At 44.2% G+C, this 72,089-nt stretch overlaps 1 protein-coding gene across 4 annotated transcripts; it reads left to right on the top strand.

The window, feature by feature from the left end:
• The first annotated feature begins 348 nt into the window (after positions 1–348).
• On the top strand, positions 349–58,229 carry LOC137375160 (alpha-1,4-N-acetylglucosaminyltransferase-like). Of its 4 annotated transcripts, none has more exons than XM_068041878.1 (3): positions 349–808; positions 40,339–40,799; positions 52,045–58,229. In XM_068041878.1, exons 2-3 carry the CDS (start codon positions 40,371–40,373, stop codon positions 52,657–52,659), a joined length of 1,044 nt encoding a protein of 347 aa, XP_067897979.1. In that variant the 5' UTR covers positions 349–808; positions 40,339–40,370; the 3' UTR covers positions 52,660–58,229. The 4 variants fall into 4 exon arrangements, with proteins under 4 accessions (XP_067897979.1, XP_067897981.1, XP_067897980.1 ...); XM_068041880.1 differs by lacking the exon at positions 349–808 and adding an exon at positions 817–948; XM_068041879.1 differs by lacking the exon at positions 349–808 and adding an exon at positions 1,949–1,996.
• Positions 58,230–72,089: the final 13,860 nt, after the last annotated feature.

Genomic DNA, 72,089 nt, shown 5'->3' on the forward strand with positions numbered 1-72,089 from the left:
CCTCAGGACAATGAAAGCCGGGGGACCCGTAAGATGCGGGACGGATCCCCGCGCTAGGCAGAAGTGAGCTTGCCACCAACTTTTACATTAGTGACGAACTCCCGTCTGCCTATGGTAAAATTCCGGCCTATGTCTTTGCTCGGACATCGTCTTCTGCCCCGACCCGAACCCAACCAGACCTGACGACATGCGTCAGATTCGAGTCGGGTCGGGTCTCTCTTCCGGGTTCAGCATTGGGACTCGGATCAGCCCGGGTTGGACATGGAGAGTGCTGCCTTGCTCCGGAAAGTAACCTTCAGATGAACATTCAGGGGGTCGAGATGGGAAATGTGCAGTGCTCTGAAATCTTCCCTATTCTTCCTGTTTGAAAACATATCTCGGTAGCCTGCAGATGGCAGCTGTGGTCTTATTACTGAGGCCCTCACACGAATATCGAGGTGTGAAATGCTCCACCGCACTTACCCCAGCAGCTCAGAGCACACCGGCCTCACAAGTCTTTCACTAGATGTTTCATTTAGCCAGTTTTAGTTCGTGTGTGTGTGTGTGTGTGTGTGTGTGTGTGTTCGTGTGTGTTCGTGTGTGTTCGTGTGTGTGTTCGTGTGTGTGTGTGTGTGTGTGTGTGTGTGTGTGTTTTTTTAAATAGAGTGGTTCTCTGTCCTTTTAAAGCCAGTGAGAGAGTGCAAAATCGTGGAGAAACAACTGAGTGCCTGAGAGACAGCGAGAAGGCAAAGTCTGGAGCCTACTTTCAGTTTGACAGCAGGAAAGAGAGAGAGAGAAAGACTGAGATCAGGAAAAACAGAAATCAGAGGTGAGAAGAGTGGGAGGAAAAGAAGCAGCTACAAGTTCTGACATAAAGCACCCGAGTGAAATTAACCCAACCCTTTACATTCTGAAATCTATCCAGTTCGGGAGAAACTGGCAAGCCCAGGGAAGATACCAGGAACTGCAGTAAGTACAGAATGATTAACGGAGCTCTTGCTTTAATCTATACTTGGCCCAAGGATTTAAAATTATCTGGAAATAGGGACATTAAACTTCCCAACCTGAGATCTCCGGGGAGATTCTTTTTTGTTAATGACATCGGAACTTGATACAGTTCAGAAGCTTGTTTGTTACATTGCATGATTTCCTGAAGTGGATTTTTTTCCCTGTGAGTGCTCAGGGTCGCGGCGCCTTCACCTGTTTGAAATCAGTGTTTGTTATTTTTTTTAAACTTTATGATATTAATTGAACACAGGTACATCAACAACTGGCACCTGGTCTAAAGCCTGGCTACCTGACCAAACCCAAATACCTGTCAGGTTCGGGTCGGGTCGGGCATTTAAAAAAATTAAAGGACTCGGACTCGGGTCAGGTTCAGGTTGGCTGTTGTCGGGTTGTGCCTGGGTCGTGTTTTAATTTTATACCTGAGCCAGGCTTTAGCGTGGGGGGGTCCAGGACCCAGTCAGACAACATTGTGGGCTGCACTACTGTCATAATTGTGGCGATGGTGGCTGAGGTCAATTCCCCATATCAGTTATTGAAATTATACCTATGCTGTATTCAGCAGCTTTTTTTTGCCATTTTTTCACCAGTAGGAGATAGTTACAGCAGTGTGTGAATGGCTGGGTGTTAGAAAGATGGGCAACACATTTTATTGTGTACAAATTCTTGATTAAGGTGCTGGAAAGTAAATGTATCAGATGGGATTGTCTGTCAAATGTCTGCCTCATTTTGCTTTTACATTTTGCCTTATTCTGCTAATAATTTGCGGACGTTTTAGCTTCTGGAATTGCCTGTCTGAAATGTCACTATGGTCTCAAAAGTGGAAAATAACTTCCTTTTAGTTATACCTGTTTGGCCCTTGAGCTGACATCATTTTTAAGGCAGAGCTTCCTGGTGTTGTCATATCTGATATTGATCTTTCGTTTAGTGCTATATGTAAAACAAACAACTCTTACACCAGCTGTCCTTACACACAGCACAGACTCTCTGGATCACCGGCATATCTCAGCAGGTGGGTAATTGTGATGTTTAAAATCTTTCCTTTGTAGCATTAAGATTTCCTTGTCATATTGGAAATGGTCTTTGCTCTGTCACATCCCATTGTTTCCTTTTACACGCTTACCTGAAGAGCAGTATTTAGATTAATATAAAATAGACATTTTCAGCACAGGGGAAAACGGATCTGCAGCCTCACTCCTGTTCCTCAAACTCGTTCGTTCAGTGTTTCTCAGCTATAAATAGTGAAACTATCAGATATGTCAACACTAGTCATAAAATAATATTTTATGCTGAAGCCAGTAAATGTTTGATTTGCTGTGATGCAATGAAGAGTAACAGGGAGGGTTCAATATGATTCTGTTTAAAACTAAATAACTAGTTCATCATTGAGGCTGCTCTGAAGTTCAAACAGTGAACAGTTGAGTCAGACAGAACAGGAAGGAATGGCCCTTACTAGGAGCACCTGTTGGGGAAACTACAGTCTGCCAGCTAGTGATTTTTACTTTCTCCTTGCTTGTGGGGTAAAGAAAGAAAGAAGGAATAAAAACAAGAAATGCTGGAAATACTCAGCAGGTCTGGCAAATATGCTAGTTCTGAAGGGTCACTGACCTGAAACATTAACTCTGCTTCTGTCTCCACAGATGCTGCCAGACCTGCTGAGTATTTCCAGCATTTCTTGTTTTTATTTCAGATTTCCAGCATCCACAGTATTTTGCTTTTAAAGAAAGAAGGAAATTGCATTTAAATAGCAAATTTCACAATTTCAAGATGTCCCCAATTACAGCCAATGAAGTACTTTTGAAGTATAGTCACTGTTATAATGTAAGAAAATGCATCAGTTTGCAAACAAGGTTCCACAAAGAACAATGAGATAATGATCAGTTCATGTGTTCTCATGATGTTTGTTGAGGGATAATATTGGCTGCTACACTGGCAGTGTTCTTCATGGGATCGGCTTGGCATTTCTTCGCGGATGAAGATTTTGGGAAGGCTGTAACCATTGGTGTCATGAGATCATTTACATTACAACCACCTGGCAGTTCAGAAGGGTTCCTCAATTTCACATCACATCTGAAAGATGACATCTCCAACAGTGCAGCAGTCCCTCAGTTCTGCAGTGAAGTGACAGCCTGCATTATGTGCTTATAGTATCTTGAAGTGGGGCCTGAAGGCACAACCTTCTAACTCAGATGTGAGAGATCTAAAGCACTGAGCAAAGGCTGACATATCAGCAACTTGAGACAAACCAACAATTGTTATACAAGTAGCAATGTGATCCCTTTGTTGACTCGAAACTGAATTTGAAATCCTTGCTGTGAATTTTTTTATGGTTTCAAACAGTTCTGGCCTATTAAAGTGTGGTTGTTGAATGACTGGTTCCAAAGTCACTCCCTCTGCTGCATTCCACTGAAGGTCATCAATCAACATAGTTGTACGAAATTATGAGGGGCCGAGATAGACTAGACGGGTAGAACCTGTTTCCCCTAGTGGAGAGGTCAATTACCGGGGGCACAGATTTAAGGTGATTGGTAGAAGTATTAGAGGGGACATGGGGAGAAACCTTCACCCAGAGAGTGGTGGGTGTCTGGATTCACTGCCAGGAATGGTGATGGAGCCAGAAACGCTCAATTCTTTTAAAAGGTACCTGGACATGTACCTGAAGTGCTGTATCCGGCAAGGCTATGGACCAGGTGCTGGAAAGTGGGATTAGATTGGGCGGCTAGTTTTTTCAGCCAGTGTGGACACAACAGGCTGAATGGCCTCCTTCTGTGCTGTAATATTTCTATGGTTCTTTTCGAATGCTGTTCCCTTATTTTGAATTGGGTTGGAAAAGATTGGCATATAGCTCATGATAAACAGTTTATACATGCACTAGTATTGGCAGTGCTTGTATTAAATGTACAGGTGCAGAAAGCAGAGAGCTGTAAGGGAGTGTTGCCTGTCTACATCCTGTTAGAGAAACTTCCAAGCTTGTTTATCATGAAGACAGAGACGAAGATGCTTTGGCGGAGACTGTTTCTTGCTTGTCACAGAGTTTACTTCTCCACTCCGAACACCCAGCCACTGCTGGCTGGCTCTTTATATATACATCTGAGTACAGTTAACTAATCAACATTCAACACCTGTTCACCCTAATACCTTCAACTACCAGGTATTTAACATCCATTAACAGAACTGATTAGACACTAAGATCCCCTTCTTTTCTTTACATTAAATACATTTTTATATATGTTTATATATAAAAACAAAAGAGATAAAATAATGATACATTTTTCTTTAGCTTACATTCTACCATCAATGTTCAACAGCAGCCATTAACATACAGTATATTCCCTTTTAAAAAAAAAACTTGTTTAAAGAATTACAAAGCGATCTAAAATTTAAAAAATCCCACATTTTCCTAACTCATCATTAAAAGACAGCCCACTTCGAGGAAATCCAACAATTTCTTTGAACAAGCACCTCTTCGTAAAACAATCGGACATCTGATGACTTGCGTTGACCCATTTTATTTTGGATATTTCTTTTCTTTCCAACATTTTTTATACTTGTGAGATTAATCCTCAACCTCTTTTCTGTGACACTTTGTTGAACAGACATTGTCCCAGAGAGAATGGTTATCTATGTAGCATTCTATAGGAAAGTTTTTCTCTGATTGCCCCTTATAGGAGTTCCTTTAAATTACTTGCTAAATATATACCCATATCTATTGCTTCTATCAATGCAAGCAGCTAAAGTACTTTTAACTATCATGTATTTTCTTCGATTCCCAAGCTAATGGACAACATTTATCATTTCTTCCCACCAAAAATAACCATCGGGAAGATTAACGTGTGAGGCGTCACTAAAAGTGATTAATTTCATTTCTTCTGGGTCACCCAGTGCTGTACATTTGTCTAAACTCAATTTCTTCAATGTCTTATTTGCTTTCAGCACTTCCCTAACAGTAGTGTTTCAGCATGGTGCTCAATTGTAATATATCACAACAAACATCTAGCCTAGTTTGTGTGCACAACCAGTGCCCGATTAAGCTCCTTAATTGGTCTGCTTCCTCCTTCGTTGCAGAGTCTTCCTTTTGTGAGGATCTGGCCAGATTTATTGGGACCCTATAAACATTCTCTAAGTAAGACTGTTGATTTAGTGTTACCCCCAACTTTGTCTAATATTCAACCCTATATATTTAAAAGCAGCAGAAACCAGACTTCCAATTTTAAATTCCTGTAGAACTTGATCTACCACATTTCTCATGCTGCAGATCTTCCCCACAGAAAATTGCTTATGTTTATCAAGAAAATGCCTGCTAGTTTTCCTTCATAGTACCAATGAAACATTGCTGGATCTGCTTTTAGCTGAATACGACCAGCTTTTCGTAGGACAGACCAAACTGAAAAATACCACACCCTGGATGCATCATTTAGCTCATAAACTCACTTGTTTAGCTTCCATAATTTCCCTTCTATATCTCCAGCTTCCTTTGGTGGCTTGAAAAATACTTCCCTTTGAAATTTCTCCCATTGCAAAAATGCTGCTTTGATGTCAATGGACTTACATTCAGTGACACATGAGTGTGTCACTAAAAGGGGTAGGAAAGTCCTCAAACTTGCTTTTCCTGCTGTTGGGGAGTCTATTCTAACTTCCTGGTCACCTAATCATTCCTCAAATCCCTGAGCTACAAGTCTGGCCTGAGTTTTATATGTACCATCGGAATGTAGTTTCTCTGTCCAGATCCATCTATGAGACAATGCTTGTTATCCTCTATCTGGCACCTCCCTGTGTACACCAAACTCTCTCCAACTGGCAAGCTCTTTTTGTTTTGCATCCTTTACCAACTTACCATCTAACTTGTTGGTAGCCAATAGAGCTTCTCTATTGTAAGGGCTCCTACTTCCTGTGGTGCTCCTCGTCTGGTCTCTGGTCGTTGCTGTTGTGAACCCACATTCCCTACTTCATTTCCTATCCTTTTCTGGACTGCTACCACTCAACCTGTCCCTCCTAGGACCAGGTCAGACTACCTGAAGGTGCTGGGGATATGGTTCGGAAGTGCCGGGGCGTGCACCGAAACCTGGGAGGAGCAAGTAGCCAAGGTACAACAAAAGTTGAGTATGTGGGGGCAGCGATCTCTCTCCATTGTGGATATGAACCTGGTCATCCGGTGCGAGGCGCTCACGTTGTTGCTCTACGTGGTGCAGGTCTGGCCCATACCCCACTCCTGCACTGTGGCGGTCACCCAAGCCATTTTCCGCTTCATCTGGGGATCTAAAATGGACCGGGTCCGGAGGGACACGATGTTCAAATCTCTGGACAAGGGCGAGAAAAATGTACCCAACGTGGCCCTCATCCTGATGACCACCTTCATGTGCGGCTGCATCAAGCTGTGTGTGGACCTCCAGCATGCAAACTCCAAGTGTCACTCCCTGCTGAGGTTCTATCTGTCCCCGGTGTTGCGAAGGATGGGCCTGGTCACGTTGCCGCGGAACGCTCCATGCAGTTGGACCGTGCCATACCACCTATCCTTCGTTGAGCAGTTTCTGCGGGAAAACACCTTTGACCACCGGTCCATCAGGCAGTGGTCTGCACGGAAAGTCCTCAAGGTCCTACGGGAAAAGGAGACGGTGGATCCTGTCGGATGGTTCCCCGAGCAGACCGTAAAAGTCATTTGGCGGAATGCCTCATCACCAGAACTTTGAAACAAGCACCAAGACGTAGCTTGGCTGGTGGTGAGAAGGGCCCTCCCCGTCAGATCCTTCATGCACACCCGAAGTCTCGCCCCCTCCGCGCAATGCCCCCGCGGTGGCTGTGGTGGGGAAGAGACTGTTGCCCACCTCCTCCTGGAATGTGTCTTCGCAAAGCAGGTGTGGAAAGAGATGCAGTGGTTTTTGTCGAGGTTCATCCCAAGCAGCTCTGTAACACAGGAGTCTCTGCTCTACGGGCTGTTCCCAGGGACGCACCCCGAGACAAACATCAACTGCTGCTGGAGGACTATCAATTCGGTGAAAGACGCCCATTGGTCTGCCCGAAACTTGCTGGTCTTCCAGCGCAAAGAGCTGTCCACCACCGAATGTTGCAGACTGGCACATTCCAAGGTCCAGGACTACGTGCTGAGGGACGCACTAAAGCTTGGGGCAGCCGCAGCAAAGGCTCAATGGGGAAAGACCACTGTGTAAAGTCCCCCCACCAAGCTGAACTGAGGGGCTGGATCCATGGGAAACCCCTCGAACTGTATCGGGAAAATTTCTGTCTCCTGTATAATGTAAAAATGTATCTGGCAAGACAAATGTGAAATGGAAGGGTTGTGAGGCAACTCATAATTGTATAGAAGGAAACTGATCACCTTTGCACTGGTTGTATTTTTTGACTTGATGATGTTTCAAACTGTTTGGGAATGTAATTGACAGATTTTTATGAATAAAGTATATTTTGGAAATAAAAAAAAACTGATTGTCCGACATACTAAGGATCAGCAATTCCTTTTATGCTGGGCTGTATGACGCGAAGCCCACAGACAGCAGAGCATCCCAGTCCTTCCTGTCATCTATCACAGAGGTCTTAGATGACAGCAGGAGGGAGAGACTGGACAAGCCGCTAACTCTGGACGAGCTGACAAAGGCCGTCGAGTCCTTCGAGACAAGTAAAACTCCCGGAAGCGACGGCTTACCGGTCGAGTTGTACTCGGCCCTGTGGGACTGGGTCGGCCCGGACCTGCTGGAAGTATACCAGAGTATGCTCCTGACAGGCAGCATGTCAGAATCCATGAGGAAAGGCATCATCACCCTCATCTCCAAGCGGAAGGGGGAAGAGGGCAGAAATCAGAAATTTGCGGCCCATCTCACTGCTTAACGTTGTCTACAAGATTCTGTCCAAAGTCATAGCCAGTCGAATCAAGTCTGCTCTGGAGTTGGTGATCCACCCCGATCAGACCTGTACTGTACCCGGCAGGAAGATCTCTGATAGTCTCGCACTACTCAGGGATACGATCTCCTATGTGCGGGACAGGAGGGTGGACACCTGCCTCATCAGCCTGGACCAGGAGAAGGCTTTTGACAGGATATCGCACACCTACATGATGGACGTGCTTTCCAAAATGGGGTTTGGGGAGGGAATCTGCAATTGGATCAAACTGCTCTACACAAACATAAGTAGCGCAGTCTCAATCAATGGGTGGGAATCGGAAAGTTTCCCGATCCAATCTGCTGTCAGACAGGGCTGTCCTCTCTCCCCGGTCTTCTTTGTTTGCTGTATTGAACCCTTTGCTGAGTCTATTAGGAAGGATGCGAGCATAAGAGGGTTGACAATCCCAGGCAGCGGAGGCACTCAGGTTAAAACCTTCCTGTACGTGGATGACGTCGCGGTCTTCTGCTCGGATCCACTGTCCGTGCGCAGACTGATGAGCATCTGCGACCAGTTCGAACTGGCCTCGGGAGCCAAAGTTAACCACGGCAAGAGCGAGGCCATGTTCTTTGGGAACTGGGCTGACCGATCCTTTGTCCCCTTCACCGTCAGGTCAGACTACCTGAAGGTGCTGGGGATATGGTTCGGAAGGGCCGGGGCGTGCACCGAAACCTGGGAGGAGTGAGTAGCCAAGGTACAACAAATGTTGAGCATGTGGGGGCAGCGATCTCTCTCCATTGTGGGTAAGAACCTGGTCATCCGGTGCGAGGCGCTCACGTTGTTGCTGTACGTGGTGCAGGTCTGACCCATACCCCACTCCTGCGCTGTGGCGGTCAGAGTCATTTTCCGCTTCATCTGGGGATCTAAAATGGACTGGGTCCGGAGGGACACGATGTTCAAACCTCTTGATAAGGGCAGGAAAAATGTACCCAATGTCGCCCTCATCCTGATGACCACCTTCGTGTGCAGCTGCATCAAGCTGTGTGTAGACCTCCAGTACGCAAACTCCAAGTGTCACTACGTGCTGAGGTTCTATCTTTCCCCGGTGTTGCGAAGGATGGGTCTGGTCACATTGCTGCGGAACGCTCCATGCAGTTGGGCCGTGCTGTACCACCTATCCTTCGTGGAGCAGTTTCTGCAGGAAAACACCTTTGACCACCGATCCATCAGGCAGTGGTCTGCACGGAATGTCCTCAAGGCCCTATGGGAAAAGGAGACGGTGGATCCTGGCGGATGGTTCCCCGAGCAGACCACCAAAGTCATTTGGCGGAATGCCTCATCACCAGAACTTTGAAACAAGCACCAAGATGTAGCTTGGCTGGTGGTGGGAAGAGCCCTCCCCGTCAGATCCTTCATGCACGCCCGAAGTCTCGCCCCCTCTGCGCAATGCCCCCACGGTGGCTGTGGTGGGGAAGAGACGGTTGCCCACCTCCTCCTGGAATGTGTCTTTGCAAAGCAGGTGTGGAAAGAGATGCAATGGTTTTTGTCGAGGTTCATCCCAAGCAGCTCTGTAACACAGGAGTCTGTGCTCCACAGGCTGTTACCAGGGACGCACACCGAGACAAACATCAACTGCTGCTGGAGGACTATCAATTCGGTGAAAGACGTCCTTTGGTCTGCCCGAAACTTGCTGGTCTTCCAGCGCAAAGAGTTGTCCACCATCGAATGTTGCAGACTGGCACATTCCATGGTCCAGGACTACGTGCTGAGGGACGCACTAAAGCTTGGGGCAGCCGCAACAAAGGCTCAATGGGGAAAGACCACTGTGTAAGGTCCCCCCACCAAGCTGAACGGAGGGGCTGGATCCATGGGAAACCCCTCGAACTGTACTGGGAAAATTTTCATTTGCTGTCGAATGAAAAAACGTTAATGGCATGACAAATGAAATGGAAGAGTTGTGAGGCAACTCATGATTCTTTAGAAGGAAACAGACCACCTTTGCACGGTTTGTATTTTTGACTTGGTGCTGTTTGAAACGGTTTGGCAATGTATTTTTCACAGATTTTTATGAATAAAGTATATTTTGGAAATAAAAAAAACTGATGACATATCATGATGTCATCCTGTATTTTTACAGATATCACATTTTTTACTGATATCCTTGATAACTTTAGTGTAGTCATCATCTATTACCCCTGCATCTTTTAACAGAATCTTCAACCTATGACAAGATGGATGTGCAAACTGTCGATGTACTTTTGGAATAATTTGCCTTTTCATCTTTAAATCCCTGCCCCTGAATGCCATTTATCCCTCTTTAACATCCTGCTTAGAGATGTTAAGGCTCATTAAAGGAATAAGATAATGTCCTGACAAAGTGACAGATCTCCCAAAGACAATCACCTTATCATGTTCCATATCAAATTTCATCTGAGCCTTTTTCACAGTTGGTTGACTAAACAGCAAAGGTATTTCACTGGTATTTCAACACTCAACACCTGTTCACCCTATTACCTTCAACCAGTAGGTTTTTAACATCAATTAACAGAACTTATTAGACACTAACACACCCCTCACAGCCCATGGAATCAGACAATCTCAGGAACGCATCTCTTAGCTCAGGAGCAACTACTTTGACATAACTGCAGAACAGTGACCTTGGGAGTTAGCCTACTCAATTGTGTCATTTCCAGGCATCCCAACTGGAGGGATGAAAATCCAGTTGGTTTTACAACAGACGTGCAAGCGGCTCTGTCTGGTTACAGCCCAGGTGGTAAGTTGAAAATGACCCTGCTGTGACCTCTCCTCCCAATGGAAGTCAGTGGATCTCAGTTGTTTGTAACCCACTGAGCTGAATATTTGCTGCTGGTGAGCCAGCAGTAACACACTCAATAAATCACACTTTCTTGCTACAGGGAGAGGTTATAATCTCTCCTGTTCATCGACTCTCCACAGCAGTTTCATTGCCCATGGTCACTTTCTCACAATTGTTAGGGTTGTTATCAGCTCTCGTGTTGCATGATTTGTTTTAATTAATGTGCAAAGCACTTGGAGTTAAAATATTACTGAGTGGAGTGCTCATGCTCCAGTTTTCAGGAAGGGTGAGGTCAGGATCTGAGAACTTTTATCTCAATTACCTCCCGACTGACCGCCATCTCTGGTGAAGCAGACCGCAGTTCACTAACCAGGGAGAGGGGATTTGTGCCTTAGGCTTGAGTACAGATAATTACACCAATGAATAGATTAATTTTAGTAGCTAATTGTTTATTTACCATCAGATTTCTCCTCATACATAAATATCACTTCAGGTGTCTTATGTCAACAAAAGGCAGGATTGTAACAGAACAGTTTATGTACAACAATACAGCCAAACAATATATAAGCTCATCTACAGCCAGTCCTCGCGGGGAGGCGAGTCTCCTGAAGTGCTGCAATGTCCACATTGAATCTACTGAGCTCGTTGTTAATGATGGCGGTCTTCCGAGAATCGTTGATTTGTGTAAGGTCTTCCGACAGGCCAGGACACATAGTTCTGACGTTCCAGCTTGCAAAGCGAAGGGCTGGTACCTTCTTTCCTTTTTTCATGTTGTTTGGTGCGGTGTATCAGTCCACCTTTCGGGCAATGACCCTGAGCTCCAAGCACCCATTGAAGCAGGCAGACTGTGGCGGGACAGAACCTTATTGACCGGGGGCTGCCCGGTTTGAGGCGGGCGGTAGCTGTCCAGTGAGGTGCAATGACCTCTCCCACTGACAAAGGCAACCCGTGGCGCCCAGTTTCTACGCCAATTTATCTGGACTTATAACCCGTAACTGCTGCCTTCCGTGTTGTTTTAGTCGCTGTGAGGCAACTATGGAGTGACCTCTCCATGGCGCATGCCTGGGCAAATTTATGGAGGTTGAGAGTTGCCCAGTCGTCAAAACCCCCCTCTCGGCCTTTCTGGTGGGGTCCAAAGGAGTGCAGGACACGACGTTTGGCACCAGTATGGCTGCAGGAACTGCCGGAAACATGCCAAAGGTGACACATGACCGCCTACGGGGTTCCGCTCCGGATTTTCTGTTAGGGTTTACTCCCTTAGCCTTGGTCTCTCCCGAGACGCCCACAAGGCAGTGGGGTTGTTGGGGCCCCTACACAGGTGTAGGATGGTGCCACTCCCCGCGAGTGGCTCTCTAGCAGAGCAAGACTACACCTTCTTCTGGCAGGGCAGGGATCCTGAAGAACCAAGACAGCATGGAGTGGGCTTCGCCATCAGAAACTCCTTGCTCAGCATGATAGAGCCTCCCTCAAATGGCTCGGAACGCATACTGTCCATCCGACTGCTCACCACCTCTGGTCCAGTACACCTACTCAGCATCTATGCTCCAACACTCTGCTCCGCACCTGAAGCTAAAGACCAGTTCTATGAACAACTCCATAACATCATTAGCAGCATCCCCAACACCGAACACCTATTCCTGCTGGGGGACTTTAATGCCAGGGTTGGGGCCGACCATGACTCATGGCCCTCCTGCCTTGGGCGCTATGGCGTTGGAAGGATGAATGAGAACGGGCAGAGACTGCTTGAGTTGTGTACCTATCATAACCTCTGCATCACCAACTCGTTCTTTCACACTAAACCCTGTCACCAGGTTTCATGGAGGCACCCAAGATCACGTCGTTGGCACCAGCTAGACCTCATTGTCACAAGGCGAGCCGCCTTAAACAGTGTTCAAATCACACGCAGCTTCCACAGTGCGGACTGCGACACCGACCACTCCCTGGTGTGCAGCAAGGTTAGACTCAGACCAAAGAAGTTGCATCATTCCAAGCAGAAGGGCCACCCGCGCATCAACACGAGCAGAATTTCTCACCCACAGCTGTTACAAAAATTTCTAAATTCACTTGTAACAGCCCTTCAAAACACTCCCACAGGGGATGCTGAGACCAAGTGGGCCCACATCAGAGACGCCATCTATGAGTCAGCTTTGACCACCTACGGCAAAAGTGCGAAGAGAAATGCAGACTGGTTTCAATCTCATAATGAAGAGCTGGAACCTGTCATAGCCGCTAAGCGCATTGCACTTTTGAACTACAAGAAAGCCCCCAGCGATTTAACATCCGCAGCACTTAAAGCAGCCAGAAGTACTGCACAAAGAACAGCTAGGCGTTGCGCAAACGACTACTGGCAACACCTATGCAGTCATATTCAGCTGGCCTCAGACACCGGAAACATCAGAGGAATGTATGATGGCATGAAGAGAGCTCTTGGGCCAACCATCAAGAAGATCACCCCCCTCAAATCTAAATCGGGGGACATAATCACTGACCAACGCAAACAGATGGACCGCTGGGTTGAGCACTACCTAGAACTGTACTCCAGGGAGAATGCTGTCACTGAGACTGCCCTCAATGCAGCCCAGCCTCTACCAGTCATGGATGAGCTGGACATACAGCCAACCAAATCGGAACTCAGTGATGCCATTGATTCCCTAGCCAACGGAAAAGCCCCTGGGAAGGACAGCATTACCCCTGAAATAATCAAGAGTGCCAAGCCTGCTATACTCTCAGCACTACATGAACTGCTATGCCTGTGCTGGGACGAGGGAGCAGTACCCCAGGACATGCGCGATGCCAACATCATCACCCTCTATAAAAACAAAGGTGACCGCGGTGACTGCAACAACTACCGTGGAATCTCCCTGCTCAGCATAGTGGGGAAAGTCTTTGCTCGAGTCGCTCTGAACAGGCTCCAGAAGCTGGCCGAGCGCGTCTACCCTGAGGCACAGTGTGGCTTTCGTGCAGAGAGATCGACTATTGACATGCTGTTCTCCCTTCGTCAGATACAGGAGAAATGCCGTGAACAACAGATGCCCCTCTACATTGCTTTCATTGATCTCACCAAAGCCTTTGACCTCGTCAGCAGACGTGGTCTCTTCAGACTACTAGAAAAGATCGGATGTCCACCAAAGCTACTAAGTATCATCACCTCATTCCATGACAATATGAAAGGCACAATTCAACATGGTGGCTCCTCATCAGAGCCCTTTCCTATCCTGAGTGGTGTGAAACAGGGCTGTGTTCTCGCACCCACACTTTTTGGGATTTTCTTCTCCCTGCTGCTTTCACATGCGTTCAAATCCTCTGAAGAAGGAATTTTCCTCCACACAAGATCAGGGGGCAGGTTGTTCAACCTTGCCCGTCTAAGAGCGAAGTCCAAAGTACGGAAAGTCCTCATCAGAGAACTCCTCTTTGCTGACGATGCTGCTTTAACATCTCACACTGAAGAATGCCTGCAGAGTCTCATCGACAGGTTTGCGTCTGCCTGCAATGAATTTGGCCTAATCATCAGCCTCAAGAAAACGAACATCATGGGGCAGGATGTCAGAAATGCTCCATCCATCAATATTGGCGACCACGCTCTGGAAGTGGTTCAAGAGTTCACCTACCTAGGCTCAACTATCACCAGTAACCTGTCTCTAGATGCAGAAATCAACAAGCGCATGGGTAAGGCTTCCACTGCTATGTCCAGACTGGCCAAGAGAGTGTGGGAAAATGGCGCACTGACACGGAACACAAAAGTCCGAGTGTATCAGGCCTGTGTCCTCAGTACCTTGCTCTACGGCAGCGAGGCCTGGACAACGTATGCCAGCCAAAAGCGACGTCTCAATTCATTCCATCTTCGCTGCCTTCGGAGAATACTTGGCATCAGGTGGCAGGACTATATCTCCAACACAGAAGTCCTTGAAGCGGCCAACACCCCCAGCTTATACACACTACTGAGTCAGCGGCGCTTGAGATGGCTTGGCCATGTGAGCCGCATGGAAGATGGCAGGATCCCCAAAGACACATTGTACAGCGAGCTCGCCACTGGTATCAGACCCACCGGCCGTCCATGTCTCCGTTATAAAGACGTCTGCAAACGCGACATGAAATCGTGTGACATTGATCACAAGTCGTGGGAGTCAGTTGCCAGCATTCGCCAGAGCTGGCGGGCAGCCATAAAGACAGGGCTAAATTGTGGCGAGTCGAAGAGACTTAGTAGTTGGCAGGAAAAAAGACAGAGGCGCAAGGGGAGAGCCAACTGTGCAACAGCCCCAACAAACAAATTTCTCTGCAGCACCTGTGGAAGAGCCTGTCACTCCAGAATTGGCCTTTATAGCCACTCCAGGCGCTGCTTCACAAACCACTGACCACCTCCAGGCGCGTATCCATTGTCTCTCGAGATAAGGAGGCCCAAAAGAAAAGAAAGAAAACAGCCAGTCCATTGTCTGCTAAGCAAGCAGTTACTGATCATCTCCTTCTAAGGTTTCATCTGCTTCAAAGGGTTCGTCTCCCCAGAGGTTTGGTTTATATCCCCTTCTAATTCACAGCTAAATCCTCTCCTCTTGCAATGCCACCTCATTATTGTATTCACCTCCTCTATTTTAAATGAGCCATTGTCTTCTTTTGACCCCTCCATCGGTCCTGTTTCTTTCTAAGTGGAGGCTCCTTGTGCCGAGAGCAGTCTATTCCCTTCCAGAGGAAATGGCCCATTCATCAGGAAGGGGCCCATTCTTCTACAACAACATTGCAACAATAGAGACAATATTCCTGAAGAAGGGAGATCAAGTGACCCGAAGTACCCTGCTTGAGATACAAACTGTTCTTGCATTCTTGAGTGATGTGTCCATGTTTATACACTTATACCTTGTGTAAGCAGCCATACAAAGTATAACTGACTGTTTCGATGGACAGTCAACAAAAAAAACATTTGGAAAGATGAAACCAGGACTACATTCATCTGTAGCACCAACAGGCATTGAAAATTGCCTCATTTATTATCAGCATTATTGACACCAGGTCCTGAGGAATTAGTCATGACGAGGAGATAAATAGTGGGAAAGGACAGGATTTCAAAAGCATGCCAAAAGCTTGAAGATTCGGAGAGAAGCAATGGGAGACTCGGAGCCAAATAAAAAAACATTGAAAAGTGTCGTCAGAGTGACATCATAATCAACAGAGACCGCGGGGAAACAGAGAGCCAGCCAGGGTGAGTATACCGGTAAACTTTTAATTTAATCTCAGTTAATCAAATATAAAATAAGACTTGATCAGTTCATTCGTATAAAAACTAAAAACTAAGGCAGATTTCATAACTTATCATATATATATAATATATATAGAGACCAGCAGAAAGGGTATTGGTTCAAATTAGGAGCTGGGAAGTTAAAGATTTTCAATTGGTGGAGTGTAACAGTTCGTGTTGTAATAACAGTATAAGCATAGAACAGGATTAGAGATAGTAATTAAAATTGATAGTTTAAATGGGATGCTAAATACATTGCATAAAAAAGGAATAGAGGGTTTTTGCTTAAATTATGGATGGGCAGCTGCGACCTTGCAATTGCTGCATCATAAGGGAACTTCAGGACACTTTATGTGCCCTGGGTGACCACGTGTGTAGGAAGTGTCTCCAGCTGCTACAGCTCAAGCCTTAGGATTTCCGAGCTTGAACAGCAGCTGGAATCACTGTGGAACATCAGGGAGCAAGAGGGTTTCCTGGATCACACATTCCAGGAGCTGGTCACCCCACCAGCATTGAGAGTTCAAGATAGTTCAAGTAGGTAGTGACTCTCTGGAAGAGTAGGAAGAGGCAGGAAGTGCAGGAGCCTTGGGTGTGCACCACTCTCGAACCGGTACTTAGCTTTGGAGACTGTGAGAGTGACAACCCCTTGAAGGAGTGCAGTCTAAACCATGGGACCAATGGGCATGGGACTATACAGGAGGGAGCAGCAAAGTGCAGAAATGCAGTTGCTATACAAAATTCCATAGTCAGGGGGCAGACAGGCATTTTTGTAATGGTTGTTGTGAGTCCTGCATGGTGTATTGCCCCCCCTGGTGCCAGGGTAAAGGACATCAATGTGCAGGATATTCTGCAGGGGAAAGGGAGTGAGTCAGAAGCTGTGGTGCACCAACGACATAGCAAGGGCAGGTATTGAGGTCCTAAGGTCAGATTTTCAGGAGCTAGGGAAGAAATTAAAGAGCAAGACCTTGAGGATAGTAATCTTTAGAATACTCCCAGTGCCATGTGCTAGCGAGAGTAGACATAGGGGATAGGGAGGATTGAAGTATGATGCAGGAGGGAGGGCTTCAGATTGTTGTGGCATTGGGACCAGTTCTGGGGAAAGAGGCACCTCTACAGGACTGGGACCAATATCCTCATGGGGAGATTTACTAGTGTGGTTGGGGAGGATTTAAACTAAATTGGCAAGGGCCTGGGCAACAGTGCAGCAGTCCCTCAGTTCTGCAGTGAAGTGACAGCCTGCATTATGTGCTAATTTCAATGCGATAAGAAGGGATCTAGCTAGGGTAGAAAGAAATCAACGACTGACAGGAAAAGCTGTATCAGAAAAAAGGTTTTTAAGGAAGGGATGCTTCAGGTACAGGCTAGGTACATTCTAGTGACAGTGAAAGGTAAGAGAATAAATAACAGGGCTCCTTGGATGAACAAGGGAAATGAGATTATGATGAAACAAGAAAAAGGGTGTATAATGCATGTCAGGTGAATTCTTCAAGTGGGAACCAGGCAATATACAATAAGTTGAGAGGGGAGGTGGAGGAAAATAAGACTGGCAAAGAGAGAACATGAGAATAGAATGGCAGTCAACATAAAAGGGAACCCAAAAATCTTCTACCAGCATGTAAATAGTAAGCAGGTAGTCAGAGGTGGAGTGGGGCCCATTAGGGGCAAAGAGGGTGATATATGCATAAACGTGCAGGGCAAAACTAATATACTTAATGAGTACTTTGTGTCAGTGTTCACTGAGGAAAAAGAATCTGATAAAACATCAGTAGTAGCAGAGAGGTTAGAAGCAATAGATAGGGTGAAAATTGAGAAGGAAAATTACGAAAAATGCTGGCTATGCTTAGGGTAGATAAGTCACCTGGTCTGGATGGCTTAGATCCCAGGTTGCTAAAGGAAGTGGAGATGGAGATAGTGGCAGGGCTTGCTATAATCTTCCAATCTTCCCTGGAAATAGGGGAGGTGCCAGAAGTTTGGAGAGTGGCAAATGTAACACCCTTATTCAAGAAAGGGTGTAAGGACAGTCCGAGCAACTACATGACAGTTTGTTTAACATCAGTAGTGGGTATGGTTTGAGAAACAATAATCAGGGAAAATATCAACACACACTTGGAGAGGTTTGAGTTACTTGAGATTAACTGTCATGATTTTATTTTATGCTGTCTGATGCAACATAAATGAAATGTGTGCAGTCCAGATATGTTGAAGATCTCAAGCAGGTTTATTAAAACTAAACTATTATACAGTACAGAGCTAACTATTTACAGAACATGCCTCGAGTTGCAACAATTATGTAGTGACTCTGGATCTGAGTCACATGACTGCATCCTGGTACTTAGATCGTTAACATACTAAAATCTTCAGGGACATCACTCTTAAAGGCAATCATACAACATCTCCCTTCTTTCCAAAGATAAGTCTCATATGCTAAAAGTAAAAACACATAAAATTAGATAACATCAAAATTATCTACATAGCTACAGAGATTGTGAACTTTACATATGCAGAAGCTTAATAGTCTGCATATCATTTCAGTGGTTTGACAATTCTTCCAGATCTGGTTTTGGTATAACCTTCTGAGGATGTCATCCTTGGCTGTTTTGGGTTTGCAGGCATGTTGTTACTGTGTTGGTTGTTGTCCTATTGTTCCAGCACACCCTCATAGACAGGGTGCATTCTTTTGAGGCCGCTGTGAGCAATTGGAGTATTGCACACTTCTTTTAGTTGGCTACAGTTCCTTCGCAAAACTGCTCTGCTAGGTGTTGTGATCTCGTAGGAACGAGGCTCACTGCAAATTTTGGATACCTCTGCAGGTAACCATGTTCTCATTGTGGGGTGTATGATCCTGCCCTTTTGTCCTACATGTAGCTGAGGTAATTCCGCCCCTGTGTGTTGGTCATGCACCATCTTCATTCTCCCTTGTTTTTCAAGCAGTTTCTCCTTCATTTCGGAGAATTTGGACAGATGATGTCTTGGCAGAGTCGTCCACACTTGTCTGCCAAATATGATATCTGCTGGTGACGGTGAACCCATATCCATAGGTGTAGCTCTGAGGTGGAGCATAGCAACACAAAAAAAATTGTTTCGTTGTCCTACATTTCAGGATAAGTGACTTGACTGTGTGAACCATTCGCTCAGCCAGACCATTAGATCTAGGGTAATGTAGTGAGGACGTCACATGGTATACGCCCCATTTGGCCCACATATCCCTGCAAAGCTTGCCCGTTTACTGTGGCCCATTGTCCGAAATTATTTCCTCAGGTGCTCTGAATAGACTGAATACGGCACTCAATGTGTCTGTGACAACCTCTCTTGAAGTGTCTTTTACCTGTCTGATACTTGGAAATTTGGAGAAATAATCAGTGACTAAGATAAAGTTGTCTCCATTAACAGAAAATAGGTCAGTGGTGATTTTGGGCCAAGGGACTGATGGAATTTCATGAGGGTGAAGAGATTCTTTGCATTGTTGTGGCTGGTGGCTCTGACATGCCTCGCACATCCTCACTAACCTTTCAATGTCACTGTTTATAACTGGCCAGAAACAGTGTCTCGTGCCAGTTGACTTGTTCTTTTTATGCCCATATGGCCTTGGTGAAGTTGTGACAAGATGTCCTGTCAGAGAGCTTTGGACACAATCACCTGTTTTCGCTTGAAGATGACGCCACTCGAGATAACAAGTTCATCTCTGTAAGGCCAGAAGCATCAGAGGGTTTCTGGCATCTCTTTTACTGTGTCAGGCCAGCCTTCTATAATGACAGTGTCTTCAGTTGTGGGTCATTTGCTGTTTCTGATTGTAGTTGGTCATATTTGTGCTGATCAGAATGCAATAAATTGATTTTGAGCACATCTTCTACCTTGATGTCCATGTTGTCCACTTGTAGATCCAGTTGAACTTCCTCATTCTTGCTCGGCTTTAACAATCTGTTCAGTGCATCCGAAGTGATGATTTTGGTACCTGGCTTGTAACAGCTGTCGAATTTGTACTCCTGTACTTTCACGAAGAACTGCTGTAATCGAGGTTTTGCACTTGTCAATGGTTTGCAACAGATCATCTCCAGTGGTTTTTGGTCAGTTTCCACCATGAACTGCTTACCAAATGGGTAGGTGTGGAACCTTGTGATCCCAAACACCAGAGCAAGTGTTTCATGCTCTGTGTTTGAGTAATTGGGCTGTGCTGAGGATAAACATTTGGACCTGAATGCAATTGGTTTGCAATCCTGCAGGATACATGCTCCTCGCCCTTTCTGTGAGGCAACGACTTTCAGGATTGCCTTCTTCCTTGGATCATAGTACTGCACGGTACGGGTTTCTGCTGACAATGCTTATTTGAGAGACTCAAACATATGCTGTTGGTCCTCCTGCCATACAAATGGTACAGCTTTCTTTAGGAGCTCTCTCAGTGATGATGCTTTGTCAGAAACATTTGGAATGTAGGGTGCCAAAAAGTTGAAAAATCCAAGACATCTCTGTAAATCCTCCTTGTCTTGAGGGGTACGCATATGACTTACATTGTTGACTTTGCCTGGGTCAGGACAGATTCCACGCCCTGAATAAATGGACCCAAAGAAATTGATCTGACTTACATTCACCTGGCACTTCTTTCTGTTAAAAACGAGCCCTTCGCAATGAGCTACTGCCATCAGTGAATGGAGATTTTGATCACGTTCTTCTTTGGTTTCGCCCATTACTACAATGTCATCGGCAATGCATACGCAGCCAGGGCACATTTTCTATAAAATTCTGTCCTTATGCTGCTGAAACAGGCCTTGACTGACAGATAAGCCAAAGGGTAATCTCTGGAAACATTCTTCCAAATGGTGTCTCGAAGGTGGTGGCTTCTTGAAAATCTTTAGCAAGGTGTACTGACTAATCTCCATGTTTAGCATCCAACTTGGAGAAGAATTTGGCTCCGGTGAATTTGGGACTCAATTCCTCTAATGTCAGAATCTTGTGGGGGGCAGCTCTTTAGGGAGAGGTTTAGATGTCTCGAATCTAGACACACCCTGAATGCTCCATCCTTCTTCAGTATGCAGGTAATTGAGCTGCAGAAGTCTGTGTGACAATGCACACGATGGATGATGCCATTGCGTTTCATGTCATCTAACTCACGCTTAAGCTTTTCTTGTATGTGTACGCTTCACTTTCTGGGAGGGTCGATTGATGGAATTGCATCCTCTCTGAGGGGCAGTACGGCATCGCCTTTGAAATCTCCTGTGGTGTCGAACTTGTCCAGGTACATCTGTTGCAGGTCATGGACTGGCTCAATGCAGGTACCCTTGGTCTCTTCTGCTATAATGGGTACCTTGGCGACCTCGTGGATGGTCACGATGTTGAGGTCCTTAGAGGCTGGTAGCCCTGCCACTGCAGGTCCGCTCGTCTGCTAGGGAGAATGTTTGTGGTTTCCAAGCCAACTTGCCAAATCTGCATTGCAATGTTAATGTGCCACTACAAGGGATGGGTGACCCGTTGTATGCAGATAACTTGGCAGTTGTCGGTTGTATCATGGGTTTCCAGTGACTCCAGTACATATCTTTGAGGATTTGGACTGGTAGGATATTTGCACTTGCGTCGGTGTCAATCTTGACCTTGAGTCTATGTTTGCTAGCTTTCTTCGGACACATGATGTTAATAGTGGCGAAAGCTTCCAGTTGTTTGACTTCATCAGCCTGATGTGTTCAGGTTCACAACGTGGAATGCCTGTTCATCTTCTGGCTGAGATTTGCTTCTCTCTGAGTCTTGTCTCAGGTCTATTTCACTGTGGACTTCATGTATCGGCTTACGTTTATGCAGGTCTCTGGCGCTCTCCTTGTTGCTGTTCTGCTGCTGCTCCTGTGGTCTGTTTGATTGTGTCCTACTGTGACTTCTGGCTGCATCTTTGGAGACAGATTTCTTGCATAGTGGGGCTGAGTGTCCTTTTGCACTGCACGCCTTGCGCAGGTCTTGAAATGCAGGACAACATCTTGGTGAGCAGGACCAACCACACTTACCACACAGCTTGCTTGCTCTTTGCAACCTGGTTATGGTGCCGATACTCTTGGCTCTACCTAGTGGTTACAGGTGCTCTTGTCCAGCTACAATGGCTTCGTATTTCCTGCCATCTTCCAGCAGTGTATTAATGCTGTGACCTTTCTTTTTCCCCAAGTGGTCTTTCTGAAATGCTTCAATGGGTGTTGATACAATCACCAGCTCCATTATTCGGTCTGACAGCTCAGCTTCTGAGAAATCGTATTCATTGCCCTTACTACAGCATCAACTGATGAACTGATCTATTGATTCCTGAGGCTGTTGCTTGTAGAACATCAATTTGAGGTGGTGAATTCTAAAATTCATTCATAACCTGAGCTGATCACCTAGCACTTTCCATATCTGGTCCTTGTCAGATAAGCCTGAGGTATTGATTCTGTGTAATCCCTCATTTCCAACTGCTATCAGTACTTTTAGAGCTTGCTTCTCTGGTTCTACCATTATTTGGTCTATGAAGCATTCTTTGTTGGAACAGTTGGAAGTCAGATAGGATATCCCAGGCTTTCCAGTTCTTGCTGGGAAAATTTGTTATCCATCTTCCTGCTGTTCCTTTGCTTAAAACTTGCTTTAAGACTTGTTCTGGACTCTACACTGTGTCCTCTTTGAGAAACTGTCTTGGCTGCTTTGATTGACAGGAACAGGTGTTTAACAGTGCTTGTCTGTTTATCTCGTGTTTATCTAGCTGGTCTCTTTACACAGCTGTGCAATAGGCATTTCAAGCGATTTGTTCTGCTAGACTTTGTTTATACAGCCGTTCAATAGGCAATTCTTCACGCTTGAGTGGGCTTACGAGTTTTTTAAAAACTCTGGCTGAATGAATGAAAGGTCTTCTTGCTCGAGTGGTTTGATGATTTTTTAAAAGCTTTAACTGCGAGATGCATGAATGGAGGATTCCCGTGCTTTTTGCTGTCGGACGCCTCCTGTAATGGTGCCAACTTTTATCAGCCTGGGGGAGGCTTTTAACATAATCAATAAGCCTGAGCTATTGATTGGGTTTTCCCTGGTTTTTTTTTCTTTTACTGAGCCTTTAAGAAAAATCAACTTTGCAAGCACCTCAAAGCTTTTTTTGCAACGCGGATTTCTGGACCGTCGGGACAATGACTCACCCGATTTCCTTGCATCCTGTCATTCTGTGCTCTGTCTCCTACAGCTTGAGTTAGGTTCTTTTTTTTTACTGTTTGAGCCAATATATTGTTTTGAACTTTCTCTGCAGTGGCTGTAGGAATGGTCATTTTCAGAGCTGTTTTACCCATGGTCTTCAACTTCAAACTTTGTCTTCTCACCACAGTTTCCACCATATAATTAACCATAGAACCTTAGGCCATTCAGCCCATTGTGTTTGCGCCAGCTGAAAAAACTAGCTGCCCAATCTAATCAGGTAACTTATAAATGAATTTAAGGTCTCTGCCTTCACCGGGCAGTGAATTCCAGACACCCCCCACCCTCTGGGTGAAAAGGTTTTCCTCATTTACCCTCTAATCCTGCTACCAATCACCTGAAATCCGTACCCCCCTGGTAATTAACCTCTCCACGAGGGGAAACAAATCCTTCTGGTCTACTCTGTCTAGGCCCCTCATAGTTTTGCACACCTCAATTAATTCATCCCTCAGCCCTTTTTACAGGTCCTTTTTACGTTGTCTGATGCAACAAAAACGAGATGTGTGGAGTCCAGTTATGTTGAAGATCTCCATCAGGTCTATTAAAGCTAAACTATTAGACAGTACAGAGCTAACTATATACAGAACTTGCCTCGAGGTGCTACAGTTGCATAGTGACTCTGAATCTGAGTCACATGACTGTGTCCTGTTACTTAGCTCATTAGCATACTCTGATCTTAAAGGGACATCACTCTTAAAGGCAATCATACAACAATTGCCAGCATGGATTTGTAAAAGGCAGATCATGCTTGACTAATCTAATTGAATTTTTTGATGAAGTAACAGAAAAGGTTGATGAAGGGAATGTGGTGGATGTTGTTTATATGGATTTTAGGAAAGCATTTGATAAGGTACCACATGAAAGCCTGGTTAACAAAACTGAGGCTCATGGAATAGGAAGGTCAGTGTCCAAATTGATTTTTAAAAATTGATTTGATGACAGAAAACAGTGAGTCATAGTAAATGGTTGGTTTTCAGAGTGGAGGATGGTAGACAGTGGTGTTCCCTAAGTGTCAGTGCTGGGACCACTGCTTCGTTTGCTACATATAAATGACTTGGATGTTGGAATGCAGACGAGAATCTCAAACTTTGCTGATGACAGCAAACTTGAAGGAATGGCAAACAGTGAGGATGATATGAATCGCCTACAACAGGACATAAATAGGCTAGCAGAATGGGCAGACAGGTGGCAGATGGAATGTAATACTGACAAGTGTGAGGTGATGTATTTTGGCAGAAGGAATAAGGAGAGGCAATATATACTTAATGGCACTGTTCTTAAGAATGTGCAGGAACAGAGGGACCTGGGGGTGCATGCACATCGTTCTTTGAAGGTGGCAAGACATATCGAGAGATTGCTTAATAAAGCTTTTGGGATCTTGGGCTTCATAAACAGAGGCATTGAGTACAAAACAGGGAAGTTATCAAGCTCTGGTTAGGCTCCAACTGGAGTATTGCATCTAGTTCTGGTTACCACGTTTCAGGAAGGATGTAAGGGTCCTTGAGAGGGTGCAAAGGAGTGATTCCAGGGATGGGGAATTTTAGTTGCAGGGTTAGTATGGAAAAACAAGGAGATTGAGGGGAGATTTCATGGAAATGTACAAGATTATTACAGGCTTAGATAAGTTAGACAAGGAAAAGCTGTTCTCATTAACTAATGGTACAAGGACTAGGGGACAGAGATTGAAGGTTTCAGGCAAGAGATGTAGAGTGAATGTGAGGAAGAACTTTTTCCCCCAGCGGGTGGTAATGATCTGGAAGTCACTGCCCACAAGGGTGATGGAAGCAGAGACAACCATTGAGTTCGAAAGGAAATAGATTTGCAGGGCTATGGGAATCGAGTATGGCAGTGGGACGGACTGAATAGCTCCGTGAACAGCCAGTATAGACTCAACGGGTTGAATGGCCTCCTTCTATGCTGTAAATGACTCTCCATGACTCTTTCTATGAGTTCAATTTATCACTGTTTCCTTTCACACATGCTGCCATTTTTAGTTCCAAACTGCCATATTAATTATTCTCACCCAACCTCTGTTTCAGAGGAACACAGGAAAATATGAGGTTATTCAGCCCCTCAAACCTGCTCCGCTATTTAACTAGATCGTAACTGATATATATCTCAACCCAGCTGAGCTGCTTTAGCTCCATATGCCTTGACACCCTTACCGAACAGAAGTCTGTCAATCTGAGTCTTGAAAGCTATCATGATGCAACATACACAGTCTTTTGGTGGACAGAGTTCCGGATTTCCACCATCAAAAAGTTAGAGTCATAGACTGATACAGCACTGAAACAGGCCCTTTGGCCCACTGAGTCTATGCCGACCATAAACCACCCATTTATACTAATCCTACATTAATCCCAAGTTTGGTCTAAGCAAGGTACCATATAAATTATCTGGCTGCTTCTACATTCAATTTCTCAAAATTAGCCACAATACTTTGTAATATTTATTGCCTTATACACTTAAACGCATCAAGTAGCAAGGTACTGAGATTAGAAATTTCCAGGTTCAGTTCCTGGATTCTGCTGTGTGACCTGATCTCACTGACTAACAATTCTTGATTGTTATTTGAACATTATTTAAATGCAGCTAGGCGCTTACCCATTGTCTCTCGAGACAAGGAGGCCAAAGAAAGACATTAATCCCATATTCCCTATCACATTCCCTCCTACATTAATCCCATATTCCCTACCACCTACCTACACTAGGGACAATTTACAATGGCCAATTTACCTATCAATCTGCAAGTCTTTGGCAGTGGGAGGAAACCAGAGCACCCGGCAGAAACCCACACGGTCACAGGAGAACTTGCTAACTCTGCACAGGCAGTACCCAGAAGTGAACCTGGGTGGCTGGAGCTGTGAGGCTGTGGTGCGAACCACTGTGCCGCCCTGACTGATTTCCTTCCTAAATGGCCTCGCCCTAATTTTATGATTACATCTCCTTGTTCTTGATTTCCCCATCAAATTCTCCACGCCTACTATATGAAATTCTTTTCACATTTACACACATCGATCAGATCACCCCTTAATCTTCTATATTCAAAGGAATACAAGGCAACTTTATGCAACTTGTAGCCATAATTTAACTCTCTAAGCCCAGTTATCATTCTGATGAACCCCTCCAAGGGCAATATATATCTCCTGAAGTGCGTTGCCCAAAGCAGAACACAGTATTCGAGATGGGATGTGACAAGGTTTTTGTTTTTAATATTAAAAACTTACAATGCTGTGTGTTTTTAAAAACAGAAAAAGGATTTTTCTGTGGACATAGACACATGCAAATAACTGAAATGTTTGCATGTTTTGAAAGGAAGTTGACTTTGTTTACAAGGACAGTAAAGCAGACAATTTCGAGGAAACTAGCAAAAGGTATGACCACCTCAGACCAACTCTTTGAATGACAAGGGTGACTCTATTTCTGGACATGTGACCTGTTTAGGAAAGTTTTGCTTTCACTTTGGACCCTTTAAAAAGCCAGTGAGTTGGACAATGAGCAGGCATTTGAAATTTGGCTTTGGCCTGCATGGAAATCGAAGAGGAAGACCCAGAAAAAGTGTTACCTCTCTCTGTAAAGGAATCCTGCATCTGTTGAGTTAAAATCCTGTATTTCAATGGTGGCAGATTCCTATTGCCTCCTGTCTCTGAAGAATCCCTGCATCAAGTGTGGTTCCTGTTGCTTACTGTGTATTAAGAAATCCTGAAATCTGAAAAAATCTTTTACTGCTGTCCTGCTGCTGTAAAACCTAAGAAAATCTGTTGCTACACCCCTGATGAAAGATCTATGTGAAGCCTGCTGCAGTTGAATTGCCTCGAATGCCTAGTCATCGCAGACTGTTCATCAACCTCACCTGGAGAAACTTTGAGTGACATCTGACTATTCGACTCTGGGACACCTCACCAAACCAAAGAAATTCCTCACAGACTGTGACAAACTGAGTTATTTTATTATTCCTTCTATTAGATTAGATTAGATTAGATTAGAGATACAGCACTGAAACAGGCCCTTCGGCCCACCGAGTCTGTGCCGAACATCAACCACCCATTTATACTAATCCTACACTAATCCCATATTCCTACCAAACATCCCCCCCTGTCCCTATATTTCCCTACCACCTACCTATACTAGTGACAATTTATAATATTCTTATGAAACAACTGTAAACTGAAAATCCTTTTTCTCTGGTGAACCAGTTTTTTTTTTAAGGCATATATGTGTGCATGAGAGCCAGGAAAATAAGGAGCTTTTTGTATAGAGATTTATCTCACTATTGGTTAAGACTTGTTTCTATCATAAATAGTTAATTTTGTTGTTGATTAAAGAAACCTGGTTGGTGCATTAGTCTGGGGGACAGATACCATTGGCTGTGTTTTAGTAGGTGGGAAAATATATTGATATGCTGTGACCTGTGGAGAAGTGGGTCTGAATTAACAGTGCACTCCTCCTGCCTCAGTTGTAACATATTAATTGGGGGTTCTTGTTGGGATCAAATCCATGCAGATAATGTTAATTGTAAGGGGAGTATCATAAATTGAAAGAGAAAAAAATAGAAAAATAAAAGAAACAGGTTTCTTGTGTAATAGGGTAAAGTCTAGACCGCTGGAAAGGCATTAGCAGTTGCTGCAGATTTTCAGCGAAAGGAGAATATATCCCACAGTGACTTGAAAACTTTAACCAAGGTTAAACTAAAAGATTTTGCAGCACAATTGGAGTTAGAATTGAAATCAGGTGCTAAAAAAGCAGAGATAATTGAAGTAATAGCCCAACATTTGAAACTGAAAGAAGAGAAGGAGACAGCAGGTCAGAGGGTGATGCAGTTGAGTTCGCTAAAATACAGCTACAGCTGAAAAAACTTGAGCAGGATCAAGAAATGGGAAAACTTAGGCTTCAACAGGAAAAAGAAATAGCAATAGAATTGAAAAAAATTTAGGCTGAAAAAGAATTGACAATGAAAAAACTTGAATTTGAAGAAGAGGAAAGGGAGAAAGAGAGAGCATTTCAGAGAGAAAGTGAAAAAGAAGATAGGGAAGTCAAGAGAGATGGAACTATGACAAAGTCTTGACCCCAGGGAAAATTATGGTCAGGAAGAATCTGAATTCAGCCCACGACTCAGCAAAAATCTGTTTAAATTTATATAAGCTTTCCCTAGGTTTGAGGAAAGGGACGTAGAGGCATTTTTCATTTCCTTTTAAAAAAAAAAAGCCAAAAGATGAAATGGCCAAAGGAAAGCTGGACACTGCTTATGCAAAGAAGGTTGATGGGCAGAGTTCATGAGGTTTATGCCATGCTTTCTGAAGAGGCTTCTGCAGATTATGAGATGGCAAAATGGCTATTTTCGCTGCATATGGTTAGTCCCTGAAGCTTACTGACCAAAGTTTCAGAAACTCCAGAGAGCGGCTGAGCAGACTTATGCAGAATTTGAGAGGGTAAAGCAAATTAATTTTGATCATTAGATACAGGCAGTAAAGTTGGAAGCCACATATGAGAACCTTAGAGAACTGATTCTCTTGGAAGAGTTTCAAAATTCAATCCTTCCAGTCGTGTGAACTCATGTAGAGAACCAAAAAGTTTCAAGAGCCAGACAAGCAGTGTAATTCACTGATCACTTTGAGCATATAATGAACAGCGAGGCTTCATTTAGGGGGAAGATGGCATAAACCCTCAGCCAGCTTTCTGTCAAGGTCATTATGTTGATACAATCATCCACAATAAATTTATGGAAGGCAAATGTCTTGTTCACCAGTGAAATGACATTCTGGAAGGAGTTCCAGACAGAGGCGTTGAGATCTAATCCACTGGTAGAGTCCACAAAGAGTGCAGTGGAAGGGGTGAATTGGGTGGGAAGGAGATTGGCAAAATTAGCTCCTAGCAGATGCACTGGGTGGGAAGATTGGTGAGAGAGTAGGATGGGGCACTTGGGGTTGTTGCTTTTAATAAAGCAGAGCAGATTGCCTCAATGGCCCTTCGGAGGATGCCAAGAGAGGCAAAGAGGGAATCTGTAAGCTTGTCCAAGAAGGAATCAAACCTGGGACGGTAGTAAGAGATCAGGAAGGTTGCTGAGTATTGAAGAGGTTTGGGGTAGGGATTTGGGACGCTGAGAGTCCAGAGTGACAGCTAAAATGCGCACAAGAATGGACACAAGGAAAATTGGAGTTACATCGGTTTGGTTACATAGCAATTATTAGTATATATAAAATTCTGATAGTAAATGGGACATAGATAGGACACAATAGGATGGTGTCCGGAGTGAAAGGCAGAAATCCTATGGCGGGATCCCCAGTATTGGGGAAAATGGTGGCTGTACCGTTGGGATGGCCTACACCTGAACCATGCTGGTGCCGGTGTTCTAGCGAGCTGCATAACTAAGGAAGTAAGGAGGGTTTAAACTGAATAATGGGGCCAAGGGATCAAGTTTGGTAAGATAAGGTAAATCAAGGAGTAGAGACAAGCAAGAGAGAAAGGTATTAATATGGGAAATGATAAACAGACTGTGACAGGAAGGGACAGAGCATACAAATCTAAGAGTAAATGAACAGATAAGGCTGGAGGTTACAAAAATAATAAAAGGACAAAACTGAAGGCTCTGTTTCTGAATGCACATAGCATTCAAAACAAAACAGATGAACTGAGAGCACAAATAGAAATAAATAAGTACGATCTGATAGCCATTACAGAGACATGGCTGCAGGATGACATTGATTGGGACCTGAATATTGAAGGGTACATGGCATTTAGGAAGGACAGGGAGCTGGGAAAATGTGCAGGGGTAGCTCTGTTAATTAATGATGGTATTAGTGCAATAGAGAGGGATGACCTAAGTTCAGGAAACCAGGATGTCGAAGCAGTTTGGATAGAGATGAGAAATCATAACGGCAAGAAGTCACTTGTGGGAGTGGTGTACAGGCCACCTGACATTAACCACACTGTAGGACGGGGTATAAAGGAAGAAATAATGGCAGTTTGTCAGATAGGTACAGTGATAATTATGGGGGATTTTAACTTACATATAGACTGGAAAAATCAGATGGGCAGAAGTAGCCTAGATGAGGAGTGCTTAGAATGTTTGCGGGATAATTTCTTGGAACAATACATTCTGAAGCCAATCAGAGAGCAGGCTATACTTGATCTGGTATTGTGCAACGAGATAGGATTAATTAATGACATAGTTAAGGCGCCCCTAGGTAGCAGCGATCATATGATTGAATTTTACATTCAGTTTGAGGGAGAGAACAATGGGTCCCAGACTAGTATTTTAAACTCAAATAAGGGCAATTATGAGGGCAAGAAAGCAGAGATAGCTAAAGTGAACTGGCAAATTAGATTAAGGGATAGGTCAATAGAGATGCTGTGGCAGACATTTAAAGGGCAATTTCAGAATACACAGAATAGATACATTTCAACGAGAAAGAAAAATTCCAAGGGTGGGACCCGCCATCCGTGGTTAACTAAAAGAGTTAAAGATAGTATCAAACTTTAAGAAAAAGCCTATAATTGCACATAGATGGGAGGCAGGTCAGTAGATTGGACAGGATATTTAAAACAGCAAAGAATGACTAAAAGATTGATAAGGAAGTTTAAATTAGAGTACAAGAGAAAGCTAGCTAGAAATATAAAGACAGATGGGAAGAGTTTCGATGGATATTTAAAAAAAGAAAAGAGTTAAGAAAGTGAGTGTTGGTCCTATAGAAAGTGAGTCTGGGGAATTAATAATGGATAATAAGGAGATGGCAGATAAATTGAACAGGTATTGTGCATTGGTCTTCACTAATGAGGATACAAGTAACATCCCAGTTTTAGCTGTAAGTCAGGAAATGGAAGGGAGGGAGGAACTCAAGAAAATTACGATCATCAGGGAAGTGGTCCTGACAAACTGTTGGAGCTCTGGGCAAACTCGTCCCCAGGTCCTGATGGACTTCATCCTAGGGTGTTAAAAGAAGTGGCTAGTGAGATAATTGATGTGTTAGTTTTAGTCTTCCAAAATTCCCTGGATTCGGGAAAGGTTCTATGAGATTGGAAAACAGTGAATGTAACTCCTTTATTCAAAAAGGGAGGGAGACATAAAGCAGGAAACTATAGGCCAGTTAGCTTAACATCTGTCTTAGGGAAAATGTTAGAAGGTATTATGAAAGACGTTATAGCAGGGCATTTAGAAAAATTCAAGGTAATCAGGCAGAGTCAACATGGTTTTGTGAAAGGGAAATCACGTTTAATCAATTTATTGAAGTTCTTTGAGGGAGTTACATGTGTTGTGCAAAAAGGGGAACCAGTGGATGTGTTTGTACTTAGATTTCCAGAAGGCATTTGATAAGGTGCCACATCAAAGGTTATTGCAGAAGATAAAAGCTCATCGTGTAGGGGGTAACATTGGTATGGATAGAAGATTGGATAGCTAACAGGATACAGACAGTGGGCATAAATGGGTCATTTTCTGGTTGGCAAGATGTAACAAGTGGTGTGCGACAGGGATCTGTGCTTAACTTTTTATAATTTATCTAAATTACTTAGATGAAGGGACCGAAGGTATGGTCGCTAAATTTGCTGATGACACAAAGATAGGTCGGAAAGTAAGTCGTGAAGATGACATAAAGGGGCTACAAAGGGATATAGATAGGTTAAGTGAGTGGGAAAAGACCTGGCAAATGGAGTATAATGTGGGAAAGTGTGAAATTGACCACTTTGGGCAGGAAGAATAAAAAGAGCATATTATTTAAATGGTGAGAGATTGCAGAGCTCTGAGATGCAGAGGAATCTGGGTGTCCAAGTGCATGAATTGCAAAAGGTTAGTATGCAGGTAGAGCACGTAATTAGGAAAGCTAATAGAATGTTATTGTTTATCATGAGGGGAATTTTATACAAAAGTAGGGAGGTTATGCTTTAGTTATACAGGGCATTGGTGAATGTTGTGTACAGTATTGGCCTCCTTATTTAAGGAAGGATGTAAATGTGTTGGAGGCAGTACAGAGAAGGTTTACTAGACTAATACCTGGAATGGGTGGGCTGTCTTTCGAGGAAAGATTGGACAGGCCAGGCTTGTATCTGCTGGAATTTAGAAGAGTAAGGTAACTTGATTGAAACATATAAGATCCTGAGGGGTCTTGACAGGGTGTAGGTGGAAAGGATGTTTCCCCTTGTGAGACAATCTAAAACTAGGGGTCACTGTTTAAAAATAAGGGGTTGCCCATTTAAGACAGAGATTTGGAGAAATTTTTTCTCTCAGAGGTTTGTGGGTCTTTGGAATTCTCTTCCTCAAAAGGCGGTGGAAGCAGAGTCTTTGAATATTTTTAAGGCAGAGGTAGATAGATTCTTGATAAGCGAGGGGGTGGAAGGTTATCAGGGGTAGGTGGAAATGTGGAGTAATCAGTTCAGCCATGAACTTATTGAATGATGGAGCAGGCTCTAGGGGTCGAGTGGCCTACTCCTGCTTGAATTCGTATGTTCGTATGTAAGTAGAGAAATCAAATTGGCAAAGGAAGACTTGAGGAGGTGTTCATAGAGGGTATTCAGGGCAGTTTCTTCTAACAATACATTGTGGAACCAACCAGGGAACAGGCTATTTTAGATCTAGTACTGTGTAATGAGATAGGATTAATAAATAATCTCAGTAAAACAGTACTTAAGACCTTTGCTCCAGAACTTGCCGCGCCCCTAGCCAAGCTGTTCCAGTACAGCTACAACATTGGTATCTACCTGACAATGTAGAAAATTGCCCAGGTATGTCCTGTACACAAAAAGCAGGACAAATCCAACCTGGCCAATTACTGCCCAATCAGTCTACTCTTGATCATCAGAAAGGTGATTGAAGGTGTCATCGACAGTGCTATCAAGCGGCACTTGCTTCGCATTAACCTGCTTCGTGATGCTCAGTTTGGGTCTCACCAGGGCAACTCAGCTCCTGACCTCGTTCAAACATGAACAAAAGAGCTGAACTCAAGAGGTGATGTGAGAATGACTGCCCTTGACATCAAGGCAGCATTTGACCGAGAATGGAATCAAGGAGCCCTCGCAAAACTGGACTCAATGAGAATCGAGGGAAACCGCTCTGCTGGTTGGAGTCATACCTAGCACAAAGGAAGATGGTTGTTGTTGTTGGAGGTCAATTATCTCAGCTCCAGGACATCACTGCAGGAGTCCCTCAGGGTAGTGGCCTGGGCCCAACCATTTTCAGCTGCTTCATCAATGACCTTCCTTCAATCATGAGGTCAGAATTGGATATGTTCACTGATGATTGCACAATGTCAGCATCATTCGTGACTCCTCAGATATTGAAGCAGTCCGTGTAGAAATGCAGCAAGACCTGGGCAATAGCTAAGCTTGGGCTGATAAGTGGCAAGTAACATTCGCGCCACACACCCATGCCAGGCAATGACTATCTCAAATAAGAGAGAATCCAATCTCCGCTTGACATTCATTGGCATTACAATCTCTGAATCCCCCACTATCTACATCCTGGGGGTTACCATTGACCAGAAACTGAGCTGGAGTAACCATATAAATACCGTGGCTACAAGAGCAGGTCAGCGGCTAGGAATCCTGTGGCAAGTAACTCACCTCTAACTCCCCAAAGCCAGTCCACCATCTACAAGGCACAAGTCAGGAGTGTGATGGAATACTCTCCACTTGCCTGGATGGGTGCAGCTCCAACAACACTCAAGGAGCTCGACACCATCTACAAGATGCACTGCAGCAATGCACCTTGGATAGCATCTTCCAAACCCACGCCCTCTGCCACCTAGACGGAACACCACCACCTGCAAGTTCCCCTCCAAACCACACATCATCCTGACCTGGAACCTGGCTGAGAGGGGACATGATTAAGGTATATAAAATTATGAGAGGCATAGATAGGGTAGATAGCCAGAGTCTGTTTCCCATGGTAGGGGTGACTAAAACTAGAGGGCATAGATTTAAGGTGAGAGGGAGGAGGTTTAAAGGGGATCAAAGAGATAAATTTTTCACACAAAGAATAGTGGGTATCTGGAATGAGCTGCCAGAGGAGGTGGAGGCAGGAAAAGTAGCGACATTTAAGAGGCATCTGGACTGGTACTTGAATGAGCGAGGCATAGAGGGATATGGAATTAATGCAGGCAGGTGGGATTACTATAGATAGGCATTCTGGTGGGCATGGACGTGGTGGGCTGAAGGGCCTGTTTCTATGCTGTATGACTCAATGACTCTATGACTCTATATCGCCATTCCTTCACTGTCGGTGGGTCAAAATCCTGGAACTCCTTTCCTAACAGCACTGTGCGTTTACCTACCCCAAATGGACTGCAGCGGTTCAAGAAGGCAGCTCACCACCACCTTCTCAAGGGCAATTAGGGATGGGTAATAAATGTTGTCCTAGCCAGCGACTTCCACATCCATGAACGAATAAAAACAAATGTTCCCCAGGGAACAGCAATCATAACATGATAGAGTTCCACATTTGGTTTGAGGGTGAGAAACTTGGTTCTGAAACTAGTGTCTTAAATAAAAGCAATTCAAAAGATATGAAGACAGAGCTGGCTAAGTGGACTGGGAAATAGATTAAAAGGTAAGAGGGATGATAACCAATGGCAGACATTTAAGGAGATATTTCATTATTCTCAACAAAGATATATTCCATTGAGAAAGAAAAACTCGACAAGAAGGATGAACCATCCACGGTTAACTAAGGAAGTTAAGGATGATATCAAATTGAAAGAAGAGATATACAATGTGGCAAAATTAGTAGTAGGCCAAAAGATTGGGAAATTTTAGAAACCAGCAAAGGGAGAAAGTAGTATATAAGGATGACGGTAGCTGAAGTAAACATAGGTCCCTTAGTGGATGAGACTGGGGAATTAATAATGGAAACACATAAATGGCAGAGACTTTGAACAAATATTTTCTATCTGTCTTCGCAGTCACAATAATAGTAGAAAATCAGGGGGTAAAAGGGAGGGAGGAATTGCAACATTGAAGTCAATGGGAATCGGGCAAAACTCTCCACTGGTTGGAGTCATACCATCTTCAACAAGAGAGAACCTAACCATCTCCACTTGGCATTTAATGGCATCTCTGAATCCTCTACCGTCAACATCCTGGGGGTTACAGTTGACCAGAAACTTAACTGCACCAGCCGTATAAATACTCTGGCTACAAGAGCAGCTCAAAGGCTAGGAATTCTTTTTTTCTATTCGTTCCAGGGATTTGGGCGTCACTGTCTAGGCCAGCATTTATTACCCATTCCTAATTGCCCTTGAGAAAGTGATGGTGAGCAGCCTTCTTGAACTGCTGCAGTCCATGTGGGGTAGGTACACCCACAGTGCTGTTAGGAAGGGAGTTCCAGGATTTTGACCCAGTGACAGTGAAGGAACAGTGATATAGTTCCAAGTCAGGATGGTGTGTGGCTTGGAGGGGAATTTTCAGGTGGTGTAGATCGCCTGCAGCTGCTGCCCTTGTCCTTCTGGGTGGGAGTGGTAGCAGATTTGGACAGTGGAATGAATGTTCAAGGTGGCGGATGGGGTGCCAATCAAGTGGGCTGCTTTGTCTTGAATGGTGTCGAGCTTCTTGAGTGTTGTTGGAGCTGCACTCATCCAGGCAAGCGCAAATTATTACATCACACTCCAGGTTTGTGCCTTGTGGACAGCTTTGGAGAGTCAGGATGTGTGTTACTCGCCACAGAATCAATCTTCAGCCAGAAGTGCAGAGTTAGTGATCCATCTCGGAATCCTCCTGAAGTCCCCAGCTTCACAGATGCCAGTCTTCAGCCAATTCGATTCACTCGCGTGATATCAAGAAATGACTAAAGGCACTCGATACTGCAAAGACTATGGCCCTGACAACATTCCGACAATAGTACTGAAGACCTGTGCTCCAGAACTAGCTGCACCCCTAGCCAAACTGTTCCACTACAGCTACAACACTGGCATCTACCCTGCAATGTGGAAAATTGCCCAGGTATGTCCTGTACACACAAAGCAGGACAGGTTCAACCCAGCCAATTGTTGCTCCATCAGTCTACTTTCAATCATCAGTAAAGTAATGGAAGGTGTCATCGACAGTACAATCAAGCAGCACTTGCTTAGCAATAACCTGCTCAGTGACGCTCAGTTTGGGTTCCACCAGGGCCACTCAGCTCCTGACCTCATTTAAGCCTTGGTTCAAACATGGACAAAAGAACTGAACTCAAGAGATGAGGTGAGAGTGACTGCCTTTGACATCAAGGCAGCATTTGACCGAGTATGGCATCAAGGAGCCCGAGCAAAACTGGAGTCAATGGGAATCAGGAGGAAAAGTCTCCACTGATGGAGTCGCACCTCATGCAAAGGAAGATGGTTGTGGTTGTTGGAGGTCAATCATCTTAGATCCAGGACATCACTGCAGGATTTGCTCAGGGTAGGTTCAAGGCCTAACCATCTTCAGCTGCTTCATCAATGAGCTTCCTTCAATCATAAGGTCAGAGGTGGGGATGTTCGCTGATGATTGCAGACTGTTCAGCACTATTTGCGACTCCTCAGATACCGAAACAGTTCGTGTAGAAATGTAGCAAGACCTGGACAATATCCAGGCTTGGGCTGATAAGTGGAAAGTAACATTCGCACCATACAAGTGCCAGGCAATGACCATCTCGAACAAGAGAGACTCTAACCATCTCACTTTGACATTCAACGGCATTACCATCACTGAATCCCCCACTATCAACATCCTGGGGTTACCATTGACCAGAAACTGAACTGAAGTAGCTATATAAATACTGTGGCTACAAGAGCTGGTCAGAGGCTAGGAATCCTGCAGTGAGTAACTCACCTCCTGACTCCCCAAAGCTTGTCCACCATCTCCAAGGCACAAGTCAGGAGTGTGATGGAATACTCTTCACTTGCCTGGATGGGTGCAGGTCCAACAACACTCAAGCAGCTCGACACACACTCAGCACTGAGAGAGATATAAACAACAACAAAAGGAAGACAAAAATATGGTACGAGCTGTGAAAGGAACTACAAAAAGAAACTTGTGAGGGGTATCAAGATTAACACAAAAGGAAATTATATTAGAGGAAAATGATAGTCAAGTGGAAAGTGAGCTCTTTGAAAACAGATGGGGTTTATATTGCAAATGAAAATTAGAAAATGGCAGACATAGTGAATGATTTGTGTCAGTCTTCAAGTGAAGGAAGAGAATAATATTCCTGATATTCCAGGGAAATTAATAATGGCTGGGATTTTCAATCAGCTCTGGGGGAGATAATGGGAGCAGGCATGCTTTGAAAATAGCGTTCCCAGATGGTGTGTCAGTGTTCTGACTTTTCCGGGATGCACTGCTGTTTTCAAAGCAATGATAGGGGTGGGTGAGGTGGCAACCCGCACGCCTCCAATTAACTGCCTGTTAAGCTCCCAGAGGAGTTTGTTATTGGACTGGGGATGACCAGAAGGCAATGTTCAAGTTGCAGTTAGCTGAATCCAAAGGCTGGATTTTCGTGACGTAGACAGGAAACAAGAACTAGGGGCCGGAATTTCAAAGTGGTGGTGGAAACAGGACCCTGGTCTGGTTTTTGGTCTGAAACCTGCCACCTCTGGGAAGCTGATTCAGATTGTAATTTTCTAGTGGGAAAGCCTGAATTGGTGTGGAGACGGGTTTTCTGTCCTCTTAGAACCGGGCGATTGAAAAGGGCAGTGGGTCTGATCAAGTGCAGGGCTCATGTAGATTTCCACGGCAGCTATCATTGAGGCTACTGGTTGTCCTGAGGGAGAGATCTGCCTTCCACAGCACCAGAGGGAAGTGAGATGTTACAGGGGAGCTGGAGGCCTGGCACTCAGGGCAGGGCAGACCCTCACTTGATCGATGCCGATCTGGATCTAATGCTGGAGGCAGTGAAGGAGAGGAGCGAGGTCTTCTTCCTGAAGGGTGGCAGGCGGATGACACCTTGTCGTGCAGCAGTGGTACCTCTCTGTTAAGTGTTAAATTCCCTCTTCCCCCTCTTCCTCCTCCTTTCTTACCTCCTGCTCCTTCCCCTCACTGTCCTCAAGGTCCACAACTCTCTGGAGGGCCATGTTATGGAGAATGTAGCAGACTGTCACAGTGATCAGAGGCTGAACCCAATGCCCTCTGTGCCTGCACAGGCCCCACTGTGTCAAAGTTGATGTAGTTCGCCCACCCTCCGGATTACAGCATTCGTGACCCTCTTGATGGAATGATGAGATACTCATTGCGAGATGCCACCTTGGTTCACAGCTGATCCCTGGAACGACCAGTTGCATAGAAATTCAGGGCACCTGAGAACTTAACGGCTGCAGGAAGGGGACTGCCATGGGGGCAGTGAGGCCTCAGGTCATTGGGGGTCAGAGCATGCAGCATCGAGATCATCTGCCTGGACAGGTGTAGACTCCTACGGCACTGGTGCTCTGTCATTTAGAGCTGACTCTTGGGCTTTGCACCTAATCTCTTGGTCATACCTTCCTCCCCTTGCAGTCCCTCACTATGCTTCTCTGGCCTCCAGCTGTCCACAAGGTTGCACCTACTGCAGCTCAATCTAGTTGCTCAGTCCAATGTCAGTGTAGCCTGTTCCCATACCAACTCTCTCAACTCGTCTTTGTGCATTCACCAGCTCTTCCCCTGCCACCTCCAGGTGCCTAGGTGATGCCAGCAGCCTCATTTCCCTCTCCAGATTCTTGCCACTCGCAACTGAGAAAAGCAAGTCTTCTAGATCCAGCAATGTCCAGGCTGTGGTGCATTTGGAGCAGCTGAGCTTTATTTATGCCTTTGCATTATTTTAATCTTAGCCTTCACGGCCCCCGCAGTGTTCATGACTTGTACACCCTGTCGTGTTCCAGACATGGTGTTCTCTCCATTTCCCTCCTTTAAAAATTGAAAACTGCTGCGAACAATCCTGTTAATGAGCTCAACAATAAGCTCCACAGGCTCTTAATTGGAGGTATGCAGGGTTGCTGTTCCCTCCCACCCATCGTCCCTTTCAAAATATCTTTGCTTTCTGGTGGTGGTGGGACCCAGTGCTGGCCTCCAAGAATGCAATCTTTAAATTGCAATTGCACCCGTTCCTGCACGCAGCAGGCTTTAAAAATCCGGCCCGAACAGTCTGGTGCACATTAGTGCACAGTTTTCAGGTGCAATGCGGGAAGCCATCAAGCAATAATGAAAATGTTTTGGCACGAAGGGTTTTTGTCTCAGATTCAGTTCAATACCTTTTAGTTTCCCAATAGGCTACTTCTCTACTGGACCCTTCGAAATTCTGCCTCCTCTATTCTGCAAGGCAGCAGCAGACTGCAGTATGGCTGCCATCTGCCTTTGACGATCATGCTCAGCAGGCAGCTCCTGCCTCCTGGCAGAGCTCGGCGCCACTAATTGGGCTCAATTAGTGCATCTGGAAATGATGATAGCGTCACATGAATGATGCAGACACGATGTGAGTCAGGACCCGCAAATTATCTGGGCATTGAGTTCCCGACCCCGGATTGAAAATCAAGCTCAATGAATCGAGGACTGGAACACACTAAAGTTAACATAAGAAAGGAAAGATATTGAAAAACAGTTAGTATTAGAAAAAAATAATGGCATGTCTGATAAATCTTCAGGATTTTCAAGGAAGTAGGACAGAAAATTGCATATATTTTAACCATAACCTTCCAAAGCTCTTTCAATTCAGGAATTGCTTCTTTAAATTTGAAAATTGCAGATGTAACTCGATGATTTAAGAAAGGTGTGAGAGAAAAACAAACAAATTACAGACCTGCTAGTCTAACAGCTGTTGTGGGGATATTACTGGAACCTATAATTAAGGACCGAGTCACTGAGCACTTAGAGAAATTTGAGCTGATTAGAGAGAAACAAGATGGATTTGTAAAGAATTGGTCATGTTGAACAAACCTCATTGAAATTTTTGAGGAAGTAACCGGAGTAGTAAACAGGCAAACAACTATGGACGAGATATGGACTTAAAAATACATTTTGATATAGTTCCACACAAGAGACTGTCAGCTAAAATTAAAGCTCATGGAATTGAAGGCAAATTATTCATCTGGTTAGGAAATTATTTATGCAGTAGGTGAAAAAGAGTAGGAGAAATGGATATGTGCTCAAAGTGGAAGTGACTGGAATTGTCCCTCAAGGATCTGCAAAGCAGATGTTAAGCTAACAGGTCTATAATTTCCTGGTTTCTCTCTCTTATGTGCTGGAAGAACATGATTTTCCAGCATTTTTGCAGCGGTCAATAACATGATAGCTATATGTATTTGACAAAACTAGATCAACCCTAATTCACATCTGTACAAGCATTAATGGTGAAGTCATTCACTACTAAAACATTCTTCATCTTTATGTTTCACAGGAGCTTTTGAAGAAACATCCCAGCTCGACACCATGGTTTCTGCATATAAATCGGGTCTGCTCATCCTCACATTTACAATTTGTGGTGTGCTGTACAGATTGTGTAACATGGACACCTATCAGTATGTTAAAAACAACATCTTGGAAGCACCCCAGATGAGAACTAAAGCTAACCCAAAACGTTCAAACATAACCATTAAAACTGGGATTCTGTTTTTGGAGACAACTGACAAAGTGGAGCCGGCACCATTGGTGGTGTGTTCAGTGGAGGCTGCAGCTCGTTTAAACCCAGATAAACCTATCTATTACTTCATGAAGGGATTCAGTGGCAACTTAACACAGTATCCACAGCCTGACTATGCTGGTATCCCTTTGCTTTCCTCGATACGTAATGTTGTCCTTCTACCTTTGAAACCCACTGAACTGTTTGAAGGCACTCCTCTGAATGGCTGGTATCAAAAGGTAACCAATGAGTAGAAATAATTTTAATGAGTAAATCATTTGTACCTTAATTTTTAAATATAGCAGCTACCATACAATATAAATATGGAAATGATGAGAATTGTAGATATTTCCTGTTAACCCTGTGAGACTCGACTTAAACAAGATACTGAGACGAGTGATAAAATTAACCACAGACACAGAGTAATTTCCTTTCTGTTCACTTTATTGAAACAATAATGATTTCACAAGTCCTAGTAACTAAATTTACTATAAGATTCAGTAGCCAAATACATACAGATTCCTCTGCACATGCCATCTTCTTCCTCATAGACAGTTTCTTTGACTCCACTATTGGCTTGCAACACAGGCGAGCCCAAGGGCCTCCTTATATCCACTTTGATGCCGCATGTTTCTTGGTTTTCCTGCATTGTTGTTCAAGTCTGCTAATTCCACTCTGTCTCCAGGTGTGCCTTCTCTTCTCATTGGTGACACAGCCTCAGCCAGTGGTGCTTCAGGGGTCCTTTAATATCAGTCTTTTCTTTCTCCACTTTTCATTGTTAAGTCTGTTTCTTGTTTCATCATATTTTTCTTTATCAGTTTATCCTGTTGGTTCAGCACTTCTTTACACAACAAAGCAGCATATTCTGTGCCAGAGGTGCCTTTAATCAGGCATCTGCCCCTTAAGGATATGTAGGTCCATCACACTTTGTGTTCTTTTTCTTTGTTTATGGGATGTGAGCATTGCTGACAAGGTCAGCATTTATTGCCCATCCCCAATTGCAGCTGAGAATGTGGTGGTGAGCTGCACACCTTTACTACATGCATTGTCACTAACACGTCACATCCCAATATCCTTTGTATTTCTGTCTTGCCTTAAATCCCCACAGAATAGCTGGAAGACAAAGTTACTCTTGGATCTCAAAGAATATCTCTTGTTCAACATGGTTCAGTAAAACATAGCCTAGTATCCCGTGATGCACCAGCATTCTGTTGTTCAACATTTCCAGTCTTATTCGATCAATCTCTCCGGAATATTCTCTGAGAAGGGAAAGTGGTTTTGTTGCTTCCTTTTTCTAAACTGTATGGTGGATATATCTGTTTCTAACTGAATGAGTAGTGCTGACTATTGGATTTGCTTGAACAATCCTGTTTATAGTTGGTTTTTGAGTCGCAATTTACATTATTTTAAATTAAAATGTAAAGTTGAAGATCAAAGATGCCAATTGTTCTCACCCTGTTCATCATGTGACCAGAATATGATAGAATTTTACATCAAGTTTGAAAGTGATGTAGCTCAATCCGAAACTAGGGTCTTCAATTGAAACAAAGGAAACTACGAAGGTATGAAGGCAAATTGGCTGTAATAGATTGGGAAACTACATGAAAAGGTATGATGGTAGATAGTCAATGGCGAGCATTTAAAGAATTAATACATGGTTTACAACAAATTTACATTACTTTGAAGCACAAAAACCCATCAGGAAAGGTGATCAAACCATGTCTAACAAAAGAAGTTAAAGACTATATTAGATCAAAGGAAGAGGCTTATAAAGTTGTCAAAAAAGTAATAAGCCTGAGGATTGGGAGCATTTTAGAATGCAGCAAAGGAGGACCAAGAAACTGATGAAGTAAGAGAAAATAGAATATGAAACTAAAGTAGCAAGAAACACAAAAACAGACTGTGAAAGCTTCTCTAGATATGTGAAAAGGGAAAGATTATCAAGGACAAATGTGGGCTCACTACAGGAAGAGACAGCGGAATTTATAATGGGGAATAAGGCAATGGTAGAGAAGCTAAACAAATACTTTGTGTCTGTCTAAACAGATGAAGATACAAAAAACCTCCCAGGAATACTATGGAACCAAGGGATTAGCGAGAATGAGGAACTGAAAGAAATGGGTATTCGTAAAAAAAGTAGTACTGGAGAAATTAATGGGACTGAAAGTTAATAAATCCCCTGGATCTGATGATGTACATCCAGAGTATTGAACGAGGTGGTTGTAGAGATAACAAATGCATTGGTGGTCATCTTCCAAAATTCTATAGATTCTGGAATGGTTCCTGCAGATTGGAAGATAGCAAATGTAACCCCACTATTTAAGGAAGGAGGGAGAGAGAAAATGGGGAACTACAGACCTGTAAGCCTGACATCAGTAGCAGGGAAAATGCTCGAATCTATTATAAAGTATGTGATAACTGGACATTTAGAAAATATTGGTAGGCTTGGGCAGAGTCAAACTGGATGTATGAAAGGGAAATTATGTTTGACTGAGGATGTAACCAGCAGAATAGATAATGGGGAACCAGTAGCGTATTTGAATTTTCAGAAGGGTTTCGCTAAGGTCCCAGACAGGTTAGTAAGCAATATTAGAGCACATGGGATCACAGAAATTGGGGGTAATATACTGGCATGGATTGAGAGTTGGTTAACGGACAGAAAACAGTGAGTAGGAATAAACAAGTCATTCTCAGGTTGGCAGGTTTTGACTAATGGGGTACTGCAAGAATCAATGCTTGGGCCCCCTAGCTATTAAAATCTATATCAATGATTTGGATGTGGGGACCAAATGTAATATTTCCAAGTTTGCTGATGACACAAAACTAGGTGGGAATGTGAGTTGTGAAGAGAATGCAAAGAGGCTTCAAGGGGATTTAGACAGGCTGAGAATGGGCAAGAACATGGCAGGTGAAATGTAATGTGGAAAAATGTGAAGTTGTCCATTTTGGTAGGAAAAACAGAAATGCAGAATATGTCTTAAATGGTGAGAGATTGGGAAGTGTTGATGTCCAAAGGGACCTGGGTGTCCTTGTTCATAAGTCACTGAAAGCTAACATGCAAGTGCAGCAAGCAATTAGGAAGGCAAATGGTATGTTGGCCTTTATTGCAAGAGGATTTCAGTACAGGAGTAAAGAAGTCTTGCTGCCTTGGTGAGACCGCAGCTGAAGTATTGTGTACAGTTTTGGTCGTCTTACCTAAGGAAGGATATACTTGCCATACAGGGAGTGCAACGAGGTTCACCAGACTGATCCCTGGGATGGCAGGATTGTCCTATGAGGACAGATTGAGGAGACTGGCCCTATGTTCTCTGGAGTTTAGAAGAATGAGAGGTGATCTCATTGAAGCATACAAAACTCTTCTGGGGCTCAACAGGGTCGATGCTGGAAGGATGTTTCCCCTGGCTGGGGAATCTAGAACCAATGGGCACAGTCTCAGAATAAGGGGTAGGCCATTTAGGACTGAGATAAAGAGGAATTTCTTCACTTAGAGGGTGACAACCCTTTGGAATTCTCTACCTGTGGCTGTGGAAACTCAGTCATTGAGTATATTCAGGACAGAGATCGATAGGTTTCTAGGTATTAAATATATCAACGGATATGGGGATAGTGCGGGAGCAAAAGAGTTTGGGTGGCTCTTGTATCCCTAAGTATAACTACAGGTTTACCTGCCTCACTTGACAGATAAGGAGTTACTTTTCTTTTAGACAAGAATTCCTTATAACGCTCAGGTATCCTGTTCACGACCCCTGTACTCACAGTGGTATTTGTATTTAGCCTTACACCTGCAGTCAGTGCTACAGCCTGATCTGTTGTACTCTCATTCAGGACCCCTTTCTCTGCATTGGCTTTGTGTACCCTATACGTTCCATGAGTTTACCCCACAATTTCCAGCATTCTGCATGAAGGTGTCACACCTTGTGACAATGGTAACACTTAGGCTTGCACTTACACCCTCAGTATCTTCCTTTCTAGCCTGAGGGGAAGATCTTGGGGCATTCCCTTCCTGTCCCCAGCTACTTGCCTTCCTATACCCTCCCATCTTCTATTGTTTTTGGGTTTGTGGGGGTGACGGACAAAGGGTTTAGGCTTATAAACAAGCTCGTAATTCTCAGCAATTTCCGCTGCCTGTCTGGCTGTTGAAACCTTCTGGTTCTCTATATGGGTTCTTACAAATGGAGGGAGTGAATTTTCCAAGACAATTAGTTCCTAAGGTTCTCATATGTGGCCTCTACCTTTAGTTCCCGTATGCAATGATCAAAATTAATTTGCTTTACCCTCTCAAATTCTATATAAATCTGTACAGACAATCTTCGGAGGTTCCAAAATTTCTGCCAGTAAGCGAGAATAAAATTTTTTTGCTATCTCATAATCTACAGAAGCCTCCTCAAAAAGCATGGAATAAACGCCATGAGCTCTGCCCATCAACCTGTTTTACATAAGCAGTGTCCAATTTTCATTTGGTCACTTCATCTGTCTGATTATCTTTTCAAAGGAAATGAAAAATGCCTCTATGTCCCTTTCCTCAAAGTTAGGGAGAGCTTTCATCAATTTAAACGACTCTCCATTGGTTCCCAGCTGGGGTCAGATCTTTCCCCATCAAAACTTTCACTGGAGTCAAGACCACCCATTTGTCTTAGTTCCATCTTTTTTAATTCGAATTCCTTTCCTTCTCGTTCTCTTTCCTTTTCCTCAAGTTCAAGTTTCTTCATTGTCAATTCTCTTTCAAGTTCAAGTTCTTTCTATTCTATTGCTCTCCCTTTTTCCTGTTGAAGCTGATGTTTTTTTCCATTCCTCTACTATTAATTCTCTTGTTTCTCTTAATAGCCTCAGATATATTTCGTCCAGGCCTGGACAAAATTATAACCAGCCCATTTTGGAAAGAAATCAGGAAGAACTATTTTTATCACATTCTCACTCCCATCTCAACTCATTTACAATTGGGAACATGTTGGAAACACACACAAAATTGGAGAATAGAACTTATCCCCCTGCTGTCATCACACTTACTATCAGTTTGATACCCAGCCATGGCTCCCACTGAAAACAGGTGGGATCCTCACAATACAATGCAAATTCTGGTCCTATGTATTAATAGGATCCCAATGCAATTTTCAAGTACCAATGGGCAGAACACACACTGCATGTGCTTCACATACATACACACACACACATACATTTGCTCAGACTATACCATCATATTAGTCTTTGTACAAAGTTACAGAGCTTGTGTGACTGGGTAAATGTGATGAAGTAGTAAGTTGTCTAAATGGGTAAAGCCCTATTGCCACACCACCCACCGATGTCACAGGTAATTACAAAGGTAACAGGTATGAGTGCAATTAACACTGAAAATGCAATAAGAATGGGTTTACAAGTGGCAAGACATACTGATTTTAATTATAAATATATAATATTTAGGGGAAAAGCTCGTTAAGGCCCATTTTTTCCTGCTGGAATCACAATGCATGATCACCCTGCACCTGGTTCCATTGTAGCAGACCACAGGCCAACTTTGTGCTGCCTCCTCACCTAAATAATTAATGTGAAGCCCAGCATGGTCTGAAGCCCTGCTGACTGACTGTACATTCAACAGTCGCCTAGCAATGCACGACTAGCCTGCATCTCTTAAGGGGCGCAGCACATTGCATAGAAGCTTCTGCAGACTGTGGAAGAATTGAAGAGAAAGAAAAGCAGAGGAAATGGGGAATCAGGCAAAAGACAAGTCTCCCAGGTTTTCTGATGCTGTGCAGGAGGCATTAGTTCAGGAAGTGTAAAGGAGAGAGATGCCATGTTTCTGCAGGGGTCGGGGGCCCTCAAAGTTCCTTAAGAAAGGAATAGGAGCAGCTGGCACCGTGGACCTGGTGGCAGTGCCGGAAGAAGTTCAATGACCTTACATGGGTGGTCAAGGTCAGTGAATGCATCTTCAAATGACCCACTGCACACTCTCAATGCACTACACATCTATCACTCACTCATCAACAAACTCTAGTGTTAATCTGTTAATTGTGTATCAATTGTGTGATTATGTGCAGGTGGAGGGTGTTAATTGGGGTCTTACTTGTGAAATTATAAGCAGACACTTCCTGAGACTGGTGGAGGGTTTTGAGTGAGGAGCTACATGTTTGTAACCCTTTTACTCTACATTAAATGTGAAACTGTTTAAAGATAGTCTCCAGCATTATCCTTCCATGACAAGCTTTCTGGAGTTTAACATCTAGTAATGAGGAATTATGCCTAACAGTCAGATATTCCACTTCACCCTCACATATGTACCAATGCTGCCAGCCTCACATCCACCTCTTATATAATAAAAGCAAAATATTGCGGATGCTGGAAATCTGAAACAAAAACAAGAAATGCTGGATTCACTCAGCAGGTCTGGCAGCATCTGTGGAAAGAGAAGCAGAGTTAACGTTTCGGGTCACTGACTTGGCATTACCCCTGAAATAATCAAGAGTGCCAAGCCTGCTATACTCTCAGCACTACATGAACTGCTATGCCTGTGCTGGGACGAGGGAGCAGTAGCCCAGGACATGCGCGATGTCAATATCATCACACTCTATAAAAACAAAGGTGACCGCGGTGACTGCAACAACTACCGTGGAATCTCCCTGCTCAGCATAGTGGGGAAAGTCTTTGCTCGAGTCGCTCTAAACAGGCTCCAGAAGCTGGCCGAGCGCGTCTACCCTGAGGCACAGTGTGGCTTTCGTGCAGAGAGATTGACTGTTGACATGCTGTTCTCCCTTCGTCAGATACAGGAGAAATGCCGTGAACAACAGATGCCCCTCTACATTGCTTTCATTGACTTCACCAAAGCCTTTGACCTCGTCAGCAGACGTGGTCTCTTCAGACTACTAGAAAAGATTGGATGTCCACCAAAGCTACTAAGTATCATCACCTCATTCCATGACAATATGAAAGGCACAATTCAACATGGTGGCTCCTCATCAGAGCCCTTTCCTATCCTGAGTGGCGTGAAACAGGGCTGTGTTCTCGCACCCACACTTTTTGGGATTTTCTTCTCCCTGCTGCTTTCACATGCGTTCAAGTCCTCTGAAGAAGGAATTTTCCTCCACACAGGATCAGGGGGCAGGTTGTTCAACCTTGCCCGTCTAAGAGCGAAGTCCAAAGTACGGAAAGTCCTCATCAGGGAACTCCTCTTTGCTGACGATGCTGCTCTAACATCTTACACTGAAGAGTGCCTGCAGAGTCTCATCGACAGGTTTGCGGCTGCCTGCAATGAATCTGGCCTCACCATCAACCTCAAGAAAACGAACATCATGGGGCAGGACGTCAGAAATGCTCCATCCATCAATATTGGCGACCACGCTCTGGAAGTGGTTCAAGAGTTCACCTACCTAGGCTCAACTATCACCAGTAACCTGTCTCTAGATGCAGAAATCAACAAGTGCATGTGAAAGGCTTCCACTGCTATGTCCAGACTGGCCAAGAGAGTGTGGGAAAATGGCGCACTGACACGGAACACAAAAGTCCGAGTGTATCAAGCCTGTGTCCTCAGTACCTTGTTCTATGGCAGCGAGGCCTGGACAACGTATGTCAGCCAAGTGCGGCGTCTCAATTCATTCCATCTTCGCTGCCTCCGGAGAATACTTGGCATCAGGTGGCAGGACCGAATCTCCAACACAGAAGTCCTCAAGGCGGCCAACATCCCCAGCTTATACACACTACTGAGTCAGCGGCGCTTGAGATGGCTTGGCTATGTGATTCGCATGGAAGATGGCAGGAACCCCAAAGACACATTTTACAGCGAGCACGCCACTGGTATCAGACCCACCAGCCGTCCATGTCTCCGCTTTAAAGACGTCTGCAAACACGACATGAAATCCTGTGACATTGATCACAAGTCATGGGAGTCAGTTGCCAGTGTTCGCCAGAGCTGGCGGGCAGCCATAAAGGCGGGGATGAAGTGTGGCGAGTTGAAGAGACTTAGTAGTTGGCAGGAAAAAAGACAGAGGCGCAAGGGGAGAGCCAACTGTGTAACAGCCCCGACAAACAAATTTCTCTGCAGCACCTGTGGAAGAGCCTGTCACTCTAGAATTGGCCTTTATAGCCACTCCAGGCGCTTATCCATTGTCTCTCGAGATAAGGAGGCCAAAGATAACTGGGTAGGTTGACCAGGCTCGGGGGGAAAGGATAATTCATGTGCCAACTCACCAGAGCATGAAGATACAGACGATTTCTGCTGCAGAGGACTCAGATGAGGTGGCATACGGGAGGACGCTGAGGTGCTTGCACATCGTGATGCTGGATGCATCGGCAGGCCTGCCAGACAGCCTGTTCTCATGGTCAAGGTGCATAAAGGAGTCTGGCTCAAGTTGGCATCGACCTTCAGGCAGAGCTTGGAGCCCATCCTTTACAGTCTGGAAGAGGTGGTCAATGCCATAATAGCACTTGCAGAACCACCTGCGGTGTAGCTTCCACAGCTGTGATATCTCAGCTTCCATTGCAGCATCAGGCGGAAGTCACCCAACATCTCCACTGTAGTGGGGGCTCAGACTCCTGCCATCATGGTGGGGATACCAGTACTCAAAAGAGGCATGCAGGCTCTCACAGCAGTCCAGCAATCTGTCTTCCCACAGATTGTTCGGATTGCTGAGGTGCTGCCACAGGTGTGTGCCAGTGGTATTGTGGTGCACAAACCTGCTATCCTCTCTCAGGGTGACATCATTTGTGTATCTACCACTGGCACTCCACCAGTGCCCTTGCTATTGCCTTTCAGCCAGCCAGTCCAGACTGCTGCCCCGTGCTGAGTGGTGTAGTCCTAAGCCAGGCCCATAAGGCCCAAAGATGCTTGAGAATGTCCTGCAAGGCCATCTGCAGACTCCCCCAGTGAAAGTCAACAGCCTTCCACCAGCCATGCTACAGCCACTGGGGTAGCACTGCATAGGAGCACTAGGATAGTCAAAGACACCTGCAAATCAAGCAATAAGGGATTGTATAAGGGGCAATAGTCCAGTTTTGTATGTATTATTGGAAGTGTTGTTGGATAAAGTTGTTATGGAATAGTTTATTGTTGGTGGCTTTTATTTCAGGATTTTGGCCAAGAGGATACTGTGATGATAAGAAGCAGATGGATTGAAAGGTGGTAATTGTGGAACTACTGTGATGATGGAATGACATTTTAGAGGAACTGGGGTCTCAGAATCCATTCACAGGCAGCCTGTCCAGAGCAAAGGGTTCCTGGAAGCCTCCCCCCTGCCTCCTCATCCTCCTCCTCCCAAGGGGGACTGGTGCTAAGAATGGCAACCTCGTGATAGCTAGGTTAAGAAGGATGCAGAAGTCCACCATGAACATCAACACACACTCTAGTGTACAAGAGGGTGCCCACCGAGTGGTCCAGGCAGCGGTTTGCTCCACGACATTCCTTGTTGCTGCCTGGCTCTCATTATAGGTGTGCTGCCCTCACGTGATCAGGTGACTGAGGGGATCATTAGCCAAGTGTATAGCAGCTATCCCTTGTCACCTGGCAGCCAGCTTCTGGTTCAAAGTGGTGGCCCAAATATGGGGCTGAATTTTACGCTGCCCCAGCGGGTCAGATGGTGGAGTGGAGGCAGAGTAGAATTGAGCGGGAGGCTCCGGGAGGCCTTCACACCCCACTTCCGTCTCCGACCCACTTTGCGGCAGTCAGTGGGGCGGTGGTGGTGGGGGGGGCGCCGAGAAATGGCCCGCCTGCCCAAGGCCAGTCAAGGCCCTTAGGTGGCTCTCTCCTGCCTCCACGGCTATTTTACCAGTGGCAAGCGGGCATGCTGGGGACATGAAAGGCCACCCAGCGATACCAGCCGGCCTTTCCATGCGCTGGGGGGTGCCATGGCTGTCAGGCTGTCAGGCACAGGGTGCTTGATTGAGGGCCACCCCCCACCTCCCAACCCACCCCTGGGTCCAAAGATGCCCTCCCCTCCCCCCAAACAACTACCCTTGCCTCGCCACCATGACCAATCACCCCACCCCCGGTGAGGCAAGCCCAACCTACCTGAAATCCTGGCTCCATGGTGTTGGCTGGGCTGCAGTCCCACCAGTGGCCACCACTCCTGGTGGCACTGCTGGGACAAGAAGCTGCCAGCCCGCTGATTAGCTGGTAGCTCACTGAGGCGGGACCTCATGGAAGTCCCACCTTGGGACACTTAAAGCCCAGGGGCCCGTAAACTGCGGGTCAGATCCCCGGGCTAGGCGGAAGCAGGTTCGCCACAAACATTTACGCCAGTGGCGAAGTCCCGTCCGCCTACGGTAAAATCCAGCCCATGGTGGGCATGATTAACTGCCTTTAAATGGCAGTAGGTGAGGTTCTTTGTGCAGCTGAACACTTGTTCAGCTAGGAGTGACTAGAAGAGGTGTTAAACAGTCCTGTGCAGTCTAAAATGGCAGATTGTGTGCCAAATCAGCTTTAGACTCTGTTTGACACCACGATCCTCACACTCTGCATGCATCCGGTGCAGGCACAGCATATGCACACTAGCTTCCTGTCAATCTGGACGACTATGTAGGCCGTGCAGCAAGTGGTCGGAAGCGTTCTGTCTGATTTTTTTTCAACTGTTGCTGTTAAGGAAGTTTTCCCAATGCCACTACACAGCATCTTACAGCACATGACTGCACGGACATGCAGCCAAGTTTCAGGCAACAGCTGACTGTTTATGTCCCTGCAGATTTGCAAGTGCTCTGCAGCAATTCTGCAGGCATCCTTACAACAGACATACAGAACGGCCTTTACCTCTCTGCTAATGTGGATCCTGAGAAGATTGATCCCAATATCATTCCCAGGTGCAGTTGCCAGGCCTCACTAAACAGTTGTTGGCATCTTGACAAGTGCAGAGAAATAGGTAACACTGACTCTCCATCACCCGCCATGCTTCTTTCATGCAGTGCCTTGTCAAGCACAACATGCTTTAATCATGGTTCTTTAGCTCTTTAGTTCATGTTTGGATCAAGGCTGTAATGAAGTCTGGTTCCGAGTAGCCCGGGTGAAAACAGCTTGACGAGAAATGAGGAAGAAAGTTTAGAATTGTTTCCCGAGGAGCGGAACTGATGGTCAATTTCCTTTAAAGATATGGTGCTAGGGTTTCATAAGATGGTTCATTGTCAATATCAGGAGAAGCAGAATGACTTCAGCCAGCACGTGTCCTTCTTTTTCCCCATTTCCAGCATCCTCTCAGTAGCCAAGTTCTTTATTTCTAGCCTTCCTCACAAACACTTTTTGTACTATATATTGTGTCATGTAGTGGAAAGGTGCAGGTTTATGCCCATAATTCTGCAGGGAGAGACCATTGGGGATCAAAGCAATCGCACACTCTTTACAATCTTGGTTAGAGAGTAGCTTTGGGTGATACCTGAATCCCCAGCAAAATGGGTTTTGTAGCTGCAAATAGTTTTAGTTTAAGGAGGAGCCACAAAGACTCGAGAAGAAATAGGTTTAAATATGCTGAAACTGAACATTATGGATTGCTCTTGACTCTGTACATTAATCCATAGGTAAATCCAAATTTGGAAAGATTTTGGAATCACGTACTTGCTGATGGCTGCAGGTTAGCTCTGCTATGGAAATACGGTGGCATCTACCTGGATACTGATATTATATCAATGAAGACTTTGCCATTTGCCAATTTTACCTGTTCAGAAGGCGGAAAATTTTTCAATAATGCAGCAATAGGATTTCCTGTAAACCACCATCCTTTTATATTAGACTGCATGGAAGATTTTGTGGCCCATTATATTGGACACGCCTGGGGTCAACAAGGCCCTAAACTGATAACCCGTGTGTTGAAGCGATGGTGCAAGTCCAATGATCTGGAGAAAGTCACTGGAAAGGAATGCAATGGAATCTCTTTATGGATCTCGAGGCGGTTCTATCCAATCACATGTCAAAGCTGGGAAAAGTACTATGTTCCATGGAAAAGGGAGGACATCGAGAGCTTCTTCTCAGGTACATATGGAGTCCATATCTGGAACTATATGAATTCCAAAAAGAAGAGAAAAGTTGTTTCTGGAAGTGGTTCATTAATAGAATATCTTTTTCAGATGTATTGTCCAACTACATACAGAAATTTAATTCAATCTAGAAATAGTTCAGAGTCACTTAGGGCCTGAAATTTCTGAAACTAGTGAGGACAATAAATGTATAGATTGTCCAAAATGGGGGCACACTTTGGGACAGAACCTGGAAATTCCAACATTACAACTTCATTTTGCTCAACAGAAATCTCACCAGTTGTGAACTGAATTGAGTTCTGTTGTAAATGCTCCAAGAGAGCACTACAATGCCCATTTGCTCCATGAGGAACATTTGAAAATCTCTACAGCATGGTGTTGGGTTTCTATTATGGCAGAGTTACTTTGAACTATTTCTGCTGAATTTGGGTTTTTAAGGTATAATATTGTGATTCTGTTTTGATAATGTTATTTTGTATGTTATTCAATATTATCTGGGATGGTTTAATGCTCATCTAATACTGAGGGCTAAAAATGAAAACATGTTTTAATCCCAAACACAGATTCCCTTCTATTTATGAGTATGGAACTCATGAAAAAAGTTTGTAAACACATTAAATTATAGACACAAACTGATTTGAGTATAAACCCATTAAGCAGAATGGCAATTGTTGTGTATTTCACGAATTACCACCCGGAGACTCGGAAGTCAGGTTTTCACACATCTTTATTATACAACATGCATGAGGGAGGTCACAGCTGCAGAGCAAACTCCATGACTGAGTCCTCCCGAGAAATAGATACATTCGCTTTTATAGGTTTTGGTTGCGTCACACGATTTGGTTTCTTTTGAGACTGATTGCACATGTTCCAACCACAAAATGTTCCAGGTTTCATTCCAGTGCAAACTTGCATCCTGCCTTATTGAGTCCTGACCTGCTTCTGCTAGTAATGCAACCCTATATTCTCGACTCTATATACCTTACTTCATGCAGTATATTTAGTAATCACGGGGATGGCTGGAACGAGCACAAGTCTTACATTGTTTTTCACATCCCATCCCACTACTGCAGGGGTGACTTGAGTCAGGGCCCAGATCTGCCATCCAATCGCATTCACCCCCTCCTGTTGGGCATTCACAGTTAAATTGACATTTGTAATCTAAGATGGTTCTTCTCCCTCATGTATCTCCGGAAGGTCTCCTTCATTTGTTCTCTAAGCCACCCTTCCCAAATGGTGCATACTTGGCCCGACCCGTTCTGTCATCAGAGAGTTGGAGGTCCTTAATTACCTCATTAATGGTTTTGCCATGTGTTTCTAGGATGCCCACTATATCTAGGTCTCCTTGCACTAACTCCTGATCGTTAACCAACTGATCATTCCATTGCATGCTGTTGTTCCCTGAGAATGTTCTTTCCCTGGTGGGTTACAGTCCTGACCTTGTCATCCAGGAAGGCCAAATCTAGGGTATTAACTATGCCTGTTACTGTATAAAATACTGTGGATACATCATTGAGAAGATGTCTTCAGAACCACCAGCCTCTCTGGGGTTGTTTTTCAACCCTTCCAGACGGCGTGTTTGATGGAGCACCTGCTTTATCAGTATACGATGCAATCCCCTTATTGCACCTGACCACTATTCAGGTAGCCCCAGAGCAGATACATTCAGGATTATACTCAGAAGTTTGTGTGGTACATTCTCAGGAACTTTCTTCCCCTCATCAATTAATACCACTCCATTTGCTGATCCTGTTTATTGGGTAGGGCATTCCGGCTCTGCCTCAATAGCTTTTGTGGCCGTCACTGCCACAGTAGCAGAATTTGATTCTCATGTAATGTTATTTCACTCACAGTTTCTTGGTGCTGGCATATTGAGTCAAAGAATCTCCCCAGGCTAGTTAACCCTTGGGTATAGTCCCCGCTGAGTCGTATGTTATCTTCTTTGTCTTGACTGTTCTTGACCACCAGGTGGGACACCAGAGCATCACGATCGTGCTGGGGCCCATCTATATTTACCTGCAACGAGATAATTAATACGGAAGTGTCTGTCCCCTCATCCTGTGGATAAATCACATGAGCGGTTAAATGGTTTAACTTGTTACCAGTGCTTCCATTTGCGCTTAACTCGCTCATCAACCGCAACGCATGTGTCCCTGATCAATACTACTTCATACAGTCCATTCCACCTGGGTTGCCACCCTGGTTTCTCAGGGAGTACGTTGACCGTCATCTTATCCCCTACACCCGGTAACGTGGGGTCCTGCTTCCCTATTTCCTCCCGGACTCTGTCCTCCCTCTCTCTGCCAGCAATCGGGCTTTTTGTGTCTTCTTTTACCGCATTGATCACATTCAATGCGACCTCCTGATTTTCTCTTGCGGCAATCTATTGTCATGTGATCTGGTTTGCCACATTCAGAGCAACTCTGTCCTCTTGGTATCATTGTTGTCACAGAAGGTGGAGATGCTTTGGTATTACTCGCACACTGATCTACCTCACTTGTCCAAGAGATGATTTGACTGAATGCATCCCCGACTGGTAATCTTAGCACTGAGACATTCCTTAAGCATCTTAAGAAAGACACTATCATCTCTGTGCGGGTCCTCTACCCCTCCGTATTCAACATAAGCATTATACTTCCTCTCTGCATATTCAATACATGGTTCTCCCAGCTTCTGCATTATTCCTGCAACTGCACCCCAGTTACTCTGGCTTTCTCCCAACGTCTCTCTAACTTTTTAAAAAATCTTTGTACTCTCGTAAATCATTGCCTGTCCAACTCCCAGTCCTGTATTCGGTTGGGAGTTTCTGTCATGCCCCCTTTGACATCTTAACTTGTACTGGAGCGTGATGATCATTCTTATGTGTATCGTGTATCTCGCTTGCTTCTTCTAGATTTTTCCAAAATTCTAAGTTATTTTGCTTTTATTTTAGGAACCTAAATCTTTCAAGATCATCTGTTTTTCCACTGGTGTAAAGGGTCTGTAAACCTGTCTCATTATGGTCTTGAAGCCCGAGATCCCTTCCTGTATCGATATTCCCTCCATTTCATTGTTGTATCTCTGTCCCTTTTTATCACATATTTTCCTTTCATAAGTTTCCCCTTCATAGGTAATTAGTATATTCACTGTGAATTGGAGCCATTGGCAACGATGGATATGACAGGGATGCGGACGGTCCTGGTGATTTCTTTACACATATATTGGTCCCGTCAGGGGATGGGTCAGTGTCCCAGTCTTCACCCCACCCGTACTCAGCCGCCTCTTTTACCAAGTTATTCCAGTCGGGTTCATCGTCTGCATTTCATTTCATCTGTCTATTAATATTAATATGTCTTATTCTTATGTCACAGTCTCTGCATCGTCATTCGTACAATGTGCACAAAATGAATACTCCTTTGTCTTCTTTGTCCTTTTTATGTGCTGACAACCATATACATTGTCCGTTTTCTCCCCACTCTTCACTCCAACCTTCCACCTTCATCATCCCTTGGGTTACAATCCTGTGCTTGATTCCCCATAGACTAAGAGAACCCAAATACAAACAGCTCAGTCAGAATGTCTTTTGGCCCTAATTCATAATTTTGCTCAGTTAGAATATTTCAGGAAATAAAGGAATTGGAATAATTCTGTTATCTGGGAAAGATACCTGACAGTTAATGGGTATCACGTTCATGAGTTTGACCCATTTACTTTTGGATAGCCTGTGCCTGTGGATAGTGTTCTGGGGTAGAAATTACTGTTGGTGAAAGTGAGTAAAATTGGTTGGAAAGGAGTTGGAAAATGAAGAATTAGAGTTCTCACTGGTTTGCAGCCTGCTTCACAAGTCTTGCAAAACCCCTGACCTAGTTTCCACTGATAATTGTCACACAGAAGGTCACTGTGAGGTCATGAGGCACCAAAAGTTAATTAAAACAAACATAATGAAGCACCCCATGATGTCAGTGTTCTCCTGCCCATTGCAGAACAATCAGAAATGGGAGGTAAAGTCTGCAATGTTATCACCTGCTGGGGAGGAATCTCTTGAAGGTGCAGTAACAATTAGGCATTGCATGCATTGCTTCTCATCACAGGATTTCATGTAAGAGGTAAAAGACAAAGCAGGCATGCCTGGAAGATCAATGGCGCCAGAATTGGTCTGTTCAACCCATAATTTACAGGCCCAGGCACATCAACCTCTTGTCTGTGAGAGAGAACATGTCTTACAATGGTCATAGAGCTCTGCTACATGCTGCAAGGTGACCTTCAGTCAACATCCACTATTGAGACTTAAATACAAGTGGCAGCCAAAGTCACTTCCACTCTCTACTTTTATTCTTGCACTGCCTTCCAGGTTAACATAGCTTTTGCGTTTTTACACAAGATATTTTTTCAGGACCCATGTCACCAGTCATTGGACCTTACATCCTATATATCTGGAGTATACCTTTTGGCTCAATATATAGATAATTCATAGCATGGCCCATGTATCATACAAGAGCACTCTTAACCTGTATAACTGTTAATGACTGATGATTAACACTGAAAAACAAATCAAACTGATGCAATTCTAAGGTTTGTAAAGATTTATAATACCCTTGAAAGCCATTTAGCCATTTAGAAGCTTCACAGGCCTGGCTGTGAAACCAGAATAAAGCGTTGATGCAAATGTTTAAAGGACATGATTAACAACATTTTGATTAATTCTGCAGAAATTAGAATCCCTGATGAAGAAGGTACTTATCAAAGAAACTATAAAAGAATATTCAGAAAATATGCAAAGCCTAAAGTAAATGAAATCAATGATGGTATTGCAAATGGGAAAGTGGGTATTACTTTATAAATTTGGAGACATTTTTCAATTGGATCAACTGAATATTGAATATACAGAATATCTTCTTCTTCTTCTTCTTCTTTGGCCTCCTTGTCTCGAGAGACAATGGGTAAGCGCCTAGAGGTGGTCAGTGGTGTCAGTCGCTGTGAGGCAACTATGGAGTGACCTCTCCATGGCGCATGCCTGGGCGAATGTATGGAGGTTGAGAGTTGCCCAAGCGTCAAAACCCCCCTCTCGGCCTTTCTGGTGGGGTCCAAAGGAGTGCAGAGCACGACGTTTGGCACCGGTATGGCTGCAGGAACTGCCGGAAACATGCCAAAGGTGACACATGACCGCCTACGGGGTTCCACTCCGGATTTTCTGTTAGGGTTTACTCCCTTAGCCGTGGTCTCTCCCGAGACGCCCACAAGGCAGCTGTTCATTTGACAAATAAAACAAGTTAGGGTTATACCCTCATAACCAAAAAATACTTGCTGCAGTCAGGTACAGGCCTGAAAAAAGCAGCATCTAAATGGTGTTAATTTGGAAATCTCTGCCATATCACAGAGACACAGCTGTAACAAGACATGTTTTCTGCAATGTTTTAAATCAGCAAATGGAAGTATGCTGACACTATTACATTGTTTAAAGTGGGATTAATAATATATACAGATCAATTGAATATACAGAAAGTTTAAGATGATTGGTAGATCTTAACCTTGATCACCCTGTGGTAAACTGTCTGGAGTGGATCATCCACCCATTATACACCATGCCTGATTTTTCACTCCATTGAAGTCAAAAAGTTTGAAATCGACCCCATGTCTTCTTGAACTTTGGAGAAGTAGCAAATAAAATAGTCTTTATTGATAACCTTTTGTCAGTTGTCATCATTTGTGTACATCTTTCATTAACCAAGAGGAGAATGGTGTTAAACGAATGCTGCACTTTATTCATGAAGAATGGCATCTTAATTAACATGGACTGAATTGCTTTATATTGGGAAATTTGAATGAAGATAATTAGTGCATCTGCTAATAAACCCTAGACATAAATAAATCCTGATGTATACATCCTGCAAAATAGCAGTTTTATTGTGGGATTTCAGAGACAATATTTTTTACTGTCTATTAAATAATATTTCTGATTTAACTGTCATTTGTTGGATCCTTATCAATCTTTTTGAATGTTACTCCTTTCATTCTGATTATTCTGCACGTTGATGAAATCTCACATAATTTGCAAGTTTAAATGCTTTTTTTTTACTCCCTTTACTCATATCCATTGTAACTATTAATATAGGGCGGCACAGTGGCGCAGTGGTTAGCACCGCAGCCTCACAGCTCCAGGGACCCGGGTTCGATTCCGGGTACTGCCTGTGTGGAGTTTGCAAGTTCTCCCTGTGTCTGCGTGGGTTTTCTCCGGGTGCTCCGGTTTCCTCCCACAAGCCAAAAGACTTGCAGGTTCATAGGTAAATTGGCCATTATAAATTGTCACTAGTATAGATAGGTGGTAGGGAAATATAGGGACAGGTGGGGATGTTTGGTAGGAATATGGGATTAGTGTAGGATTAGTATAAATGGGTGGTTGATGTTCGGCACAGACCCGGTGGGCCGAAGGGCCTGTTTCAGTGCTGTATCTCTAATCTAATCTAATCTAATATTAACAGAATCCCAGAATCATCAATTGACCTCAGCTTTTCAAGAGGAATGATAAGTTAGAAGTACTCTCCCATTATTTATCTAAATGTTTAACTCATTTTCTATTTGACCTGGACAGCTTGCAGTTCAGCTGCAAATCTTATGATAAGTATTTCATCAAATGTGTTTGAAAAATTAAAACATCACTTACATCATCCTCCAATCATGGTAAATCTTTAAAAATAACTACAACAGATTTGTTACCCATGCCATCACTACAGGTTGGTCAGGAGTATGCTTCTTACAACTTCTTACGACTTCTTTGTAACAGGCAACGGAGCCAAAATTACTCAGCCTTTCTGGCTCATTCCCACCACAACTCCAGTGGAATGTGGATACGAGAGCCAGATGGGGCTCGAATACGCCAGGTTCCGGTTTATACAGTGAGTTCGACTGCTCAGGAGTCATAGGAATATAGGAACAGGATTATACCATCTCGCCCCTAAGCATCTGCCACTGTTCAATGAGTTCAGAGCTGATCTGCAACCTAACTCCACATACCCACCTATACCCCATCTCCCTTCATACCTTTGAATAACAAATATCTATCAATCTCAGATTTAAAATTTACAATTGAACTAGCATCAATTACTGATTGCAGAAGAGAGTTCCAAACATCTACCACCCTTTTTTGCATCAAAGTGTTTCCTAATGATCGTATTGAACAATGGAGCAGGCCCGAGGGGCCATATGGTCTACTCCTGCTCCTACGTCTTACATTCTTATGCTCTTAATTTCACTCCCGATAGGTCTGGCTCGAATTTTTAGACCATGCCCCAAGTACTAGACTCTCCAACCAGCAGCTATAGTTTCTCTGCATCCACTCTATCTGCCCACCTTAATATCTTAAGAACTTCAATCAAATCACCCCTTAACCGTCTAAATTTCAGGGAATACCAATCCTAGTTTGTATAATCCTACCTCATAATTTAACCCTTGGAGTCCAGGTACCATTCTAGTAAACCAATTCTGCACACCCTCCAAGGCCAATATATCCTTCAAAGGTGCAGTGCCCAGAACGGAACACAGTGCTCCAGCTGAACTACAAGCTCTCCAGATCAAATAGAAAATGGGTGAAAGGGACAGTACTCCTAATTCATCATTCTGGTTGAAAGGCTGAGATCAGTTGATTGTTCTGCAATTCTGTTAATATTAATAGTTACAATGGATATGCGTAAAGAGAACAACCAGGGTTTTGTATAGCTGAAGAATGGGGCTGTCAGGCACTCGAGGTATACCCGAAGTGCATGTAAGCTGCTCCTCAACCCCCCACCACCAACAAACTTGTGGGATTCAGCAGTATCAGCACCAGGGGCTGTCAGTGGGTACGGTCTGATGCAGTGGTTGGGATCAAAACCTATGTAATTTCAAGGCCAATTTCGTCAATTTATTATTGTGCTCTGAGTTATATGGGCAAGGTCACATTTTTTTCCCATCTCAAGGTGCCCAGAAGAGGCAGTGCTGGATCTTCTCCTATAAATATTGCAGTCCTTCTGGTGATGAGGCACCTACATTGGTGTCATGTTGGGAATTCCAAGGTATCGACCCATTGACAGTAAAGGAATGGTCATATATATTGAAATCATAATGCTGTGTAACTTGGAGATTGCTAAGTTGGAATTGCTTTTGCCATTGAGTCTGAAGGCTGTAGGTTCATTTTCCACTCCAGGACTTGAGCACAAATATCAAGGCTGACACTCCAGTGCCATACTGAGGGAATGCTGCAATGCCGGAGCTGCCGTCTTTCAGATGCAACGTTCTCCTCGAGTGGATGTAAAAGATCTCATAGTACTATTTTGAAGACTACTGTTCTGGACAATACTTATCCTTCAGTCAACATCACAGAAATAGATTTTCTGGTCATATCACATTGCTGTTTATCGGACCTTGCTGTGTGCAAATTGGTCACCGCATTTCCTACATTGCAACACTTCAGAAGTACTTCAGTGGCTGCAAGCACCTTTGTGAATGAATTGTCCTTCATGTCTCCTGCTAGTTTGGGGCCTGGTGTAGACGTTCACAGCACCAAATCTGCAGATTACTTTTTTCTTTTGCTCAGAATACAAAAGGCGAAGAATCAAACGAAACACTGCAGTTTTTTTAAGTTTAGAGAATTTAATTACATTAAAATAACAGTTTTTTTCCAGAAGGAAAGGATTCACTTCTCATACAATCTTTATTCTAGCGAGAACAGCTCAAAACAAGGAATTGATCAAATTCTGTGTCATGGTACAAATGCAGGTTCCTCTCCTACGCCTCCATATCTGGACCTTGCATTGTTGTTATCCTGAAAATGCCTTGCAGAATGGGCTGTTTTATATTGTTTCTTTCCTAAATCTGCTGTTTCATTATCATACCTTGCACAGGGTGTTTTAAATATCACAACCTCTCTTTTTAGTTTGCAGGCCTTACTGCCATATCTCTGCAAATTACAGCATTGCTTCCTTATCTGTTATTCAGGTTTTATATTTTAAGAAGATTCCCTTCTATCTTCCTGACAAACACGTTTCTCTCTCCAAACTTCTTGTGCAATAAGCAAAGACCATCATGCATTCTGTTATTGGTCAAGCTGACAATTTAGTTTTTTTTAACCAATAAATGAAGGGGTTCAGTTTATTATTTCACACTTCTTTAAAACACATTTCAAAAGTCCGTAATGAAGAGTGCATAATTATCACTAGGTGACCAGAACAACACACCCAAAACAGGGCTGTCTTGTGTGCCAGCGCTGTGAGCTTACCCTGCCCTCCTTGTCCTCCCTGCGTGGTCCCCCTGCCCACGCATCGAATTTCTTTTACATTGAATGTAATTCCATTGCAATTTCAGTTAAAATTTTCTCTTCAAAAAAGAACAACTGAAGCTATTTAAAAAAAGGAAACATAACAGGGGCTATTTGCAAAGAAAACATGGCTGATGGTTTAAAAAAGCAGCACCCTGAAATCCTGTGGATATTCTCCCCAGTCTCCTATTGGAAACCAGTATGCTGGATGCTCACTGATTCTTGGGGGTTTCTACTGGCTTTACAGCAAGGAAGTGGGAGATCATCTGGCCTAGCAGCACAATGCAGTTCCTGTTTTCATTTCAGAGTTACAATAATTGCTCTCTTTTTTTTCTTTTAGTAATTCATTGTTAAAGTAGTCTAAAGGCCATTCGACAGGCCTGGGTAGTCCAATATTGTGGCTATAAGAGCAGATTAGAAGCAGGGTATTTTGTGCCAAGTGACTCAGCTGCTGACTCCCCAAAGCGTCCACCATCTGCAAGGCACAAATTAGGAGTGTGATGCAGAATGCTGCAGCTCCAACAACACTCAAGAAGCTCAACACCATCCATGAGAAACAGCCCACTTGATCGGCATCCCAAACATCACCTGAAACATTCACTCCCCATGCCACTGGCACAATGTGGCAGCAGTGTATACTATCTACAAGATTCAGTGTAGAAACCCACAAAGGTTTCTTTGACTACACCTCTTCAACCCACAACATCTATTACCTAGAAGGACAAGGGCAGCAGGAGCATGGGAACACCACCACCTCCAGTTCCCCTCCAAGTCACACAGCATCCTGACTTTGACCTATATCGACGTTTCCTTCAGTGTCACTGGGTCAAATTCCTGGAATTCTCTCCCTCATCGCACTGTGGGAGTACCTTCACCATACAGACTGCAGATTTTCAAGAAGGCAGCTTACCAACATATTCTCAAGGACAGTTAGCAAAGGGCAATAAATGCTGGCCTTGCCAGTGACAGCCACATCCCATGGCCGGATAATGACAAGCAAAAGGTCAGGCTTGTTACCACTTCCATTTGATACTAGTGGGGTTCAAATCCAGTACAGTGTTAATCCAGGTGTAAAAATACTCAGAGTGGGAGGGAAGGATTCTTCACATTCTTGGATATGTTCTGAAACAACATGTAATGAAGAAAGAATCATAGAATTTTACAGCACAGAAAACAAGTTAATTTGGCCTATTGTGCCTGTGCCACCTCTTTGAGCGAGCTCTGCAATTAGTCCCATTTCCCTGCTCTTTCTGCACAGCCCTAATTATTTTTCCTTTTCAATCCCTTTTGAAAGTTGCTATTGAATCTACTTCCACCAACATTTCAGGCAGTGTATTCCAGATCATTACAATTTGATGCTTAAAAAAAAAACTATTTCCCCTTGGTTCTTTTGTCAAATATCTAAAATCTGTCTACTTTGGTTACCACTAGTGGAAACAGTTTCTCCCTTTCTACTCTATCACAACCTGTCATAATTTTGACGATCTCTATTACAGCTCCCCTTAACCTTCTCTGCTCTTAGGAGAACAACCTCATCTTGTCAAGTCTCCCCACATCATTGAAGTCCCTCATCCCTGGTGCCATTCTGGTAAATCTCCTCTGCACCCTCTCCAAGGCCTTGACATCTCTCCGAAAGTATGCTGCCCAAACTTTGACACAATAGTCAAGCTGAGGCCTAACCAGTGATTTATAAAGTTTAGCATAAATTCCTGACTTTTAGAGAGCATCTTATCATATCAAGTTGCTTCATATATAATGAAATTTTTGAAGGGCAGTCACTGTTGTGATGTGGCAGCCAGAAAGGCTGCACTTAGTGATCAGAACTCCCATGTGCTGATCCTTGACGTGTCACAAGATATCACATTGCAAAATTGCTCACATCCACCTCATAAATTAACTTTAATGGATAGGAAATCAGCTCCTAGCATGTTGAAAGAAGGAGGAAGGAGAGCAGTTGGAATTTGTACATAAAAGTAAAATAGTGCAGATGCTGAAAATCTGAAATAAAAACAACAAATCTGGATATACTCAGCAGGTCAGGCAACATTTGTAGAGAGAAATGCAGAGTTAACAGGGGAAATTTTCCTAGGGAAGGGGAGGCAGATTTGGGTTTGTGTGGGGAGTTTAATCCCATAAAATTGACATCAGGTTGGAAGCCTGACATCAACCCACCCTCTTCCAGGTTTCACATCGGCAGGTTTGAAGGGAAATGGGGTCACCCATGTAGCTGTCTGGTAAGGTATTTAAATATTACAATAAGCATTTATGTTCTGTTTCAACCAAGGATTCTGAATTTAAACAGGCAGCAGATCTATCTCCTGAGCTGTTGAAACTCACCAGGGTCACCAAGGAGAGTCCACAGTGTGGAAAGCTACTTCAGTGCAACTGACAGGCTGGGAAGCCTTTGATCAGTAAAACTGAGGAGATTCAGCCATGGCCAGGGAAAAGGCTGCTTCTTACAGCACTCCTTCTCAGACAGTGCTTTCACGGCTTGACAGCTGATTGCCAACTTCTAGCACTTCACTCACCTTCTGCTGCACTTCCCTGCTATCTGTCTTCACCCCAATATTGGAGCAGCTTATGCAGGTCTACTTTGCCCTGCTGAAAAAAAATATCGTCAGCAGCAACACTAACAGCACCAGCAGCTGCAGCAGGAGCAGCATCAGCAGCAGCAGAACCAGTTGCATTCTCCTCAGGTACATGCTCCTCCACAGGGCAGAAGGGATAGACACAGCGATCTAGCTCCAAGGAGCCGAGACTTTCAACACAGAGTCTACAGGCAGAAGATCAACTCCCTTGACATGTCTGAGCACCAGTGCTCTCAGAAAGGTTGAGTTTTGCACAACAGCTCATTGCAGCCTCCTGAAATTAGACCTCCCTCCCAGTGGACCAGTTGGGCATTGCCAGTGGCTGTCAAAGTGCCTCTCACTGGAGGACCATCACCCCCCAACCCCCCGCCCAGGTCTCTGCCTTTCCCTGAGCTTGTATTGAAGTCAGCTTTCCCTAAATCTAGAATGGGAGCAGCTGTTTCACGTTTCTCCCTTTCAAACATTACAATTGAACTTGAACATATTATGATCATTATTAGATAAATGTTCAGGGAGTTAAATTTGGCTCATTACTCATTAATAAATCTAATATGGCATGACCCCTTGTTGGTTCTAAGAAATATTGGGCTGGAACTTGTCTCGGCGGTGAGCTTCAAAGATGGAGTTCCGCCCATGTGGACCGCACATCGCGGAGCCGCCGCGATATTCAGCGCAGTGGCTCATTTAAATGGCCGGGGTGGACCATCCCCCCCCACCCCCCCCCCCCCCCGATGACAGGCGGTCCGTCCCTGGCAAAGGTGTCAGGAGCCACTGTGCAGGCGCCAACACCCTTTCGAAAGGGCTTCCAGCCCTTCCATTTAATTTAAATGTTTCAAGAAAAATAACTAAAAAATTAAATACATTTATCCTCATCCTCTCCCAACCACCACCCCATGATCATCAAATTCATTACTTGACCTGCCCTCCCCCCAAAAAAATATTTACTTTGTGCTCCCGACTTTCCTCCCCGGAAAGTTCATAAACTTTAAACTTTACCCTTTCCCACCACCCCCTAGATCAATCAGATACATTTGACCCCGCTCCCCCCCTCACTCCCATCCTGAAAATCTACCTGCCCCCCCCCCCCCCCACTCACCAGTGTTTCGCCTCGGATTCCCGGATCCCCGACACGGGAGCGCCGGCCACCGGCACGAATATCGCATCGAGACCCATTGCGGATTTCTCCCAGAGGTATTTACCAGCGCCCCCCACCCCCCGCCACGACCCCCGATGTCGGGGGCTCTGTAAAATTCGCCCCATTGTGGTAAAAAACTGTCCAGACACACTCAAGAAGTTCACTATCTTTCTGACACAGGCTGATCTGCTTTTCCTAATCTATATGAAAGAGAAAATCCTCCATTAAATTACTTTGCTTATGTACGTGCTTGTCTACTCTGCACTTATACAATCAAACACCTTCACAGCTGCTACCAGGGGGTCTATACACAACTTCCACGATGGTCTTAAATGTTTTCCTATTTCTTAATTCTACCCATAAAAGCTTCACTGCCTGTTACCTCTCATTATATCCTCTCTGACCATTGATTTGATTTCATCCTTAATCATTAAGGTTACTCCTCCCCCTCAAACATTTTCCTTTCTTTCCTGTAGATCTTAGGACCTGGTATATTTGTTTCCCAGTCCTGACTGTCTTGTAGCCATGTCTTAGTCTCCAAGTTGAATTTTCATCTGCAATTCATTCAATTTGTTCCTTATACTCTGTGTGTTTGTATACAGCTTATTTAGGCCACACCCGTAATCTGTCCTTTAGCTCATATGTTTTACTCACACGTTTCTTATTTCTCTATCTTGGTTTAATTACTTTACATCTTCTAGTTTTCCCTTTTCCTGAATGACATAAAGCATAATTTCTGACTGTTACTCTACTTTCGTACCTATTGTTTGTTTTTGTACTATTATATTATCTTTTTAACCTGAAGCCAATCCCCCCATTTACTCGTTTAAAATCCTTGGGACCACTGATTTATCATTTCCCCTAGGACCCTGATCCCAGTCTGTTTCAGATGAAGCTCACCCCAATGGCACAGTTCATTCTTGTCCCAATTCGTGGTTCATTCATGTCTGGCACAGGCACGATGGGCCGAAGGGCCTGTTTCTGTGCTGTATAACTCTATGACTCTAATACTAGTACCAGTGTCCTAGGAAATGAAACCCCTTTTTCTGACAGCACTCCTTCAGCCATGTGTGCACCTCACTAATTTGTGTATCCCTACACCAATTTGAACATGGCTTGGGTGATAAATCAGAGGCTATAAATGTTAATTTTATGTTAATTGTATTTAATTGTATGCAGTTTTTGACCTCAAGCTGGTGTTACGGCCATGTGGTGTGAGGTTGGTGGTTCCCACTATTCAACTCCCCAGCTGACAGCAGTAAGTGTATTTGTATTAGACTTTAGCTCCTTGGTGTTTTATTTTTCAAATAACCAGACAGAGACAGATTTTATTGTCGGTTTTAAAAAAACAGAAGATTAACTGTTTATTGATCAATACACCTCATACTAAAATTGTCGCAACTGCATTCACTGACGCATTCACTCGCTCACGCAAACACACACACACACAAAGAAACAGATTGAGAAAGGAAAGCAGTAGGTGGGTTTTAGTGGGGGAGAAGGGTTACGATAAACCTGTTGAATTCTCTTGAGTCTCAAGTTCTAGATGGTTGCAGGTCTGAGACGATTGTAGATTTCTCTCTTGGTTGAAGGTTCTGTTGAAGATGGTGGATCAACTTATAGCTTTCTCTGCTGTATAACGTAGATGTTGGATTCTTTCAGCAGGGCATGTGCTTTCTGGCTTGCTGGAATTCTAGCTGTTACAAGTAGCTTCACCTTCTGGGTCATTCTCTCTTCCTCTCTCTCTGGCTGCCTTTTTTTAAGGTAAAACTTGTCACTTGTCACCTCCTAGTCAGAGACATTCTGTTTTTACCCATGGTGATCGCACAATGTCCCAGTACATGGCTACTTCACACCTCCTTTGTTTCAGAAGAAGACATTCAATTCTGGAATGTTTTTATGATAGGTGTAAGATGGATTTCATTTAAACCTTTCACTTTGAAGATTTGTCCTTTGTCTTTGTCAGACTGTTTGGATACACAAAAGGCCTTTTTTCAGTGGCTATTTTGGACCTTTGTTTACTTTTTGAAATAAAGGTTCATTTTTTTCATTACTCTTCAGAGTTAGTCCAAGAATGTTGTATCATTGCACTTCTGATGTGTGTGATACTGGGGATTCACTTGTGCCCATGTAAATATGAACAGACTAAAAGTGTGGTGGCTGATTTAGGAGGTGCATGTTGGTTATGTATATCTCTGTAAAAAATGCTATAAAAGTGAGTAAATATTGTCTCCAGTACTTCACCAGCTGTCTTTCTGGAATATTAAATAGTAGCAGAGGATGGTTGCCAAAGGAGATGGTTGCAAACTAAGAAAACTTTTTTTCAAACAGCAAACTAAAATCATTGTGGCCATGTGGAAAATAGAAAAAAGCAAGTGTAAATTGTCAGGGTATGATTACCTTCTGATAGTCTCCGAGTCTGAACCATATAACTAGTGGGAGAATGAAGTGGATCTGTAGGCATGTGTTACCTCCCGACTAAAGAGAAAACAAGGTAAGGCCTTGACGTTGTTGCTTCCTACAAGAAATAAAATCAGAAATGAAGTATAATGTGAGATGGATGTCCATCAAATGAATAGTGATGAAGGTTTGGTCCTTCCATGAGAGTTCTTGGATGAAATCTGCGGGAAAGATGATGGGTTAAATTCCTCTGAGGAATGCATAGAATTTGACAGATTTCAGAAAACAGATGGTCATTCCATAGAATAATATATCATGGACTTGAACAGCTTGTATACAAGACTGACAACATTCAGTTGGGGATCCTTGGATTAGTACGAGCATTTAAATTAATGGACTGAGCTAAGCTGTCACATTTGGACAGGGATAAAAACAAGAAATGCTGGAACCACTCAGCAGGTCTGGCAGCATCTGTGGAAAGAGAAGCAGAGTTAACGTTTCGGGTCAGTGACCCTTCTTCGGAACTGACAAATATTAGAAAAGTCACAGGTTATAAGCAAGTGAGGTGGGGGTGGGGCAAGAGATAACAAAGGAGAAGGTGTAGATTGGACAAGGCCACATAGCTGACCAAAAGGTCATGGAGCAAAGGCAAACAATATGTTAATGGTGTGTTGAAAGACAAAGCATTAGTACAGATTAGGTGTTAACGGACTGAAAATTGAACAGCAGCAAGTGCAAACCTGAAAAAAAACAGTGGGTAAGCAAACTGAACAAACTAAGATGAAATGAAATAAATGCAAAAAAAAGGATTGTAAAAAATGTAAAAAAGAAAAAAAGAAAAAATAACTAAAAATGCAAGTAAAATGGGGGGCTGTCATGCTCTGAAATTATTGAACTCAATGTTCAGTCCGGCAGGCTGTAGTGTGCTTAATCACACTAGGCACTTGACTACCTTATCCACCTGCATTGCCACTTTCAGTGACCTGTGGACCTGTACGCCCAGATCTCTCTGCCTGTCAATACTCCTAAGGGTTCTACCATTTACTGTATACTTCCCACCTGCATTAGATCTTCCAAAATGCATTACCTCACATTTGTCCGGATTAAACTCCATCTGCCATTTCTCCGCCCAAGTCTCCAACCAATCTATATCCTGCTGTATCCTCTGACAATCCTTATCACTATCCGCAACTCCACCAACCTTTGTGTCGTCCGCAAACTTACTAATCAGACCAGCTACATTTTCCGCCAAATCATTTATATATACTACAAACAGCACTGATCCCTGCGGAACACCACTAGTCACATCCCTCCATTCAGAAAAGCACTTCCACTGATACCCTCTGTCTTCTATGACAGAGCAAGTTCTGTATCCATCTTGCCAGCTCACCTCTGATCCCGTGTGACTTCACCTTTTGTACCAGTCTGCCATGAGGGACCTTGTCAAAGGCTTTACTGAAGTCCATATAGATAACATCCACTGCCCTTCCTTCATCAATCATCTTCGTCACTTCCTCAAAAAACTCAATCAAATTAGTGAGACACGACCTCCCCTTCACAAAACCATGCTGCCTCTCCAAATGGGAGTAAATCCTGTCCCGAAGAATCCTCTCTAATAATTTTCCTACCACTGACGTAAGGCTCACTGGCCTATAACTTCCTGGATTATCCTTGCTACCCTTCTTAAACAAAGGAACAACATTGGCTATTCTCCAGTCCTCTGGGACCTCACCTGTAGCCAATGAGGATGCAAAGATTTCTGTCAAGGCCCCAGCAATTTCTTCCCTTGCCTCCCTTAGTATTCTGGGGTAGATCCCATCAGGCCCTGGGGACTTATCTACCTTAACGCTTTGCAAGACACCCAACACCTCCTCCTTTTTGATAATGAGATGACTGAGACTATCTACACTCCCTTCCCTAGGCTCATCATCCACCAAGTCCTTCTCTTTGGTGAATACTGATGCAAAGTACTCATTTAGTACCTCGCCCATTTCCTCTGGCTCCACACATAGATTCCCTTCTCTGTCCTTGAGTGGGCCAACCCTTTCCCTGGTTACCCTCTTGCTCTTTATTTACCTATAACAAGCCTTGGGATTTTCCTTTATCCTGTTTGCCAATGACTTCTCATCACCCCTTTTAGCCCTCCTGACTCCTTGCTTAAGTTCCTTTCTACTGTCTTTATATTCTTCAACTGATTTGTCTGTTCCTAGCCTTCCAGCCCTTACGAATGCTTCCTTTTTCTTTTTTGACTATGCTCACAATATCCCGCGTTATCCAAGGTTCCTGAAACTTGCCAAACTTATCCTTCTTCCTCACAGGAACATGCTGGTCCTGGATTCTAATCAACTGATGTTTGAAAGACTCCCACATGTCAGATGTTGATTTACCCTCAAACAGCCGCCCCCAATCTAAATTCTTCAGTTCCTGCCTAATATTCTTCTAATTAGCCTTCCCCCAATTTAGCACCTTCACCCGAGGACTACTCTTATCCTTATTCACAAGCACCTTAAAACTTATGGAATTATGGTCACTGTTCCCGAAATGCTCACCTACTGAAACTTCGACCACCTGGCCGGGCTCATTCCCCAATACCAGGTCCAGTACGGCCCCATCCCTAGTTGGACTATCTACATATTGTTTCAAGAAGCCCTCCTGGATGCTCCTTACAAATTCTGCCCAATCCAAGCCCCTAGCACTAAGTGAGTCCCAGTCAATATAGGGGAAGTTAAAATCACCCACCACGCCAACCCTGTTACCTTTACACCTTTCCAAAATCTGTCTACATATCTGCTCCTCTACCTCCCGCTGGCTGTTGGGAGGCCTGTAGAAAACCCCCAACATCGTGACTGCACCCTTCCTATTCCTGAGCTCCACTCATATTGCCTCGCTGCACGACCCCTCCGAGGTGTCCTCCTGCAGTACAGCTGTGATATTCTCCTTAACCAGTAATGCAACTCCCCCACCCCTTTTACATCCCCCTCTATCCCGCCTGAAGCTTCTAAATCCTGGAACATTTAGCTGCCAATCCTGTCCTTCCCTCAACCAAGTCTCTGTAATAGCAACAACATCATAGTTCCAAGTACTAATCCAAGCTCTAAGTTCATCTGCCTTACCTGTTATACTTCTCGCATTGAAACAACTGCACTTCAGACCACCAGTCCCGCTGTGCTCCGCAACATCTCCCTGCCTGCTCTTCCTCTTAGTCTTACTGGCCTTATTTACTAGATCCCCCTCAGTTATTTCACCTGCTGAAATACTGCTCTGGTTCCCACCCCCCTGCCACACTAGTTTAAACCCTCCCAAGTGACGCTAGCAAACCTCGCAGCCAGGATATTTGTGCCCCTCCAGTTTAGATGCAACCCGTCCTTCTTGTACAGGTCCCATCTGTCCCTGAAGAGATCCCAATGGTCCAGATATCTGAAACCCTCCCTTCTACACCAGCTGTTCAGCCACGTGTTAAGCTGCACTATCTTCCTATTTCTACCCTCACTGGCACGTGGCACAGGGAGTAATCCCGAGATTACAACCCTAGAGGTCCTGTCTTTTAACTTTCTACCTAACTCCCTAAACTCCCCCTGCAGGACCTCGTCACTCTTCCTGCCTATGTCATTGGTACTGATGTGTACCACAACGTCTGGCTGTTCACCCTCCCCCTTCAGAATGCCCCCTGTCCTTTCAGAGACATCCTTGACCCTGGCACCAGGGAGGCAACATACCATCCTGGAGTCTCTTTCACGTCCACAGAAGTGCCTATCTGTGCCCCTGACTATAGAGTCCCCTATAACTATTGCTCTTCTGCGCTTTGTCCCTCCCTGCTGAACAACAGTGCCAGCCATGGTGCCACTGCTCTGGCTGCTGCTGTTTTCCCCTGATAGGCCATCCCCCCCCCAACAGTATCCAAAACAGTATACTTGTTAGAGAGGGGGAGGGCCACAGGGGATTCCTGCACTGACTGCCTGCCCCTTCTCGCGGTCACCCATCTATCTGCCTGCACCTTGGGTGTAATCACTTCTCTAAAACTCCTGTCTATGATGCTTTCCGCCACCTGCATGCTCCCAAGTGCATCCAGTTGCCGCTCCAACCGATCCATGCGGTCTGTGAGGAGCTGCAACTGGGTACACTTCCTGCAGATGTAGTCGTCCGGAACGCTGGAAGCATCACGGACCTCCCACATCTCACAGGTGAAGCACTTTACCCC

This window comes from Heterodontus francisci, chromosome 11 (genome assembly GCF_036365525.1).
Source record: "Heterodontus francisci isolate sHetFra1 chromosome 11, sHetFra1.hap1, whole genome shotgun sequence".
NCBI classification, from domain to species: Eukaryota; Metazoa; Chordata; class Chondrichthyes; order Heterodontiformes; family Heterodontidae; genus Heterodontus; species Heterodontus francisci.

Coding starts and splice junctions, on each gene's coding strand:
- LOC137375160 (XM_068041878.1), top strand. CDS start 40,371: ATGGTTTCTGCATATAAATCGGGTCTGCTCATCCTCACATTTACAATT. Junction 40,800..52,044: donor TGAATGGCTGGTATCAAAAG/GTAACCAATGAG, acceptor ATTAATCCATAG/GTAAATCCAAATTTGGAAAG.